At 40.2% G+C, this 72,089-nt stretch overlaps 1 pseudogene; it reads right to left on the bottom strand.

The window, feature by feature from the left end:
- Window positions 1–37,493: 37,493 nt before the first annotated feature.
- LOC147884371 (uncharacterized) lies at window positions 37,494–39,124 on the bottom strand (annotated as a pseudogene).
- Window positions 39,125–72,089: the final 32,965 nt, after the last annotated feature.

Below are 72,089 nucleotides of genomic sequence, written 5' to 3'. Positions count from 1 at the left end.
CTAAACCTCTATAGTAGCCATGATTACCTCTTGTTGGGTCGTCAACATTTGCCTCAAAACACACAATCATGGCAATTCAATCCATAATTGAGCACCTTTATAGCCTTTGTTCCATACCTCTATGCACTTTTTGCCCTTGATGATAGCTCATCCCATAAGCTCCATGTCACCATGCCTCTATCTCTTTCTGACCATGTTCTCTCAAATGCACAAGGTAACCACTAGTGTACAACTAGCTCCTCCATTTTCTTATACTAGAACCATGTCATCAACAACTCCCTACACTAGATCCACCTTCTACATAGTGCCATCCCTTGCAATCTTCTAGACATATAGTCAATAGTATGCCCCTCTAATGCTAGTAGTCTGCCCTTTTAACACTAGCCGTCCGGCCTTCATATAGGCCCTTTTAAGACTAATACTTTCACACCTATAATCCACCATTATGGGAGAAGTGGAAGCCAATGCATTAGAATTGGAGTGATGGGAAATGTAAGAATCACTCTATAAGCTAGCTGAAACGAAAAAGGTTTGTAAATATCTATATGCAACCAAGTCCAATGGGCCATAGAGAAGGAAAAAGAGAAGGCAGAAGAACAAGTGCAAAACATGAAAGAATCACCTTTGGTATTGAAGGATAGGAAAATACACTTCCTATACATGGATGCACTAGCACCCACTGGTGGTGCTAGAAAGAGGAGAATTCGGGCTACAAGGTTGGTTATCCAATGTTCCAATAAAATTTTACTCTTTTGTGCTAGATTGTTTGTGCTAAATTTTCTGGTCTTCTTCTTTAGGAACTTCATGGAAGATGTGATGGGAAAAACGGACATGGATGATATTGATTCTTCATATGCTCTAGCTAGTTTATTGAATTCAAGCAATGTCATGGGGAAACTAAAGGACCAAAGACACAAATGCATGTGTATGCAAGTTGCTAAAAAGGTGATGGACTTCAAGGACATTGTAGATGCAAAGGAGATGCTTTTGTAGCTTGTGATGTTGCTAGTGTAAATCATGAAGCTTAACCTTATATTTTTTAAATTTTCAACTCTACTTTTTTGGAAAAGTATAAGAATCCTATGGTGCCATTACCCACACGGTCTTGGTCTGTGAGGCGTGCAGAGCAAGAAACAAACCAACCTACAAGAGAAATTCTTGGAGGTACCATTATGTAAGCGGCACAATGCTTGGAAGAGTAAAGAGAAATATGTTTGCAATCATTTGAGATGAATGCTTTCAACAATGTCTACTTGGATATTGAGAAATTACAACAAGCAAATCGTCATGAAAGAACTACTCAGCTCTCTCCTCCCTATGGCCAATAGTACCACAATAGAGAGACCTCCCTTCCCCACAAGAGATAGACCACCCCTCCCCATGAGAAGCCCCCTGAATCTCCCCTAGTTGAGTAGAATATTATTGAGAATCTCACCGAAATCAAGAAATTTGCTGATAGGCTTCTTGAAAAGCAGGCAATAAGGAAATTGACAATCATCCCCCTTCATATTCGGCATCCAATAATGGACATAGTACATGTGCCCCCCTTGCCACCACCTAAGAAGCCTAGGAATAGAACAAAGAAGACACCACAAAATCCCCATCAAAGGGATAGAGTTCAAGGTCCAGGTTTGAGTCAGGCATGCAAAGAGGATTTAGAGGAAGAGTAGATCAGAGAAGAACGACGTATGAAATTTAAAGTGGACAAGAGGACATGGAGCCGTGTTGGTTACCTATACGGCCTCCACTAAGAGTGAGACCAAGAGTAAGATCCCTTAGCCAAATCAGATAGCTACAAAAGTGAGAAAGCCATATAGAGTGAGAGCAAGAGTAAGAGCCCTTAGCCAAGAGTGAGGGAGCCATGTAGAGTGAGACCAGGAGTAAGAGCCCTTAGCCAAGGTAGCTAGCTACAAAAGAGCACTGAGAACCTAATCGTGCATTCTCCTTTCCCACTCATTGTATGAGAGATTGCATAGGGATACAAGGACAATGTGGACTTCAATGTAGGAGCTATGGGGGGCCCCAAGAGGCTGCAGAGCAAGTCACAATAGGGATCTTTGAGAATGTGAATTTTTGTGCCATCCATGCAAAGTCCATCACTGTGATGGACAAAGACATGAATCTGGCAAAGCAACTATAGATCGATTCCAGCCTTAGGCCATAGAATATCATGGATCCTAGCCTTAGGACTTAGACTATCCCCTTGCCCTTTGGAGGCACAACTTTGTATCTAATGCCCACAAGGCAAACTCTTTTAATAAAATGTACTTTGATTTTCTAGAATATCGCATTGTTGAGTACCTTTTCCATGTTTATGATGCATTTGGCCTTTTATTTTCAATGTTTAAAGGGTAAATAATATAATTTCAAAATGACACTTTCATTTTTATCAAATCCAGGTTGCAAAATCCAGGTTGTATTTCATCGTGCTACAGAAGGCAAAATTGTTCGGGATTTTGAAAGGAGTCCCAAAACCCTTAAACCTTCCATTTGGACATTTGGATAGCCTCCAAATGCCCAAATTCGTGTTGTGGCAAGTTTTAGAGTTTTTGGAGTCCTTGGAACGTCTCAAATTTTTTTTCCTTTGCGGCACGGTAAAATCCCTTTTTGATTTCACAAAATTGATGACTATAGTACCCAGAACTTTCCAGCAACATCAATTGGCCATACATTTTACTTTAAAAAGTAATAAAGAAGGAAATGAAATCAAAATTAATCTCTAGGATTTGACATTAAAGGTCTTGCGATTATGCATTATTTTCTTACATTTTGAAAGTTTGAATATGTCATTTCATGATGGGAGTGTCATTTCTATAAAATCCAAAAGAAATTTCCCCATGCCGTAGAAGATAAAGTTGTTTGGCACGTTGCAAGGAACCCAAAAAGAATAAGACCTGTCACAGCATGTATTTGGCCATTTGGGGCCACCCAAAATGACCAATTTCAGTCCATGGTAGGTCTTATGCATTCTGGGATCCTTGCAATGTGTTAGGCAACTTTGCCTTCTATGGCACGCTCTTGGATTTGACAAAAATGATCATCACAATTCCCAAAACTAGCCAAAAGCATATAGAACTGGCTAGTAATGCAGCAACTAAGGCAATGTTTATACAATGAATAGGATGGGGTAAATATGTTAAATTGTGAAGGAATATATAAAGAGCATTGATGACATAAAACAAATACAATAGTAAAGAAGGAAACAAATGCAATGTTTACACAATTGATTGGATGGAATAAATATGTTAAACCATGGAGGAATATACGAAGAACAATGATGACTTTAAAAAAATGTATCCATTAAAGACATTCATGTATTAAAATAGATGAATGTATTACATTTATTAAAATAGATGTTTATATTCTAGAATGTATTACAAGAGGCCTCATTGTATTACAAGAATGTATTAGAATATAAACATCTACTAAAATAGATGTTTATATTCTAGAATATATTACAAGAGGCCTCATAGGCTATCTTTCTTCTTAGCTACTTCTAATACATCAACAATAGGGGTCTTTGAATCCCCAACTGTACTCCTAGATTTAAACCTAGTTGTAACAACACTAAGACCATCCTCGCCTATTGCCAATGACACAGTTGTTGCCATCAATGCCCTACCCTAAATATTCGATCCAAATGCATTGACGGAAGCCAGGCAATGGACTAAAATGACCTTGTTGGCATTCCAAGTGATGTTGGAATACATGATCGCACATGACTAGGTCCTCAAGGATAAAATTTGTTGTGGAAGACCACAATGTGTTGTGCCACTTCACCGAGGTAATGGGCTAAAGAATGATCTCGCCCAAACATGCTGTGAACATGGCCTCATTGAGATGAGAACTCATTGACCTCAAATGCCTCCTACAACAATTCAAAAAACATTAGAAGACCACCAAAACAAGTTATACCAGAAGACCATCAAAACACAAAACATTGGTCAAACTTACCACTATGGTGTCATCGACTTCTATTCCTTCCTCTCTTGCAATGTTGATGGACCTATGTGATGTATCATGTTCCATCTGAGAGGTGGAAGATTTCTCATACTTTGTCTTGGGAGTGCAAGCTTCTACATTGGGGGGCTATGCATCATATATTGGCATGTCTGCGTCTCTCAATGTAACCAGAATCATCCACATAAAGTCTTCTAGGTCTCTTCTTGTGAAGCCAAAAATCTGGGATCTTCGACACTTGTTTCAACATCAAGCACATACTCTTCTCCATCAATGAGGAGGGGGGACACTGACCATAAGTCTAATGCTAGGTCAGTGGTCTCCGATGCAGATTCTTACTCTATGCTTGTAGGGGGAGTAGGTCCAATGCTTTATATGCTCTCATACAATGTAAAAGGTTCACAGAGAGGGAGAGATAGAGAGAGAGAGAAGAGGGGGATGGGGGGGGATGATAATCTAAGTTATATTTTAAAGAAAGTAAAATCTACACATCTTCATCCCTTAAGGTTAGGGTTATTGTCCCATGCACCCTATGTCAATGGTGCAATTTATTCCATTCTCAACATTATGTCTATCAATAAAAGTAAATTCAAAACAAAGCGGCTCCAAGATACAATTACTGAGGCCTATCAGAGGGAAGAGATTATGAGTAGTAGGGAATAAGAAATTACCAACCTGAAGGGCTATGATATACACATCATTAGCGGTTGTTTGTTTTCTAGTTCTCATAATGAGAAGAGTTAATTCCTTTAGAATACTAATTTTCCTCATGATCTCATGTTCAATATATTTCCTTCAATGCAATGTGATCACATAGGCCTCCCTTTCACATAGAGAAGCATACATATGATTATGGAGTCATAATGGACTTCTCCCAAGAGAGTGGAGCTACTATAGCAGATAACCGAATAGTAGGAAGTAAGCTTGATGGTTCAAGTTGTGTGTATAGGGACTTAAGCAACTATGACAAAACATTTAAATCATTTTTCGGTGTTGACTCAACCATGTTTTGGGATGACCTTATGAATACATTGATGCTATCTCATTATTGTGAACTGGTACGTATATATTTATACTATTATTATTGGATAATTTGGACCATAGCTTTTGAGATTATAGATGTAGGTAATAACATTTTTCAACTCGAATCCTTGGACACAAAACGGTGGTATGCGCTTCAAGCTACACTAAGGCAGTAATGTGTCTTTGAAGATGAGCACATCAAGAAAGAGTTGCAAAATATCATAGTAGGAGAAATGGAAGCAAGAATCTCCAATGTTCCTTCCATATGGTATGAGTGGATTGCTATATAGCCTCTATAGAATCTTAATAGTTTAAGGTCTTTAGATCATTACAAAGACCTAGCACCTAGATATAGGGAATCTAGCCTTTGATGTGGAGAACATTGAAGAACGTTAGCACATGAGGAACATGATGGTGTGGATGTGATAGTAGCAGATCATGCAAATGATTCATCCAACATGATTAACCCAATTGCCTATGCAACACAAATGTGTTATGCTTACTTGCGTTTCAAGATTTCATACATTCATGGACTATATTATGTTTAAATCCATCATTTTGCATGTAGATTTTTTATACACAATGTCCATGCAATATACTACGAAAACTCACAATATATCTTATCAAAGTTAAGCATGGAAAATTTTTCAAGTTTACAAGAAGTTCATCTTAGAATAAGCATCAACTTTTTATGCTTGTATTGACGTTTTTGTCTAGCCTCTATTTCGATGCTTATATCAATGCCTGTTAATTCTTTTGAAAACATCGACAGAAAGCATCTTAAATGGTCTTATGTGTACTAGTATCTTGGGTTTCCTTTTCTCAAAGCTTATTTTAATTGTGTGTCTTACAAACATGCTAAATTCTTGCACACAAGTTTTCTTTTCTCACTCCAAAGGAAACATTTATTTCTCTAAAATCACTAAGTGTTGTCCAAGATTTTCTTGGACACACTATGTCATCCAAATTGAGAGGGCTGCATTGTAATATAAGAATACAGGCCTATCGTTGGAGTGGCCTAGTCACAAAGATTGTTGCACATATTCTATATACTGAGGGAATGAAATCAACTCATGGCTCCTCATCCACATGTTTCCAAAATGTCATTTTGATCAAACATTCCAATAATAAAGACATCTACAAGAAAGCATAGAAAGTTCTCCCTAAGGATCAAATGATGGATTGTAAATTGTGTTCTTTTGTGCTCAATACATGGAGAAAATGGAAACCTACTAAAAATATGAGGAGGTTTTGAGATTCAGCCCCATGAGCAAGTTGAGATAGTGCGAGCCAAGAGAGTGGTGCAGAGAAGTCTCGAAGAGTGCTGAAGTTGGAGATGAATTACAGAAGCGTCACTTTGATGCTCAATATACAAGAATGCTCACTATGTATTCCCATGTGTAAAAAGAGACCACATTTTAAAAAAGCACAAATGAATGACATGTGTCATGAGTTAATGATCCATGTCCATAAGCTTGTGCAAGATTTGGCTTGAGATGTCTCATGTGACTTAATATTGGAAGACCAGAAGGACTTTTAGACTTGTAGTTATTTGCTTCAATATGCTATTTTTTATAACTTAAAAATGGGAGAAAATTACCACATATGTAGTTCATAGTTGCACATATGGCAAATGCTAGTTGGATACATGTGAACCCTATGAGTAATTAATTTCTCCAATTAGAAGGGATATTTTTTTCCTCAAAATCATTGCAAATGGTATAGAATTTATTTTCACATCCCATGAACCCTTGAGGTTTGAAAAGCCAAGAATCTTGATCACAGCTTGGACAAGCCAAAAAAACATGGCCCCAATTACAAAAAGATGGATGCCCTCAATCATGCTTTCACTTACTTTTAAATGAAATAAAATCTAGTGGAGTAGAAATATTTAAACTCAAAAAGATCCTCCAAGATGATATTTTGATTGCTTTCCATTTTGTAGGACTAAAGAGTCCACATTGTTTCAAATTTCAATACATCAAAGGTTGTCAAAGATGGTAGATTTTCAATATAATATTCTACATGTAGTGCATGATATGCATATGGATAGGATTCCAAAGAAAGTGGGCTTGTCATCCATTTGCCCTTCTATTTTCTATATTAAAAGTTCCCATCTTTAGTATTCCCATCGAAAATTGAAATTCAAAATGCAATGACAAAAAAGTTTCATACTCCCTGCTTCCATGAGTTCATTCTTCACTCAATCAACTTTCATAGTGGCATCCAAAAGTTTCCTATATGCATGGTTGACTAAATCCGTCGTAAAAGGAATAAAGGAGAAAATATTTGACTTACAACAACTTTGTTTTAGAATTTCTTATGTTGCATATGGTAATTCAATACTTGATATTTAGATACAAGAAGCTCTTCAAGGAAATTAAAAAAAAAAAGAAACTCTTCAAATCTCCCACCAAAATTCAAATTTGGGTGTCCTTTGCAATTCCCATAATGAATCAATAGTGCGGAAAAGGAGAAATTTCTCCTTTTCCACAAAAAAATAATCAATCAATATTCCAAGTTAGGAGGCTTACAAGAAAGTAGCAATACTTTCATTGGTGTCGATTAGTTTCATGCGGTAATTTTATTGAGTGATGGAGAATTGGAGGTCGGCCGCCTTGGTTGGCACATCGATCAAGACAGTACTACAACTCCCGTCGGAGTGCCGAATTCGTGGAAAAGAGACTGTCGTCGAACTGGAACCAGACCAAGGAAAAGTGGCGTGGTGGAGGGTGCAGTTGCAAAACTTATGGTAAGGTCGATGCTCGAAGTTGGAGGAAGACAGGGAGGCCATGCAGATGCCTATTGAAGGGGCACAACCGTCTAGCACATGGTAATTCATCTTCAGAGTATGGGCGAGGAAAGAATAGCAGCAGCAGCGCAAGCTAGCGCAAAAAAAGAAGCAGCAGGAGCAAGACAAGGGTGGCAGATAACTGAGCATGTGAGTGCTCAGGGTGCATGCGAAGGTGCTGAGACCTTGCATTTATAAGCCAAGGGGGGTTAATTTGGACAAAATGCAAAGGACAAGCTCCTGGAGGAGGAGGAAGTGAGGCGACAAGGCAAACCTGAGAAGGAAGCATATGGCGAGAAGGCAGGAAGGAGAGTTCAGTCCAGACGGAAAGCAGCAAAAGGGCAGTGCAAAAGGAAGCCAAGGCAAGAGAGTGTGAAAACAAGACACGAAAAAACTTGCCGGTGAGCGGCAACGAAGAACAGCCTCACGCGGGTCTTTGCAAAGTCAAACGCTGACTTGTTGATCCCCCCGCTCCACAAACTTCTGCTCCAGTTTGTCTTTTTTTTTTTTTTTTCCAAAAAACTCCAGTTTGTCTTTTGGGGACCAGTTCTCGAGAAGGTTTGGCGACCTAGAAATTTCCCGGAACCTTCTAAACCTTCTCATGTGTCGCTTCATGGATGTGGATCAGTGTTGACAAAAAACCTGTAAACTATATACAATGAACCTGCCACTATAAAAAATTATTTTCGCAATTTTGTAAAATCTGCAAAATTGTAGATAGTTTAGCTATGTTTTAGCTTTAAAACTTGCATATTGTCAAGAAAAACTTTCAAAAATTTGAACCCCCAGTTTTGTGATTCGTTGAGAAAAATGTTTTTTGTGAACACTGGTGTGGATACCTTAGAGCAAGGAGTACGTTCCCGCTCGCAACTCCTTATTGGTTAAGTGGCATTTCTCGACGGTGGTGAGACTATCTTCCCGTGAATTGTCGGCTCATTGCTCCTACCTCATCCCTAACGCCCACAATCAGCATGAAACTTGCCAAAAAACCAGGATATGATTGGATTTGGTAAAATCAGCCCGTTGAGAGACTCCATTTTTCCATCTATTGTGGGTTGCTCCATTGCTACAATTTGACACCTGCATTTTCGGGGCTGTGGGTGAGACAATGATTGCATTGCTTCTACTAGGTGGCTGACGCACTAAGATTATCTGCAGCATCTTAGAGGGCTAGCTAATGGCACTGGGGAGCCTCACAAACTGAATATATTTGCAGCCCCATGGCTTAGCAAATGCTGAACAATGCACTTTTTGGTGGCAATGGACTACTACCCTGACGTCCTCGATTTCACAAACTCCAACCGAGCAGTTCCCTGCTAGATTGGTTCAACCGACTTCTTGATCATTTACTGCTGAAACGTAGCACTTTTGGCTTGGGGAGCAAGGTATGTGCAATGAGGTGGAGACCTGCAAAGCAAGTTCCACCCAGTACAACTTATCACATTTGGCCAACAGCATCTAGTAGCAACAGCAGACAGGCGGGGATGCAAATGAAGCTAAAGCTTCCCCTGCTGCTGAATTGACGGCCTCCCTTGCTGAATCAGTGATCGGGGGGGCCCTCTTAACGGTTTGCGAGGAGCTTGGCCTCTCGGTTGAGATTTGTAACCAGCATTCCTAAATGAGATACTTAAGAGAAGAAAGACAGTCCTTTGGAATCGTTGGTCTTAAGCTATGCATCACAATGCCACAAGTAGGCTACAAGGGATTGTAGTTTGGACTCGCAACTTACCAATTGCTATAACTCTTTTTTTAAAGGAATAAAGGGCTGAATTGCATTAGGGGATGGTCAGTCCCAAAAGAAAGATGAGGTCCAAAATTTGGCTACCTAAATGGGCAAACTGCCCGTAGCCCACACTGCTGAGTAGAAACACGACATCTAAAAAGATAACTAAACTGAGCAAAGGAGAGAATCCTTTTTCTTTGTGACAGCCTCCATATCTAGGAACAACTCTTTCATGCCCATGATAATGGCTTGAACTCTTTTCACTTCTTAGCCCCTACCCAAGAGAGAAAAGTCATGGGCAGGGTGGGGTTACACACCAAATGGACAAAATGTAAATAATGTGTCCCACATTTATTACAAGAATGTGTTTTAAGCCTATGTGGTATATGCAAAGGGTTTTTTGATTGGTCTGTGTGAGTTCTAATCTTGACACCCACGCTTGGGCAGGCTTTGGGCAAGGGGTGGTGGCTGCCCGTGATATTGGGCGTCCCCTCTTTTGTGCCTCCAATAGTGCCTCGCCACTTGTGCACCACGTAGCCCACGCCCATTCTTTCCATAGTGTGTAACCACCCTAAACCACACATTAAGATTTGCAGGTCCAAATAGTCCAAACAGACAACAAGGCACCGCGAAATTTGGAAATCACACATGTTGGGTAAGATTAGTTTGTTGTATAATATGGAAGGAAAATGAGGAGATCTGCCCAAAGGTTGATGTCACTGGGTTCTCTTGTGTTGCTAGACATTACAAGAACAAAATTACAAAGCAGGGCAACCCCTTTGGGATCAAAGTAGTTTTCAATCAGATAGATTGGGTGGAAGAGGCTAGAGAAGTTGTCTTTGATACCATGCAAAATTTAAGAAAAAAGAAAAGGATGTAGAATGTTCATGTGTGTGAGAGAATAAGTGATTAACTTGTATTACAGATAATTGAGATACAAGTAGAGGACAAATAAGGCAACTATTCGGTTAGAGTAGGTATTCTAGACATTCTAGTATGCAAGCCTTATTCATATCTACCCTACACTAGAATATGAAATGAACTAAGGGCATTAGAGTTAAATTACTTTAACACCCCCCCTGTAACTACAAAATGGTAATTTACATAAAGTCTAGTCTACCTATCGACGATAAGACTAACATTACATTACTTCCATGTTTGAGTTGTGCTAGGTAGAGCCCTTGTGAGCACATCCACAAGAATCTCATCAAAAGCTACATATTGAAGTACTAAGAAACCTTGAGAAATGTGATGCTTGATCTCTACTTGATATGATCACAACAACACAATGCATCCAGAGACGTGCTCGATAGACATGCAAAATAGCAGACGCGCCTATAAGTGCTGATAAACTTAATGAAAATACAAGCACATCTATTAGCATGGTTATTCACACATCTATCAATGCAGTCATACATGCGTTTAATAGTGCGTCTACACTGTATAATAGACATGCATTTAGATGCATTTATAAATGTGCAGCAGAGTTTAAAATTGTACTACAGGCTGATAAATGTACATCACTACTTGCCAAACATTACCCATGATTACCAAAGCACCTAATTTAATAAAAACATCAATTCTATGCATGTGTCACACACCATAATATGCTTTTTACCAAATGCACATATACAAAAATTATGTGAGGTGAGGAGAATGAGACAATATATAAAATAGTTTTGCTAATATGTAACAAATTTGGATGATACAATGATGGGCTATGGTTTGATCTCAACCTCAATGAGATCAACCCTTGCCAAACTATCTACTTCAATATCCAAACCAATGTGGAGATCTACAAATACATTCATCCCACTACTACTTATGCTATTGCGCTCATCGAAATCAGCATCACCAATGGTAGGCTCGTCCTCATGTGTAATGGCCTAAATATGTGTATCTCCTATCTCATGATCATCTTCCTCTCGTATCACGATCATCATCACCTCCATGGCCATGATCATCCTTCATACGCTCCATATTAGTAAATGTACTATACACCACTTTGGAATGTGGTGTAATAGGTATGATGTGCCACCACTGATTATTATTCACCATTGGTTGATAGACAACCTATTGTATGATTTTACTTGCGTTGAAGGTATCAAATATAAATAAGTGAGCATTTTTATATATGTATAGAGTACTTGTTCACATTGTTGTGGTAGAACTAGTGTGTCCTTCTTGCTGTGTCAAAACTTTGTGGAGTTAATAGTTGTTACAAAGCCACTTGCATGGCATTTGATTGTTGCATTAGGACCTCTTTCCACCATGTCCTTAAACCACTTGACATCCAAAACATACACAAAGAAGCACTGAAAGTCAAGCTTAATAATATCTTGGATTATGCCACAATAATCATCCATGGCTCCATTGACTCCCTCAAAGCTAGCAATGATGCCGCAATCTTGTGTGTTTTTCTTATCATCAATCCATTATGTCCAAAAATGCTTACCCTCACACTGTAGAGCATTGAACATAGTACACTACACCAAGACAAAATCAATTGAAAAAGCAATCTAAATTGTTGAAAGCTCCTACTTTATGCATAATATTCTATATATCGACCTTTTGCATGCATCCTCTAGCATACGCCCATCTCAATACCATTCTTCCATTGTGATATGCATCGCCTCGTGAGTCATCTCTCTCTGCTCTCTCCATTTTGTCAAGTAGCCAATCGACATTTTCCTTTGAAAGTGCTCTTAGATGCTCAGAGGATGGCACACGAGATCCATGGTGTGTATAGAAGAGGTCCCTTTCTCCTTGTCTTCTTGCCTTTGCATCCCCATATCTTGTCACCCATATTTCCATCACATCACTATTAAGCATGCAATAGAGGTTTAGATTATTAAGCAGCCAGCTCCTTGTCCATTACTTTGCTCCATCCTTTCCCTTGAGGCACAATAGAGTTCATCTAAGAGGTCTTCTTCATCTCTCCATAGTCGGGGAAGAGAGCTATCCACATCAACAAGAAACTTAGAAATATATACAATTTACTCTTGCACCAACCAACCCTCATCCATGCTACCTTCGGGCCTTGCATTTTGCCTCATGAAACCCTTCAAGATCTTCATGAAGTGCTCGAGGAGGAACAACCATCGTGCATGTATAGTGCCACATATAGCAATCTCATCCACCAAATGCACTATGAGATGTAGTTGGCTTGTGAGAATAGAACGTGGAAAGGTCTCCTCCACTAAACAAACCACCTCCACTAACATAGCTCGAGCATCCTCAAGCATGGTGGGATCTATTTCCTTTGAGCTCACATACCTAGAAAGAAAAAAGTGCACCATATTAGTGTTGGATCTTTTCCACAGCTTCTATAAGAAGAGCATGGTATTCTCAGTGTGCAGGGTTTCGAGACCTAGTATAAGTGTAACTTAGTACCTTGAGTCATATTCTAATGAGAGACATAGGATTAAGTGTGGTAAGCAAACATAGTGCATGCATGTGTGAAAGGGACATGCATCATCATGGTTGGGGTAATGAAGGCTTTCGCCTTCATTGGGGGTTGAAGGGATTAGGAGGAGTTTAAGGGTTAGAGGGACGTTCAAGGTTTAGAAGGAGGTTCCAGAGTTTAGAAGAGGTTCAAGCGTTAGAAGGAGGATCCAAGGTTCAAGGTAGAGTAGATGGTAGAGAACTCGTCTCCCTCGTAGTTAATGGAGGTTAAGGGTTGAGGAACTAAGGGTTTAGGGGGAGCATAGGAGTGGGAGAGGAAAAGATGTAAGAGCATGGGGGGAAAGGAGACAGAGAAGAAGGGAGGAGGTGGTTTACCCCATGTTCCTTTTGACTCATTAAGATGTGTCAAGATGAAGGGATGCATGGATTTTTCTCTACATGTAGGAATTGTAAGCCATTCTCTCTCTACATGTAAAACTTGCAATATAGAAGTTGCATGTTGAGCTCGCATGCTGCATGTTGCATGTAGGAGTTGCATGTAGAACTCGTATGTAGAACATGCATGTAGGAATCACATGTAGGACTTGCAAGTAGAAGTTGCAAGTAGAACTTGCATGTTGAGCATTCCTAAGAGAGATTATTCGTAGCCTTATGCAAGTACAAGCGGAGATTTGCCGCTATTCTACACACACATTCTGTACTACCTAAGTCCATGTTGGCACAGAGACAACATACTCTCGGATCCATTTTATTACCCGTCCTTGGGTTATGGCTTATTATGACCACGTAGCTGGGATGCCATGCGTGAAATCCAATGGCTATGGTACTTGTGTCGTGCGAGTCGATCCTGCTGTAAAGCCTTGGCACCATACAATTTTTACTTTGTTTCCAAGTAGCCTGTATCCACCATTTGTTTGAATAGAGATATGTGGCATGCTTCTAAGAAGATGACTCTTTGATAAAGTCAGCTTGTAATCTGAGCATCGATCCATTCATTGGGATTGAAAGTGAGTGGAGGCAAATGGTGGTCGAGGTAGCTGGCTCCTCTAGAATGTATTCCAATGTTTTACAGAAGATACCATTTTGAAAAAGGAAGCAGTGAATGTTGCTGCGCATTATTTGCTCATGCTGCTGAAGTGCTCGGATCATTGTGCCTTGGATATTCCATTCTACACCAGAGTATGGTTCAATCATTGGCCATTTAATGGTGCAATCTTCTCCCAAAGTGTGTATGTTGGCTTTCCATTTGTGACGTCATGGAACTGCATAGAACTTGGGATGGGTTTTGAGACATGGAGGTGCATGCATGTAGTCTTTCAAGAAGATTACATCAAAGAGCTTGGGATGACACCAATCAGGTTGGGGATACAACTTGCTTATCCAATCTTCAGTAATTTGATGCTGACGAAGGTTGGTAGGGAAGTTGTCTAGGGTCCCATCCACCTCGAGTTCTCATATCAGGATATTTTCTCCAAAATTCCTTGATGGGGTTACTGGGAAGTGGTATCTCATCAAAATCATACCCATCATTGGAATTTGGCATGGGAGTATGAATTGGATTATCCGAATCCTAATATTCAAAATCAAATATTGTGTCATTTTTTGCTGATGGTAGCACAAGTAGTGTCGGAGGTGATGACGGGTAGGGAGAGAATCTTGGGACATCGGGGAGAAATATGGAAGAGTATTAGTTGTGGTAGGGGGAGCAAAGGGGAGGGGGGAAAGAACTGGGCAAATGGTTTGAGCAGCTTGGTAATCCTCAAGGGTAGGATTATCAAGGGAAGGGAAGAAGCTCGGTGTGAGGTTCTCATAAATTTGTGACTGTTGGGTTAGTTTAAAATGGTGAGAGGCATGAGCAAAGAGACGATGAAGGGAAAAGATGTTAGGATGGATCCCAGGGAAGGTTAAGAGGGTGGTAGCAACAAGGGGAAGTGAGGTTGTGAGGTTGGCAGAGAGAGAGGTTAGATATGGGAAGTTGGATGTGAGATAAGTCCTGTCATCTTCCAACACTTCTTTTTGTTGGGGTGATGGGATCATCAGCTGCAAGGGTGGGATAACGATTATGTCATGCCTTACAAATAACAGTGATGGCCTTTGTAGCAATGTCAACAAACTAGCAATAACCGTAAGGGGAGGAAACCCCTCCTCTTATTGTAATTCTGTTAATTTTTTTCAAAAAGTTGGATTAAAATACCCCTCCTTTTGAATGCACATGGTACACTAAATTTTTTTAGGTGAACCCCCCGAGGTTCATGTGCACTTCTTCAACCTCCTTCTCATCTATTTGCACACAAAGTGCCTTATCTCTCTAGCAATTGCCTAGAATTGGTCTTTGATTGCTGCTGTAGTCTGTCTGTACAATTCTCGTGCATGTTCCTCCTTGGCCAAGCTACTGAGTAGTTTGAACATTTGGATCATTTAGCTCTAAGCTTGATGATGGAGAATGATAGAAGGTGATGAGGACTAGCGATACTGCTGATACAATTGGTGCCCATGTAGCCATCCTGATGATTCTGTAGTACTTGTTGGGGGTTGTTCCAATGGTATTTTAATAACTTGGGTACAATAGTCATACCGTTGATCTGGCACTAGCTCCCCTTGTGACTCATGGACTGGCATGGTGTCGATGGGCGATGCTGGTGCCAATGTAGCCTCCGGCTCTGGTGCCGATCTTGCCTCAGGATCTGGCTGCTGCTATTGTTAGAGATATATTGGTTGCAGTTGTGCACCAAGCTTTTGCATCTCATGGGGCAATTCCTCAATTCTAACCTTTAGAATAGGCATTTCTTCTGAGGTATTTGCATTTGCCAATGTGATAGTAGGAGAAGTTGGTGATGGTTCCCATACTGGTGAGAAGAGAATGTCCAACTCCTTAATAGGTTTCGGTGATTGGGGCAGAGTCATTTCTCATTCCTGTAGCTCTTTATTGATGATTACAGCCAATAAGTGTGGAATTTTACATTTTTGGCGTGATGAACCATCTAGTTTTTTTGTGAAAAAGGTGACTAAGTGTTGGATCCAATCTTGCTTTAGTTTCCTACTCAGCAAAACAAATGTGCAGAGTGGAAGGGATCAATTCTTGCCGCACTTAACCCCCAGGATTATAGATAGGAATCGTGCTACTTCCTTGAGGCGAGGCTTAATGATGGTGCGAAGTAATATGCCATCCCTATGGAACATTGTGCCCTTGGCAAGGAGAAGTTGTACTTCGAGAAATTTAGCATCGACAGGCCTTGTAGGGTATTTGGCACCTTGTGTTGGGAGTGAGAAAGCCCTTTGAATGATTGTACCGTCGAGCAAAATGTTGAGTGGGCTCTGATGTATAGTGATGGTGCCGTACTTGCCAACCTGTGCATTGCTGGAGTGGTAAGAATGCAGAAAGTCCCTGATGTATGTGGTCATTATAGGACTGTCTTCCAAGGATTTTAGGCTCTCATACAAACTGCCCAGACCCCTTTTCTCTAAGAAAGTTGTTGTTGCATTGGAAAGAGCATTAGTTGATGTAGGTGGCCACACAAGTTCCAATGACTAGGCCCTGTCAATGGTTGTGTAGGCCGATGGTGATTGGGGTGGCATTTGTTCTTCTTAGATTTCCATGTCCTACAGAGAATCCTCCTCAGAACTATCACTCTGAACCACAAATGCCTATGGTCATCGTGGTTGAGAGGAGGTAGATGTCTATGAAGTCTGGAGGGGATCTCATAGTTGAGGCGGTGGGCTCTTTTTGCGCATCCTCTTTAGTGGTGGCATTGTTTCTGAACCTGCATCCATGTGCATATGGTGTATCATTGATCATCAAATTAGTTGGCATGCAAGTATGACATTTGTGTGTGTTTGTGACAGATCTTATTTTTACACATGCTTTGAGAGTGTGGAATGAAAGTGTGTGGCACAATTATTCATGCAATCGACTATGTGTCTAAGTGAAAGCGTGTGAGTGCACGTGACCGAATAGCTAGGTAGGGACTAACTATATGATTTTTTATTATTGGGATTTCATAGGGTAGCTAGGACTTAGGCATCACTTCTGAGCCCTAGGTTGAAATCAGTTGATGCTACCTATATGTGCGAAGACGTACATATGCAAGTGAGTGCTCGTCATACCATCTAATCCTAACTAAGGAAGACTTGGGTTTCCCAAATCTTCATTTTGTCGGGGATGGCTTGCGTGTTGAAGTAGTAGTGCTTCAGTCGGCTCCCATTTATTGTTGTGTTGAATTAGACTCCATCCAATGTTTCTAGTAGCACAGCTCCGATGGGATTCATATTTTTTGTAAAGAAGAGTGGGAGAGAAGGAAGGAGTCTCACTTGCAGCTTTCTCACATACACAATGGGGGAATATACACAAAGGTGGAGGTTAAACGGTTTTCCTCGTCTTAGTTGTGAAAGCCAAAAGAACTATCAGTACAAAAGAATAGGTGAACCCTATATGTGGGTCTCAAACTAAACTCAGCAAACTAACGTGACATACTAACTGAGCCACTAACTAGAGTACATAAAGATAGTTGTCATCCAGCTATTATTCATGGGCGGTGTACCAACTGCATTTGCAGCTAACAAGTCGGTGACATAAATGCACAATGGTCACCCTGGCATATCACGAGTGGAGCTTGATATCTCAACACTCCCCCTTGAGCTCAATCCCAATTCTTGCACACAAGCAGGTCTCTGAACTTGTGCAGCTTCTTTGCACCCAATGCCTTCGTGAATATGTTAGCTACCTGATCCTCTGTGCTGACATAAACTAGATCAATAAAACCTACAAGAACCTTCTTCTGCACATAGTGATAATGCACCTCAATGTGCTTTGTTCTAGCATGATAGACTGGGTTATTTGCCAAGTGTATACTAATGTTGTCACAATAAATGACAACTGACCCATCTGTAGACTGATGCATATCATAAAGTAGCTTATGCAACCAAGCTACCTCACATGCAGCCATTGCTGCACCCCTGTACTCAGCCTCTGTGCTCAATAAGGCAACTGTAGGCTATTTCTTGCTGCTCCAAGTGACTGCAGCACTCCCAAAAGAGAACATATATCCACTTGTAGATCGTCTATTAGAAATACTACCAGCCCAATCAGCATCAATGTATCCATGCAACTGTATTTGAACCCCAGTCTCATAAAATAGTCCATACTGCAATGTGGACTTCACATACCTCAGTATGCGTCTAGCCGCATCCAAATGTGGTTTCCTTGGGGCCTACATAAACTGACTTACCAACCCAATAGCATAGCTCAAATCTGGCCTGGGTGGTAATAGTCATATAAATCAAACTTCCTACTATGCATTTGTACATAGTAGGGTCTTCCAAAAGCTCACCTGCATTTGTGCTCAACTTCACATTCTGCTCCAAAGGGACTGAAATAGGCTTACAGCCTATCATCCCATTTTTGGACAGCATGTCCAATCCATACTGCCTCTGCAAGAGTCATACCCCACTTGTGGATCTAATCACCTCAATGCCCAAGAAGTAATGCAGCTCTCCCAAATCCTTCATCTCAAACTTCTGCTTCAATAACATTTTCACATGAAGGATATCTTCATCACTATCACCTGTGGTGATCAAATCATCAACATAAATGACAAGCAGCATAATACCTTTCTCTGTTTTTCTCACATAAAGTGAGAAATCTGCCTTGGAAATCTGAAAGCCAATAGTGACAAGATACTGTCCTATCTTGTCAGACCATGCTTTGGGTGCTTGCTTCAAGCCATACAAGGCTTTCTTCAACCTGCAAATAAACTCAGGATGAATAGCATGAACATAACCTGGTGGCTACTCCATATAGACCTCTTCTTGCAAGAAAGCATTCTTTACATCCATCTGAGGTAAAGACCATCTCTTTGATGCAACCATAGCAATGACTACTCTTACGGTTGCCATCCTTGCAATCAGACTAAATGTTTCTTCATAATCAATGCCATATGTCTGTGCATACCCCTTGACAACTAATCTTGCCTTGTATTTGTTCACAGAACCATCTACATTGTGCTTTACCTTATAAACCCACTTGCAGCCAATTGCATTCTTGTCTTTAGTCAAAGGCACCAATTCCCTGTAGCATTTGCTTCCAAGGCATCCATTTCTTCATCCATGGCTTTCTCCCATTTTTCTTTTCCCATGGCTTGCTCAAAAGAAGTGGATCCTGGTTCATGTATCACTTTGACCATATAGGCATAGTGAATGGCTGTAAATCCATCATATTTCAGCCTATCCATAGGATACGTAGCTCTAGTAGACCTGTGCAAAGTAGGTTCACTACCAGGTGCTCTCAAAACATCCCTTGTCTTCCTTACTCCAAGTGTAACAACAGAAGGAATACCCAACTCATCATCAAGGCTGTGTTTTGAGCCATTGGATTCACCATCCACATAAGAGTGACCTGCATTCACATCAACCATGGGCTGATCTACTTTCTCTTTTCCTTTTTGTGATACTTGCATACCACTATCTGCATTGCTTTGAGGAGATCAACCTGATCTCAATCTGCCTGTCCATGGCAAAGTATGTGAACCACTACTAGAGGACACTACAGGTCCACTAATATTTTGTGATTGCTATTGTGAATTCTGTGCAGCATTACCATTTTGTGCATCTACATCGTCAATCACATTTGCTGGTTTATACCAGCTACTCATCTCATCAAAAACAACATCTCTACTCATTGTAAACTTACGAGTAGAAGGGTTATAGCATCTATACCCTTTCTGCTGTAGAGAATAACCAATAAAGATGCACTTCTTAGCTTTTGGATCCAACTTGGATCTCAACTCATCTGGCACATGAACATAGGCAATGCAACCAAAACCTTTCAAATGAGAAATATCTGGTTTCCTACCAGAATACCTCTCCTCTCGTGTCATGCCATGTATTGCTATAGTGGGAGTCCTAATGATTGGCCTTTGAAATGATGTTGAAAATTAGGCCAAAATTTTTGCAAAACATGATCTTTTAGAGTGTGAAATGTGGGCTTTGAATCGGCCTCCAAATAGCCAAGGTATAGGCCCTTAAACTAAAGCAAAAACTGGTTGATTTTTCACTCTCTCTCTCTCTTTTTGGAGAGGCCTAATCTAACCTAATGTACTATAGTTAGTTTGACTAACTAAGTCTCTCTCTCTCTCCTCTCTCTCTCTACTTCTCTCCTCTCTCTCTCTCTTCCTTCTCTTTACCTCTCTCCTCTCTCTCTCTCTCTCTCTCTCTCTCTCTCCCTGCCTCCCCCCCCTCTCTCTCTCTCTCTCTCACTCGCTTCCTCTACTCTTTCACCCCCTATCTTGCTCTCTCTCTCTCCTTACACTCTTTCTCTCTCTAAGTCACAATGGCATTAGGCTGTGTGCGAAGGTGAAGCATTTCGTGTGGTGGTTATGCAAGTTGGCGAATAGTCGAGTTGGTGGTATGGCAGCCACATCGCATTCGATCAATGTTAGCAGCATACAAGGAATTGGAGGTGGCGACATGGTGGATCATTGGTGGTGGTGTGGTTTTCAGGGAGCTGTAGGTGGGGGGGCATGAGCATAGAGGTGCGCGCCACCTAAGGCATGGACGTTGAGGTATGCCATCCAAGTGTGAGCGTCGAGGTGGGTTTGGCACCAAGGCACACAACATTAGGCGTTGGGGCACGTGACACCTAGGCATGATCATAGAGGACTCGAGGCACGATAGCCTACACATGTCGGAAGTGCGAGATCGTGCGAAGAGAAGAGAGAAGAGAGAGCATGAGAGGGAGAGAGAGAGGTTTAGACAGAGGGAATGGGAGAGGAGTGGAGAGAGAGTGGAGGGGGAAGAGGGGTGGTGGACATGGAGAGATGGTGGAGGTATAGAGAGTGGTAGGGAATGGTGGGGTAGAGAGAGGAAGGGTATGTAGAGAGAGGTGGGGTATAGTGTGGTGGAGAGAGATGGAGTGGAGAGAGAGGTGGGGGATTGTGGAGTGGAGAGAGGTGGGGGGATGGTGGAAGTGAAGAGAGAGCAAGGGATAATGGGGTGGAGAGAGATAGGGAGATGGTGGAAGTTGAGAGAGGTAGAGAGTGTAGAGGGAGGTAGAGAGATAGTGAGGTGGAGAGATGGTGGGGTGGAGAGAGGAAGGGGTGTAGAGAGATGTAGAGGGATGTAGAGAAATGGTTGGGTGGAGAGAGGAATAGGGTGGAGAGAGGTGGTGGGATGCAGAGAGGAAGGGGGTGTAGAGGAAGGTAGGGGTGGAGAGAGCTGGTGGGATGGAGAGAGGAAGGGGGTGTAGAGGGAGGTAGGGGTGGCGAGAGGTAGAGGGTTACCTTGAGTGGTGGAGGTGGAGGTGATGGAGATGGGGGGTGGGGGAGTTTTAACGAAAAAGTGATGGTGGAGGGGGGGGATGGATAGAAAAAGTGAAGGCGAGCAGGGGGGAGGAGAAGGTGGGAGGTGGAGATGAAGGTGGTGGAGATGGAGGGGGAGCTTGACAGAAAAAGTGGTGGTGGAGCAGGTGGAGATGGTGAGTGGGAGGTGGAGGTGGAGGGGATGGATGATGCGAGTGATGGTGGAGGGGAAAAGTTTGATGGAAAAAGTGGTTGTGGAGGGGGGAGATTGATGGAAAAAGTGGTGACAAAACGGAGGGAGAAGGTGGAAGGAAATTGGAGGAGATAGGGGAGGAGCTAGATAGAAAAAGTGGTGGTGGAGATGGTGAATGGAAGGTGGAGGATAGAAAATGGAGATAGATGGAAAATGTGGAGGCTTGACACAACTTGGAGATAGAAGAGAGATCAAAGTATCTTACAAAAGTCAAGGGAAAGAAGTGGGGGGGGGGGATGATGTTGCCTTTATAGGATGTTGGGGGTTTAAGGGTTATATTTTTGTGATTAGTGTATCAATGTGCTTATGTAAGTCAACATTGTTTAGGATGTAAATCACCAATTAGAAGCATTTTTTCACTCCTTTGTCTTGAGGGATGTGTCTTGAATGGTTTTTCGAAGGGGTTTCTTTATCACACATGCAAATACGTGCTCTACTTTTGCTTCGACCGCTAATCTCCCAGACAGCGATGCCAAGATGTTGTCACTATCTCTCCCAAGTCCAAGTTTTGAGGATGTTGGTCACCTACAACCGTGTCATTGCTCATTGTAACTAGCATGGAAAGTGGTTCTCATACTTTCTTAGGTGAACAAGAGGGCTTGATCACAACAATGGATGGAGGCTCTCACCTCCATGAGAGTTCAAGTGTTTAGAAGGGGGTTGTAGGGTTTAGAAGGCGGATAGGGTTGAGAGAGTTTCTCTAGAGTGTACTTCTATCCCTTGCTGCTATAGAGTGAACAATCCTTCTCTCCAAGAATGAATCTATCATCCCCGAACTCTCTACTACTATAGTTTTTAATTTGAATAGATTAATCTCCTCTTGTAACTCTCGAACCTACTTTTACTATAAGAAATTAGAGATACCTTCCCTCTGATTCTCCCACTTTTCCATGGATGTAGGACAAAAGGCTTGTCATTTAATATGTCACTTTTGCCTTTAAATATTTTAAACCCACATCCGCCATGAATGTCCTTGCAATCTCATATTTGTCCTCAATCCTAGACTTTAGTTTTTCTTCCACGGGTTGGAGCCTTGGCCTACTTAGCTGCTCCTTCGGCATGATATTATCCACTTCCAGTGCCTTATTCAGTGTAGTAGGCTACTCAAACTCAATTGAAATGTTTTTTAGAATCTTTTTAGTCCAAGCCTCCATTTTATCTTTCAGATGCAGTCTCCCTTTGTACTCCTAAATTGATTTCTCCAAATCATATTTCTTCTCCAAAAAATATTCCTCCATAATTTTCTGTTCCTCATCTTTGAAGGTCAAATCTTTCTTTAGGGGGGGGGGGATGATGTTGCCTTCATAGGATGTGGAGGGCTTAAGGGTTATTTTTGTGTGATTAGTGTACTAATGTGCTTCTATAAGTCCACATTGTTTAGGATGTAAATCACCAATTGGAAGTATTTTTTCACTGCTTTGTCTTGAGGGATGTGTCTTGAATGGCGTTTCAAAGGGGTTTCTTTATCACACATGCAAATACGTGCTCTGCTTTTGCTTTGGCCGCTAATCTCCTCACAATGATGCAAGATGTTGTCACTATCTCTTGCAAGTCCAAGTTTTGAGGATTTTGGTCACCTACAACCATGTCATGGCTCGTTGTAGCTAGCATGGAAAGTGGTTCTCATACTCGCGTAGCTGAGAAAGAAGCATGATCTCACAACCATGGATGGAGGCTCTTGCCTCCATGGGAGTTCAAGGGTTTAGAAGGGGGTTGTAGGGTTCAGAAGGGGGATAGGGTTGAGAGAGTTTCTCTAGAGTGTACTTCTACCCCTTGTTGTTGTGGAGTGAACAATCCTTCTCTCCAAGAATGAATCTTTCATCCCTGAACTCTCTACTACTATACTTTTTTATTTGAATAGATTAATCTCCTCCTGTAACTCTCGAACCTGCTTCTACACAATAAGAAATTGGAGGTACCCTCCTTCTAATTCTCCCACTTTTCCATAACATGCTTACTGTCATGTAGGTCCTTGGGTTCAACAACAAGAAGTGTCCCTATCTTAATCCTTTTCTGAGAACCATAACTGGATAGCATAGGAGATACTAGCATGGCTATTGTAATGACAACTTTGCAAAAGTGTGTGTGTAGAGAGAGAGAAAGAGATGAATTCGAGAAAATCCCTAAATTCGTTTTCTAAAAACACAACACATTGTTTAGGTCAAAATTCTAGCAGCTAGTCAAGAGGATTTCATCATGCCTCAATCATTCTTTTAACGGCAGTCATGAGTACAATTGTCAAACATCGAAGTAGGACATCGCTTGCCTTTAGACTTTCCAGATGCTAAGACCACAATATTCATATTTGTCCTCAATCTTGGACTTTAATTTTTCTTCCACAAGTTGGAGGCTTGGCCTACTAGCTACTCCTTCGGCATGATATTCTCCACTTCTAGTACCCTATTCAATGTAGTAATCTACTCAAACTCAATTAGAATCTTTTTAGTCTAGGCCTCCATCTTGGCCTCCATTTTATCTTTTTGATGTAGTTTCTCTTTGTACTCCTAAATTGATTTCTCCAAATCATCTTTCTTCTCCAAAGAATCTTACTCCATAATTTTTTGTTCCTCATCTTTAAAGGTCAAATCTTTCTTTAGGTAGTCAATTTGATGCTGCAAAATGTCATTGTCATGTCTGATTTGCCATTCTTCACACACTTTCTATAATGCAATGTATACGGGCTTATCTTGTTGATGGAATCTCTGTAGAAAATGGAGGCCATGGTTTGCCCCACCAAAACTGAGAACTGCATCCTTAAGTAGCTTACTCCTCTGATTGGGATTCTAATTCCTCTCCTCCTACTCCATCTTCTTCAGATGGTGGGATTTAACCTCTAGAGTTTTAGGAGTAGGTTGAACTTGTTCAGGCTATTGGTCCAAATGTTCCACTACTATGTGTTGCCCTAGGTCTGGTGTTTCCTACACCACCTTTTCGTCCTATGAGACTTTGTTCTACTCTGGGTTGTGAGGTACATCCTCTTTGGGTTTTTAACTATCTCATGGTGCTAGTCTTCTCATTGTCATTTTTACTCGGACTTTCTACCAATTTCTTCTTCAAGGTGCTCTCTTCCTTACCTCTCTTGGCTATATCCAGTAGGATCAATGGCTCCTTTAGGCCCTTTTTTCAACCAATCTCTTCTATTGTATATGCAAACACTTTGTAGGCCTACTCCATTTCCATATGTGGCTTGAAGTGTGTTGCCCTCAGCTATGACATCATCCTCGAATCACTTGGGAATACACTTTTTGGGCCTTGGTGCATTTGGAATGTTCACAAAAAGTGCAAATAGGATTGATTGGATTTTGCTATGAACCAGACTCCAACATTTGTCCTTGTTGATGACCTCCCCCATGATCATATCATAAAATAGCTGCACCCAGTTGATTGGATGACTAGTTTTTGCATAGTGCATTAGAGGATAGTTGTCTTGAGAGATGTAATCATATTTTATTGGAAGAATAACCCTTTTGAGGAACCAATAGCATTGTTCCTTCCTCTGGCCCACTTGAGCCTTTTCCACTATAAAGTATCCTTCACCATCACCTCATCTGGATATCTGCACGGTACTACTTTGACTGGGGCATCTAGATCCAAGGGCAACTGAAAAATCTTAGCAACCAATTCTAGAGTGACCGATGTCTAAGGCATCAAATAACCTTCTGTGTCTTTCAAAATCACTCCACATCCATATTCATGGCCCCTGTCCACCAGGGAGGTTCTAGAAAGCATGCAATTCTATAGCATGTAGCCAATTTAGTGCATTTTGGTGATTTTGTCATCCATATTATGCTTTAAAATTCTAGAAATGAGATGTAGGCTCCACTATGAAGTTTTTACTAACCTATGAGGAGATTCAACTATTTGCTCCTCATCGTTTTCATATGTCTGACTGCACAGTGGCCACCATATGCCTAGGAAACCTTTCTTTTCTTTATGCCAAGGTTAAAACCTATAGCCACCACCTCTTGCAAGCTAGCGAAATAGCCTTTGGCTTGTTCTCCATCTGCTCATTCTATAGATACTGTTAGAGCACACCTTGCATATTGATTTCTAGAGCACAGATGTTGTGACGAAAGGTCGTACAAATTATGCAGAAGCAAGAATGCGGATCTTCCCATTGAAAAGATTAGTGATAGTGTACTGGAAGTGCCAAATTTGAAACAATGACTTCCACACGTGTAAACATTCACAATCACCACTCTGATCATCATGGCCCTTTTTGTACCCTTGATGTATTGGACTCCCACTTCCCACTCATTGGATCAGTTCTAGCTCACAGCATCAGTTTTGACTCATCGGATCAGGTAGCCACACTCCTTATCATTTGGACCCCATCTACTTTTATTTTGGTTCTTTTTTCTTTGTTGGTTTCAATTCCTCTATTGATTCTAGTTTCTTTGTTGTTCACAACTTCCTTGCTATTGTTATTGTTGCTCCTGAGCAACCTTTGTTGCATTTGTGCCAATGGCGATCAAATTCGCTCTTGTTGCTAGAGTTCATGGCGACGATTAACCTTGATTTGTGCACACACTCACATTGTTCTAGAATACTTCATTTAGATGGTTCTTTGTGCAAATTCCTCATTGGAATTGTGGGCAATTCTATGTCCTTACCAAACTTTGCAAGTTTTGCTCAACTAGCTTCTCGAACTCTCCCGATGTCAAGGGCTTCCTTGATTTTGATTTCTCTTTCTTTGTCTTCTTTGGATTCTTTTTTGGATTTCTTCACCACCTTCTTCTTCATCTTTTGTTTCTTTTTCTTGTCTTCATCATTTGAATCACTATCAGACTCTTCTTCATTGGGATTGGAATCAATGTCAGATCCTCTTTTTTTGGTCATCCAAAATAGTATCAAAATGCTCTTCGAAATCCTCTCCACCTTCTTCATTTTTCTTTTTGTTATGCCAATGCACATTTTTTCCCACTTGGCCAACTCTATTAAAGAATTGAATCCATATTCCCTTGTTGGAAGGGCTATGCCTCTCACCATACTATAGATTCCTATCTGTAATCTTCTACAAAAATACTCTGCCATCATCTTCAGGATCAATCTTTCTGGTGATGCCATAATAGTTAGAAGCCATCTCTACTTAGTCATTTCATCTCTTAGGATGGAATCATAAAAACAAGTTAGTTAAAATCAAGGCAATTAAAAAGATGCATGAACCAAAAAATTTGTCTCAATTGAGATATTTTGTTTATTTTATTTGCTTTTATAGAAGGTTTATTAGTGGTTTTGCCAATATTGTAGCTCCATTGTATGAACTAACAAAAAAGTACACTAAAGTTTAGTTGACTGCTCAATTTTCTGTTGCATTCCATGTGTTGAAACATGTATATGAAACACCCAATGGCATTAGAATTGTTGCATATAATCTTTGATAGATTGTTTTTTTTGCTTCAACTCTCTTAGTTTCTTTCGGACATCATTGGGGTATTTCTCCTTCTAAGATCTTTTCAAAAATGACATCTTTAGCTCATCATATGTGCAAAAATTTCCCACTCCATATGGAGTGGACCATCGCATTGCCTTTTCTACAAGCATTCCTGCAAACTACTGTAGCTTCTCCAGATTTCCATGCTGAATTTTTTCATATCCTTTGCGAAAGGATTTTTTCAAGCCTGAGATGAACCATGCTATGAGGTACTTGTCGTCTAGACGGGGATCACATTTTGCTATTAATCTTTTAATTCTTCCCAAGTATGTTCTGACCTTTTCTTTCTTGCGCATATCTATATTGCCGAGTTGTAATATGTAGGGTCATCTTGCAGCCTTTCTATTTGGAATCTTCTTCTAAATTGGTCAGACAGCAGAGCCCATGTGGCTCTCTCCTGTACGAGAGGTCGAGGTACTATTCCAAAGCTTCATCGGTTAGGGCCATCAGGAACAAAGCGGCTTTGGGTTCATTTGACTAGCCGCCTCCAGCACAACATGCTGCGTCAAAGAGTTGAAGGAACCTGGCGGGGTCCCCTCGTCCATTGTACTTTGGCATTTCTAATTTTCCAAAGTGTCGTCTGCCATTATTGTTGTTGTTGTGGTTGCGTCATTCTTTAAGGTGTTCTGAAGGACTTTGATCGTCTCGCTACTTATTGCTTCTTCAATTGTGATTTCCTCCATGCTGCTTATTGATGGTGAAAGGTCAAATTCTTGAAGAGCATTGAGGGCCAAAGAAAGCTCGCAAAAGTATGCAAGGTCTAATCTTCATCCAGATCTGAGGTGCATAAACAAGTCCTATTTGTGACTTTCAGGTGGGTGCATATGACTGCAAAGTCCGATTATGATTTCGACCTTCGTGGATCCAAAAATGGTCAAAAATAAGCAAGTGGTGGGTCAAAATTAGTGCCTACATGAGGTGACTACCGGAGCCCAAAATTGATGGCTAAACACTTTGAAAACCTTCATTTACAATAGATCTTTACATACATGAAATCTGGGTGCAATTTGGCCTTTAAACGGCCGTGATATGGGCTCCCAAAAAAGGAGTCTAAATTGTTAGGGGGGTTAGAGCTGAGTTAGTGTTTTAGGGACCGTCATGTTGAAAACATGGCTAGGATTATTCCAAGTGAGTGGGAAAATGTGCCGGTGTAGACAAATTGTCAATCGGAGGTCTCGGCACAATCTTATGAGCGAATTAGTGTGAAAAAGGCACCCACATGGGGGCACAAATCAACGTGTTTTATGGATGCCTAAATGGTGTGGGATTGGATGGAAAATTTTCCCATAGCTCAATGGTTCCGTGTGTGAAGTTGTGGTTCAATTTGGGTCCTATTCGGGTCTTAAACGGGCAAGATATGAACCCTCAAAGTTAGGGGAATTTAGGGGCCCTTTGGTCTTTAGGTCTAAGTGTGAATGGTCCTAGACCTTTGGCTTAACTAAGGTTGTGAACTAATTGCTAGTTAGTTGAGACTTAGTTACTGTAATTGGTTCTTAGCTAATCTAATTTATCTAACTATATTAGTTAGTGTGCTATAATCAGTCCAACTAACTAAAGTTAGTTACTAACTGATCCTCAAGTAACTTAATCTAACCCTATGGACAACTAACCTAACTATAATTAACCCTATGGTCTCTTCTTAAATCATGTTTCTACCAGTCCATCTATAGGCTCTGTTGAATTTATCCAACAAGGCACACGAGGCCCCAATTTTGCTCAACCTTGTAATTTTTCTGCCCCAAGAATCTATGCTTCTAAATATACATCATAGTATAAAGTTGGCGCTAATATAGGCTAAGCCATCTATCCTCTGAACCTCTCAACTGTTCTTGCTTGCATGAAGGTTAAGTGAGTGTCATGATCTTTGCTAGACATGAACTCTGCTGTACTTTGCAAGTGACTGTCAGTGGCATTTGAAATTTTAAAATCTCTACTTTGCAACACTGGCATTTGAAAATTTAAAATCTCTACTTTGGACTTGACCATGAGTGGCCTTTAAAATTTTCAAATGGTTCATCCCTATACTCTACCTTCTAGGATCGATAATGCAATATTCAAATGGTTCATCATCCCTATACTCTACCTTCTAAAATCAATAATGCAATTCTCGAATCGCTTTTATGGTCATCATCTTTTGATGTCCATATTTTACCATTTCTTCACATCTAAAGGTTCATCTAGATTTGCAACATTGCTAGACAAGAACATAATGGAGGTTTCCCATGCATAGGTTGAGACTTTATTGCTTTTTTAGCTTCGTATGTTTTTTCATTAACTTTTATGACACTTGATTGTAATTGTTTCTACCCCATAGGGTGATTGTCACACTTGGGATTGTAAGGGGGGGTCTAGATAGCTATCAGTGGCTTTTCTATTTACCCAATTATGTGTCTTTGAAAGCATGGTAGTGTTTGCATAGTATCTGGTACCTAAAGCTCACTCTAGGAGTGTTGTAATATGTTTCCTATGATTAAGTGTTGGAAAGGTCACCTCCCCATCTGTAATCCCCCAAATGAAGAGAGCATGGGGGAGGGAGACCTCAGGAATGTGTCCAATGAAAAGATAAAGAAAAGACATGTACTTGGAGGAGTCATGATGGCTATGACAGATGAAGCTAAAAGATAGGAAGAGATGGTGATGTACTCAGCATGGATCTGGCTTAGAAAGGGCAGTACCAAACATGGCAAGGGATACCAGAGGAAAAGATGACATGTTTTGCAAGGTTTGTGGGCAAGATGATGACTCGCAACAAGACCTTGAAAGTGATGCAATGGTTGACAGGTGGACAGCAGAGGAGAAGGCCTAGTTAGACAGGTTGGTTGGGCTAGGTATAGCCAGCCAACTAGGCCTAGTTGGAAGGCCAAGGTTGGAGCTTGTACAAAGAAATGGGGCAGTTGGCCCTAGTATTTATAGCCCACTCGATCAGCCAGTAGGGTAGCCAAGTCAGCCCAAATAGGGCATGGAAGAATGGGCTATAAAAGGCCTAGTTTTAAGTGCCAAAGGGGCCAAACTCAGTCGGCCAATTTATGGCATACTGGTTGGATATTTTGGGGCCCCTAGAGGTCTATAAAAGGGCCCCCTTGGGGGGCATTCAATCATCACTTGTAGTAGCAATTGAGGAGCAGAGAGGAGCCATAGGAAGCCCTCCCTTAGACCTACACACAAAAGGAGGAGGCTGACATACGGCTACATACTAGGCTGAAGGTGCTGCATCGCCCACCTAGGCTAGCTTTCGGACAGCAAGGTGGAAAGGATCTAGAGGGAGAGTACAGATGCTCTAGCTGTAGCACGTGAACTCACGGTTCTACAGGAGACTAGCATATAGAGGACCTTTTGGTAAGATCAAAGAACCACACATACAAGGCATAGGCCATTTTTCGATGGAAATACCGATCTTTTTTACACTAAAAAGTTTTTTTTGACGGGTGCAAAGGTTAGTATTTACGTCGCTATTAGCATCAAAAAAGAACCATCGCTATATAAGTGTCACTATATAGTGACATTGATAAACATCGCTATATAGCAACACTGGTATACGTCACTATATAGCGACGATTTTAACACAAGCTAAAAAAAGCATTAGTGGGGCTAAACAAGGCCACAACAAGCCCTGTTTTGCCCCACTAATGTCTTTTTTTTAGTAATTACAAAAGAATGTTGTTTGTTACAAAATTTTCCTTGTGAAAGGGGTGATACAAAATCACTCAAATGAGTCAAGCAATAGAAGCATATGCATGCAAGATATACAACATTATTTGTTACAAAATTACCCTTTCAAAAAGGGTGATACAAAATCACTCAAACGTATAGAAGCATATACATGCCGAAGTATATACAAACTACTACTAATACTACTACTACTATTGCTCATTCAAATCATCATCCTCATCCTCATCCTCATCATAGTCATGCTGGCGTGATCCTTGGCCCTTGTGAGCTATGCCTGATCCCTGGCCCTTGTGAGTTGTGCCCGATCCTTAGCCCTAGTCAAAGCTGTGTAAGCCTAATCCCTCATCATCACTACTCACCTCCATTGATGGGACATTCGATCTTGCACTAAGAGTGAAACCATATTAATTGGAAATTAGATTGGAACTTAAAGAATTAAACAATTTAAAAAGTGAGATTATAAGTAGGAGTAGACTTATATCGTGCGAGCAGCCACCTCAGCCCAATCGACCGTCACTCCCATGGCCTCCATCTCAATAAACCATAGCTTTGTTCTTATGTGGAACCCACATCTCATCTCTATGTCTGTGGGAAGGTGACCCATCGTAGCTTGATGTGGGCCCAATTTACAAGAGTTATATAAAGTACATGCAATATTTAATAAAACAAATAGAACAATAAATTAAATGAGAAGAAGTAGACTTACCACGGTTGCTTCAAATGCCAACCGTCCACCTGCACCAAAGTGCGAAGTACCTATCGAGTCCAACCATCTCCTCGCAGCCCTCCTCTAACCCTTGAACTTTTGGGGATGGTTCCTGTACTACTTCTTGAAAAACTTCTAGTCAACTTTGTCTACCTTGCTGGGTTTACTCGTCCTCTTTGTGATGGAAGTACACAAGGTTGACCTACGATGCTTCAAGACCCCACCCATGTTCTCTCACATGTAATCCTCATTGAACTCCCAATTTGGGGGGTTAGGGTATTGTCTTTTCAATTCATCGATGACTGCCTGCTTCTTTTAATCATCCTGGTACCGCCAGTTAGTAGCTATGCCGCTCTTGAAGTGGTGGCTCATCAACCGCCTCATGGTGGCCATCACTTCTGCTGAGCTCTTTTTATTTTCTATTATCTCTCCAGCAACTGTGATTTCATAGGATAGGTTCTCGATCATGTAAGGAAGACTCATGGTAGCGGCAGAGCCAGAGCGAGTGGTGTTACTACGAGCGCTTATGGAGTGAGGAGTAGCAATGGGAGTAGGAGAGGGCAAGAGATCTGACTAGTACTGGGTATCATGACCAAGTGGAGACCTGTAGGGATGTGAGCGTGCTGACTCATCTACATCTCCCAAGTCAGCATAGCATAACTGACCCTTCCTACTCTTCCTTCCCTTATGATGGGTATGCTTAGGTGATGAACCCTTAGTAGAAGGGGCTAGAGGGGATGGCTGGATAGTAGGTCTAGTCATCAGTGTAGGAGAGGGATTTGCTAAGGTCCTCTGGGATAGTACAGAGAAGAATCTCGCTGCCTCTGCATCGGTCATCTGTGCGACAAACTCGTCGGGACTCCCGATGACAAAGTCATGGGCTGCTAGCAAAGGAGTTCCCTGAGGGGTAGTTGCAGTGCTAGGTCCAAGAGGAGATGGGCCAGGAGTAGTGACAAGGGTAGGCCCTTGAGGTGTCGCTTGAGTGGAATCAAAATCATCTGGAGAGTAGAGATCATGATGTCTCCTCCTACGAGGATTTTCGTACTCATCGGACGTGTGACGTGATCCCATTTCTAATTTGGGGGGATTGGACAAATGTAAACACAAACACGAAGATAAAAAACAAAAACAAAAAACAAGAGCAGGTAAGAAGCGGATAGACAATTAATTACTTAAGACAATTATGAAATTCAAACTTAAGAAATTATGAGCAGGCAATTAATCACTTGTGAAAATTATGAAATGACATCAACGCATAAAGGATAAATATGAAAGGACAATGATTTACTTAAGGCAATTATGAAAAGCTAGTTTTGAAATGACAAATATTTATAAAAGACAAGTGGAATCCAATAAGATTTTCATATATAAAAAATATCGCCAAAAGTATGTCTCCAAAAGTATGTATATAAAAAATATATGTCTCCAAAAGTATGCTTAAGCAAAATTTGTCTCCAAAAGAGACATTCTCCAAAAATGCCAAAATGGTGGCAGAGGTCTACTGCTCTGCATTATTGTCTGAGGTACTTTCCTCCTCAGTGCCACTAGGCGGGTCACTGGGGACCTCATCCTTCACTTCTTCTAATATGTGGTCATGCTCTTCAGCAATTACGTACTCGCAATCCATGAAGGCCTCCACACAATCCAGTATATCCTTTACACAATCATATTTGAGGCTCCATTGGTCGTGGCAGTCTCTCCATAACTTGAGATCCTATAGGTTGTGTCGTGCATTCCTGAGTCGCCCCTGCTCCACTATCCTTCGGTTTGGACCCCACCCAAGTACACATACCCCCACGTCGTACTTCACCCAGTCGCTCTCTTGTGTAATCTTCTCTTTCACATGAGCTAGCAGAGAAGCTATGTCTATAATCCCTATGACATGGGGAACCAGGTTGGGGTTTAGGGAGGACACTCGTGGGTGAGGGCGTGGTTGTTCCATTTAGAATTTGTTTGGAAAAAAAAGAACCAAATACGGCTAAGGAGCATGTGAAAAAAGAACCAAATATGACTAAGGAGAAGGAAATAAGCATAAGCATAAGCAATTGCATATGAGGGGAAGCATATGAGGAAAAGCATTTAAGGGAAAGTCAAGAGAAAGCATATGCTCATGCATAAGCATGAGCATAGGCAAATGCATGTGAGGGAAAGCATTTGAGGGAAAGTCAAGAGAAAGCATATGCTTATGCTTATGCATGAGCATATGAGCATATGCTCATGCATAAGCATAAGCATAGGCAAATACATATGCTTATGAAAAGCAGAGAAAAAAAAAGGAAAAAAGAGAAAGAGAGAGGGGAAAAGAGAAGGAAAAAATAGATATGAAAACAAGAAAAGAGAGGAAAAAAGAGAGATGAAAAGAAGAAAAGAGAGGAAAAAAGAGAGAAGAGAAAAGAAGAGAAAAAGAGAGGGGAAAAGAGCATAAGCATAAGAGAAGGAAAAGCATATGCATAAGAGAAAAAGAGAGAAAGCATATGCTTATGCTTATGCATGAGCATATGCATAAGAGAAAAAGAGAGAATGCTTATGCTTATGCATGAGCATATGCTCATATGCTCATGCATAAGCATAAGCATATGCTTTCTCTCTTTTTCTCTTATGCATAAGCATATGCTCATGCATAAGCATAAGCATAGGCAAATGCATATGCTTATGAAAAGAAGAGAAAAAGAGAGGAAAAAAGAGAGGGGAAAAGAGATTGAAAGAGGGGAAAAAGAAGAGGGGAAAAGAGCATAAGCATAAGAGAAGGAAAAGCATATGCATAAGAGAAAAAGAGAGAAAGCATATGCTTATACTTATGCATGAGCATATGAGCATATGCATATGCATAAGCATAAGCATAAGCATAGGCAAATGCATATGCTTATGAAAAGAAGAGAAAAAGAGAGGAAAAAAGAGAGGGGAAAAGAAGAGAAGGAAGAGGGAAAAAGAGATTGAAAGAGGGGAAAAAGAAGAGGGAAAAAGAGAATAAGCATAAGAGAAGGAAAAGCATATGCATAAGAGAAAAAGAGAAAAAGCATATGCTTATGCTTATGCATGAGCATATGAGCATATGCTCATATGCTCATGCATTTATGCATAAGCAAATGCATATGCTTATGAAAAGAATAGAAAAAAAGAGAAAAAAAGAGAGGGGAAAAGAAGAGAAGGAAGAGGGGAAAAGAGAGAGTGTTGAAGCATGTTTCTCCTTGTATTAATAAGACTATGTGCTAATTTTGATGCTTGATTTTCAGAGGTTAAGGACAAAAAACGAGATTTGGTGAAAGAAAGAAGACTCATCTCTTCTCTTTTCGGTATTTCTCTTTCTCCTCTTTCTTCTTGTTTGTAGGCTTATGCTTTCTCCTTGTTTGTAGGCTTCTCCAAACTCATCCAATCCCTTTGAAAAGTTGCTTCTTCCAACTCCTCCTTCCTCTAACTAGTTATCTGAAAAAATGGTATGTTTTCTCTTTTTGTAGGACCAGTCCACAAAACACGATTCAGGACTTTTTCAGGTAAGAAAGTGCTTCCTCTTTTTTTCTTTTGTTATTTTCGTTATTTGCGTTGGCCTACAGCTAATGCCTTAAGCGCTAGCTGCTGTGCAGTGATGAGCATAGGAACCCTCTCTTTCCCTCTCTTCTCTTATTCCCTCTTCTTCCCCTCTTTTCCTCTTTTCCTCCCTCTTTCCCCCCTCTTTCCCTCATATGCGCATGCATAAGCATAAGCATATGCTTTCTCTCTTTTTCTCTTATGCATATGTTTTTCCTTCTTTTATACTTATGCTCTTTTTCCCTCTTCTTTTTCCCCTCTTTTAATCTCTTCTCCCCTCTTCCTTCTCTTATTTTCCACTCACTTTTTTTCTCTCTTTTTCTCCTCTTTTCATAAGCATATGTATTTGCCTATGCTTACGCTTATGCATGAGCATATGCTCATATGCTCATGCATAAGCACAAGCTTATGCTTTCTCTCTTTTTCTCTTATACTCATATGCTCATGCATAAGCATAAGCATATGCTTTCTTTCTTTTTCTCTTATGCTTATGCACTTTTTCCCTCTTCCTTCTCTTATGCTTATGCATTTTTCCTCTCTTCTTTTTTCCCTCTTTCGATCTCTTTTCCCCTCTTCCTTCTCTTCTTCTTCCCTCTGCTTTTTCCCCTCTTTCAATCTCTTTCTCCCTCTTCCTTCTCTTATGCTTATGCTCTTTTCTCCTCTTCTTTTGTCCCTCTTTCAATCTCTTTTTCCCTCTTCCTTCTCTTCTTTTCCCCTCTTCTTTTTCCCCTCTTTCAATCTCTTTTTCCCATCTTTCAAACATATGCTTTCTCTCTTTTTCTCATATGCATATGTTTTTTCTTTTCTTATGCTTATGCTCTTTTCCCCTCTCCTTTTTTCCCTCTTCAAATCTCTTATGCATATGTTCTTTCTTCTCTTATGCTTACGCTTATGCATGAGCATATGTCTCCTCCTTCTCCTTCTCCTTTCTTTCTCTTCTTTTTCTCTCTCTTTTTCTTTTCTTTTCATAAGCATATGCCTATGCCTATGCTTATGCTTATGCATGAGCATATGCTCATATGCTTATGCATAAGCACAAGCATATGCTTTCTCTCTTTTTCTCTTATGCTCATATGCTCATGCATAAGCATAAGCATATGCTTTCTTTCTTTTTCTCTTATGCTTATGCTCTTTTTCCCTCTTCTTTCTCTTATGCTTATGCTCTTTTCCCTCTTCTTTTTCCCCTCTTTCAATCTCTTTTCCCCTCTTCCTTCTCTTATGCTTATGCTCTTTTCCCCTCTTCCTTCTCCTTTCCTTCCCTTCTTTTCCCTCTCTTTTTCTCTTCTTTTCATAAGCATATGCCTATGCCTATGCCTATGCTTATGCTTATGCTTATGCTTATGCATGAGCATATGCTCATATGCTTATGCATAAGCATATGCTTTCTCTCTTTTCCTCTTATGCATATGCTTTCTCTCTTTTTTCTCTTATGTATATTTGGTTCTTTTCCCCTCTTTCAATCTCTTTTTCCCTCTTCTTTCTCTTCTTTTCCCCTCTTCTTCTCTTATGCTTCTCCTTCTCTTTTCCTTCTCTTATGCTTCTCCTTCTCTTATGCATATGCTTTCCGTCTTATGCATATGCCTATTTCCTTCTCGTTAAGTTCTTTTTTCACATGCTCCTTAGCCATATTTGGTTCTTTTTTTTTTCAAACAGATTCTAAATGGAACAACCACACCCTCACCCACGGGTGTCCTCCCTAAACCCCAACTCGATTCCCCATGTTTCAGGGATTATAGACATAGCTTCGCTACTAGTTCATGTAAAAGAGAAGATTGCACAAGAGAGTGACTGGGTGAAGTACAATGTGGGGGTGCGTGCTTTTGGGTGGGATCCAAGCCAAAGGGTAGTGGAGCAAGGGTGGATGAGGAATGCATGACACAACCTACGGAATCTTCGTAGGTTGTGGAGAGACCGCCACGACTGGTGGAGCCTCAAATATGATTGTGTAAAGGACATAATGGATTGTGTGGAAGCATTCGTGGATTGTGAGTACATAATTGCTAAAGAGCATGACCGCATATCAGAAGAGGTGGAGGATGAGGTCCCCAGTGACCCGCCTAGCAGTGTGAAGGAGGAAAGTACCTCAGACAGTAACGTAGAGCAGTAGACCTCCTCCACCATTTTGGCATTTTTGGAGAATGTCTCTTTTGGAGACAAATTTTTCTTAAGCATATTTTGGAGACATATATTTTTTATATACATAATTTTGGAGACATACTTTTGATCTCTATTTTTGCTAGCCGAGAACATATGTGAGTTGCACCCTTAGAGAAGACTTCATTGTACTAACTATAGAATTGAGATATCATTCACAATAATGATGGATATAATTTTTTGCAATATATCTCCAGCTAAAAAGTTTAAATTTTTAATATAGGGAGAAACACATTGCCCCGCATGAGGCACCATGAAGAGAAATCTAGCTTAGCACAACCAACTAATACTCTAACAAAAACACACTATTGTACTATATTAAACCATGTGGCAAAAAATGATATGTTTTGTCAAATTTTGCTTCTACCGTATTGTACCTGACACATGGCTTGATGATTAGTGAGTCATGTTTTGGCCATGTAAATTCATATATAAGAACAAGTATTACACATAACAATACAACCAACGAAATGTGTGGAACTTTTGCCTAGCTACTAGCTATTTGACACAAGATTGTGGATGATAAAGAGAGATAATATTCCAAGTCAAGTTCGTAAAATTAGCCACAGTTAGGACATATAGATGTCAGTGTCATGTGGGCAAGCATTAGGCTTACAAAATATTGATGTGGCTTTCCAAACCATGGCCATGTGTTTTTTATTGGGAGGTTGACCATAATGTCCACCATCGCTATAACAATGATCAAAGTGGAAGGGAAATGAGGAATCGAATGCATCAATGATAAGGAGCTCACCAAGGGGTTGAAAATGCTCGACCATAGCTGTGTTAAATACTTCCATTTTATGGGGGTTGGATTTCATGTAACGAGAGTTACTAGCATGAGCAACAGTCATATGCAGAACAAGATCTCTAGGTGGCATGTCCCCAAATGCACTTTGCCAAAAGTTCCTAGCATGATCAATAGAATGAACGAGGGAAACCAATGAGGGGAAATGCTTACCATCATGGAGGCCACTATCAAAGATGAATGTATCTGGACGAGATGAGGAGCCATTGAAGTATGTGCGTAGATCACGATATCCTAGTTCCAAGAGGGAATCAAGGCCTAGGGCATTCTCATAGGTTTGATGGTGTCCATTGAAGACAGAGGAATTATGGACGGCTTGGTCAGGATGGCGAGGGTTGATGAAAAACTTTTCAACCGAGCGATCTAGAAAAGGGAAACTCATGTTAGCCCAACCAGGCGATGGGACGTCAAGCACAAAGACAAGGAGGTTGTGGATGAAGTCCTTCATGTTGGAGTCGCCCCATAAGAAGAGCCATTTGCCAACCAAGCAATCCCAAGCCTCCTCACTCTCCCAGATGTGGAAGGCACAATGGCCAGAGAAGACCCATCCGTTGCTTTCGAGGCGGGTGATGCACCCATAGCACCACGGTTGGGTGCATGCCTTTGAGGCAGGCATGCACAGCTGTGGTTGTATGAAGTGCGAGTCCACCGTCCCTTCCAATTCTTGCGATGCATGTCGCTACGCGTGCACTGCTTCAGCTCAGACGACACCACTCCGCTGCCTCGAATTAGATCAAGCTCCAAGCTCTTGCTGACCTTGGACCATGGCTGCACCGCCCACTCGTCTGCATCCAGTTCCAGACCATGGTAGTTGTAGAACAGCAGATTGGCAGTGAAATTATACCTTCCCGGATAGCCTCCGTCCACTTGAATGGAGACAGAGTGATCTGTGATAGGAGGCCGTGACTTCCATCGATCTCCTGTCAGATCCAGTTCGTAGAAGTCACCCCCCAAGCAACGTGCCGTTCCGTTCTCTGTCATTGATATCAGCTTGAGGGTAAACGTAGTTTCCGTGTTGAGCAGAATCGGACTCTGCTGAGCTTGGTTTGCTCGTCGAATGCAGGAAGACCCATTACTAACGTGAAGCTTGTCGTCCTCACGTGATGGCAAGGACTAGTGCCATTCAATCTCAGTTCTCGCAAAATCTGGTCCGTTACTCTTGGTGGCGACGGGGGCCGATCTTGCCACTTAGCCGGTCTTACCTGTTCGCGCGAAGGAAGGTAGAAGAAACTGCCTCCGAGCAAAAGCAGGAACAAAGCTACCGTCATCCATAAATTCGCTGCCGTATGATTTTCCAAATGCATTTTCTTCTTTCCTGGCTTATCCCCATTGCCCGGGTCGCCGCTTCTCAATGTCCTTCTTAAGACAAATAGCGTCCGCATGATTGTTCACGGCAATTCTACACGACTGGATACAGGACGGAAAATGAACTTCAGGAGGAAACAGCAATGTGGTCCTGGTTGGAGCGTTGTCCGCTCTTCGAAAAAACGAAGTTGCTGTGACAATCTATGCCCTGGAGCCTGCACGACTCAGGAACCCTCATAGCATCGAAACAAAAGGGCACGAAACTGAAGCCTGCCCAGTCACTAGTGTCTAGCATCTACATCACTAGTGCCTAGTATCTACGTTTTTACGGTACGTTCCCTCCCAATTCCTCGTGTTCTGTGTCAACGTGCAGCTCCTAGCCTCCTTCCTCAGTGCTCACTCCATTATGTCCTATTTCTTCGTGTTGTGTGTCAACGTGCAGTAACGTGCTCACAACTTATCGAAACTGAAGTCTCGATCGAGGTGGATCCGTACATTATGCGCAATAGCCAATACGTGTTTTCTGCATCTACAGTTTCGCTTCTCCAAACTCCAAAGCCAACCTACGAGTGCTCATGAGTCACTTACCTCGAGCTATCTAAGGCTTAGTGAACACGCGCCCTAAAATGCACCACCGGTGGTGGTAGGCTGGCTCAAATTTCGAGGCACAGTTGGACTGCTCATTTTTTGAAGGTGCCGTTCTGAGCACGAGTGCTCTATTTCACCTCTAGCCAATAGGAGGCCAGCATTTCAAAGTGGGAGTGGGTTAACGTGCCTTCAATGCTCCCAGAAAGGTACAGATTTCGATGGGTAGGCCAATGAGAACTTCCCACCTCTCAAGTGGAGAGCTCCTTGCAAGTACTCAGACCTCTGTCCAACCTCTATTAAATGCTCCACCAACCTCTATTAAATGCCAAAGCCTCCTTGAGCAATTTATGTGTGTGAACAAAATCTTGTTGTTCCACAAGCTTTGCATTTGTGTCTCGTGTGCATAGACACTAAGAGCTTGTTCATGCAGCTGGCTTGGTTTGAGTTTGCTAGACTACAGCTAGAGAATTGATTGCAAGTTGGGACGTTTACACTTGAGCAGAGTTTTGAGTAATGATGATTTTTGGCTTGTCCCTCTAGGTTACCGCATATGCATTCATTCATATTCTACAAAACTGAAATTAGGGAATTTCTTAAGTTTGTGCTTTTTTGGTAGCATGGGACCTGGCTTCTTTGAAGACTCGTGTTTAGGCAGGTAGCATTGTGGAATGAAAAGGAATTCTAGCTTGTCGTTGAGCCACGTGTCTAGGTAATAACCTTGGATTTACACCAATCCAAGGGTTATTGAATGTGGCAATTGCTTGTGAGAGGGGGCGATGGCCGCACTGCCTGCTTGCAATTCTATTTGAATTCAATCCCTAGCCTTCTTCTTCACGGTTACATCTGTGTTCTGCATGAAGAAGAGAATGGCAATGGCGATGCGAAGGGCTACTTCTTCTTCTTCTTCTTCTGTAACCCATCTCTTCTACTCCTCTCCCTCTCTTTGGTCATTGTCTGAGGAGGTGCGAAGTTGTTGAAGAAGAAGAAGAAGACGACGATGATGAAGAAGGCAGAGGAAGAATCAGCAGATCATACTGCATCAATCCACCCTCCCTCCCCTCCGATCATCGTTTTGGATCCCAGATTCGAGTTCCTCATCCTCAAATTTGTTCCTCTCTAGCACCAATCGCTCTCGCACCAAATATTGTCCAGCATCACCCCCCGGATCATCGATTCTCATGCCAGATTCGAGTCCCTCTTCCTCCAATCTGTAATTGCCTGTTCAATTTTGTGAGTTTGCCAGCTTTCCTGGCCCTCCTCCCCTTTTCCCTACCTCAATCTCCATTAGCGTATCCTCCCTGGAGACCATTGACGGAAGTTCTAAGTAATGTTTGTGAGTTTCGACTAGCCAGGTCTGCCATCTTAAGAGATTGGCCTTAACCTGCAAAATCAAGACTTTCGAACCGCTGTCGGCATCCGAGCCGCAATAATCTCCACTTGCCATTTGGTCATCATCTGTTTGCCTTAGGGAATTGCCTTCAACTTTTCACTATGTGCTTTATCGATGGAGAGCTCTAGATCCTCTCCGGAAGCATACCAGAGGAGGAGATATGGCCTGCAATTGTCCTCTGGTCTATTACAGGCTCCGGTTTCTGCATTCCTGGAGCTTCTTGGCGTCTTTAGAGGTGCTTTACATCAATCCAATAACGAAGCTCCCAGTACTTCTTCATCACTTGCATTGAACCGGAATAGAGATCCTAGCACAGGGGCAGTTGCAGGCGATGGAGAGGTATCTATCAGAATAATTGCTTCCGGGGAGATGGACCAGGGCAGAACAGGGAGGACGGCAGCCGATGAAGCCACTAGCAGCTCCACAGTATCGTTGCCTATAGTGGCCTCCATGGAGAGTGGTTCAAGTTCGTCTCCATCAGCAAGTCCATTGGTCGAACCCGAAAGTGTAGAGAGTTCTGAAACCGGTACTATGGTGAATGAAAGGGAAACAACTCCACAGAGATATGACTTCCAGTAGCTAGCGAGATGGATTGAGCAAGTTCTTCCCTTTTCAATGCTTCTATTGATAGTCTTCATCTGTCAGCATTTGTAAGGTAAAAGATCTTTAATGTGAGGCATCTTTAAGTGACTACATAAACTATTTTGAATTTTGATCTACATGCTGGATCTTGCGACTTGATTTTCAATCACCCTTTTGGGTCAAATTGAAAACGTGGTTGGCTCTTAGGAAAATGTATGGAGGGCAGTAATTAAAGGTTGAGACTTCCTGTGTGGGTATGCTGAGTGCTTAGCCTTCGCGTTATAGGAAGGACAAGGTAGGCAAAACCTTTGGTCATTGTGCAAAGATTATTTCCGTTATTGCATTCTTTTATCTATCCATCGATCTATGTGTGTGTCTCCTTAAAAAGCAAGTAAGAAGGTCCTATATATTTCTTCGGTATGTTAATGAAGGCGCTATGTATAGCCCTTCATGTTGCAGTCTTTGTGACCCCTTGTTAAGAAAGAATCCAGTTAACTTTTGGGTCTGTCTATATGCTAATCTTGTTTTTGTGTTTATAGCATTTGGGAAGGACATTTAGGACATTTGTTGGTACATGATGTTAGCAACCGGAACATATGAAGCAAATGTTCCTATCATCAAGCTCAAATTTCCTGCATTTTCCTTAAGAGATACAAGCTCAAGATTTTTTTAAATTTTCCTATCGTGAGTTGTAATCAAGAAAACTGTCCCAAACCTTGCCTCAACCTTGCCCAATCTGCCATCTCTTTATTAGTGCTTGGAATCTCTATGATAAGTATTGCCATTAGACTCAAATGTTGCGGGTAGATAACGTGATAGCAATAGCACCGTTTGGTTTGCTTTTATAGGATGAAGTTTGGCATGCTCCTGGATTCATCTAGATATTTTGCTACCTTGATTAAAAAATCAGGAACACCATGCCAAATCTTGTCTCATTGTCCACCTCTGTAATAGTATGATTTCCTCGGTCTAGCAACAATACAATTGGTGACCAGCTTCTGGCTGCAGCATTATTAGATGCAAGTACTGACTGAGTTGCATGGAGCCTTATCCATGATTGTTTGTGAAGCTGTCACAATTGAGACCTCCTGGCTATAGTGTCCGTAAATGCAAATTTACCAAAATAGAAGCTGATTGACTCTGAAAATTTGACCTGACTATCAAAGATTTTCCTGTTATGCACAATTTCAGTTGCACATCTAACCTGGTACTTAATCTCTCAAACACTCTCTTTTGTGCTGGCCTGAATCATGTCACTAACATAATATTCTTGATATTTCAGGTTTTCTAATGACTTTTTGGCTTTCTGTGGTGATGATTAAATCAAATGATCTTCTTCAAAAACAAACTCCATTAAAGGTAACATAATGGAGTCTTAGTTTACTCAGTGTCCTTTGTTACACTGTTGGAGACGGGAGGAGGGTTTGGATGCTAATGAGTACGGTGTTCATTCAATTTCTTGTTAGCTTTTCTGTATGCAATGGCTTCTTCTCAACATTTCTTTAAGCTACATCATTGCATAGTGATCATATTTGAAAAGGACTTGTGTAGAATTACATCATTGAATGGGTCAACAAAATATGTTGTTAGAAAAGCATATCTATCTATAAAGCTACACAGGCTCCATAGGGAGTCTGTTTTGGTGATACATAACCACCTTAACATGATGCAAAATGATATGAACCCAAGGAAAGGCACGTTCCTTGGTATTGTAATTTTTGGAGAGGAAATGTGCCAACTCTTCCCCCACACGAATGTGTGGTTAAGTTTATTTCTTTATGTGTTGGATACAAAGTGCTATGTGCTAAATGCAAAAATGCTAGTTGCTCAGTGCTATGTGCTATATGCAAAATACTATGTAAAAATAAAGTACCATGTGCAAAATGCAAAGTGCTATCTTCTATATCCCAAACTCAAATTGCTACATACTATATGCAAAATACTATGAGCAAAATGCAAAATGATATGAACCCAAGGAACGGCACGTTCTTGGTCTTATAATTTTTGGAGAGGAAAGGTGCCGACTCCCCCCCCCACACGAATGTGTAGTTAAGTTTATTTGTTTATGTGTTGGATACAAAGTGCTATATGCTAAATACAAAAATGCTAGTTGCTCAATGCTAAGTGCTATTTCTAAATGCAAAATGCTATGTATGAAATTCAGAGTGCTATATCTCAAATTCAAATTGCTACCAAATATATACAAAGTGAAAAATGAAAAGTGCTATATCCCAAATTAAAATAGCTACAAAATATATGCAAAATAATATATGCTAAACACAAACTCCTATGTACAAAAAGAAAGAGCTATTTACCATGTTCTATATTCAAAATGCTATATGCTACATTCAAATTGCTATATGCTATATTCAAATTGGTATCAACATAAACTAAAGATGTTATAAATTTTGTGTGAAAAATATGAAGTGTTAACAACCTTGATATTTGGTTTGCAGATTATTCGAATTGGTGAATTTTAAGTCATTTTTATCACTCTGATCTACAACAAGAAAATAAAGTAGGTACTTCTACTTTAACATATAATTTACTTTACAAATATGAAAAGGTCACTTATTGGAAGGAGAGAACGTGTTTCCTACGTTAAGCATAATAGAGAACAAGAAAAGATGATTACAACCAAGTTCTCTTCATGGCTATTCATCGATAAATTTCTAAGAGAATGGAACCAAATTACTTCTTGATATATTTTGAAGATGCAATATTGTGTGTTTTGTGGTAAAATAGGATTTAACACAGGTTCTTTTACAAAGTTAAAATCAGTAATATCACTATTAGAATCAAGTATAACACCATATGACTTATCCAATACGTTCATAAGTTTGCATGTAGAAAATGGCCTAGGACATAGATAAAAAATGGCTTGTAAAGCATGCATAGATAGTCCACTGAGAAAGTTATACTTGGTTCCCTATGATACAGACTATTTACAGAATGTCACTAGGTGCGGATTTCAAATGCAAATGCTTTCTATAATCGATATATCCCTAAACGTTTTTAAAGTTATTACATCTTTAGCCCATGATCAATTGACCATGTGACATGCATACCTCATGCCCACAGGGCTGTCTCTCATGCCTCCCAATCCTATGCAAATACCATGGCCCTTTGCTCTCCTTGTGTTGGTAGCTTATAGGTAAGACTATGAAACCCTCTACTCCAATAGGAATTTTGTAAAGCTAAGCTCTTTGCTAATTTCCAACATAATTGTAGATATTAGAAGCTACACTAGATGTTTCATTGTATATAGAAACAGGGCTAATGCTTCCTTTCATAGCTTTTCCCTCTTCATGCAGCATGAGTATCATTAATGGAGCTCAGCGCACCATATAGCTCAATGCACATATACCTAGATCAACAACCACCCAAGATGTTGATATGGCATGTTAGCCATTTTAATACTAATACCTACATGAAAATCGCTATATACTAAATGAAAAGTTCTATATACCAAACTCAAATTGCTACATGCTATATGCAAAATACTATGTGCAAAATACAAAATCATACATTCCTAAATGCAAAGTACCATGTGCAAAATGCAAAGTGCTATGTTCTATGCCCCAAACTCAGTAAGTGCAAAATGCAAAATACTAAGTGCAAAATGCAAAATGATATGAACCCAAGGAAGGGCACATTCCTTGGTCTTATAATTTTTGGAGAGGAAATGTGCCAACTCTCCCCCCACACAAATGTGTGGTTAAGTTTATTAATTTATGTATTCGATAAAAAGTGTTATGTGCTAGATGCAAAAATGCTGGTTGCTCAACGCTATGTACTAAATGAAAAATACTATGTACAAAATACAAAATCATACAGTTCTAAAAACAAAGTACCATGTGCAAAATGGAAAGTGCTATGTTCTATATCCCAAACTCAAATTGCTACATACTATATGCAAAATACTATGTGCAAAATACAAAATGATATGAACCCAAGGAAGGGCACGTTCCTTGGTCTTATAATTTTTGGAGAGGAAATGTGCCGACTCTCCCCCCACACGAATGTGTGGTTAAGTTTATTAATTTATGTGCTCGATAAAAAGTGCTATGTGCTAAATGCAAAAATGCTAGTTGCTTAATGCTATGTACTAAATGCAAAATACTATGTACAAAATACAAAATCATACAGTTCTAAAAACAAAGTACCATGTGCAAAATGCAATGAACCCAAGGAAGGGCACGTTCCTTGGTCTTATAATTTTTGGAGAGGAAATGTGCCGACTCTCCCCCCACATGAATGTGTGGTTAAGTTTATTTGTTTATGTGTTGGATACAAAGTGCTATATGCTAAATGCAAAAATGCTAGTTGATCAATGCTAAGTGCTAATTCTAAATGAAAAATGCTATGTACAAAAATCAAAGTGCTATATCTCAAATTCAAATTGCCACCTAATATATACAAAGTAATAAATGAAAATTGCTATATCCCAAATTCAAATAGCTACAAAATATATGCAAAAAAATATATGCTAAACACAAACTCCTATGGGCAAAAAGAAAGAGCTATTTACCATGTTCTATATTTGAAATGCTATATGCTACATTCAAATTCCCATATGCTATATTCAAATTGGTTTCAACATAAACTAGAGACGTTATAAATTTTGAGTGAAAAATATAAAGTGTTAAAAACCTTGATATTTTGTTTGCAGATTATTCGAATTGGAGAATTTCAAGTCATTTTTAACACTATCATCTACAACGGGAAAATAAAGTAGGTGCTTCTACTTTAACATATAATTTACTTTACAAATATGAAAAGTTCACTTATTGAAAGGAGAAAACTTGCTTCCTACTTTAGCATAGAAAACAAGAAAAGATGATTACAAATGAGTTTCTCTTCATGGCTATTCATCGATAAATTTCTAGAAGAATGGAACCAAATCACTTCTTAATATATTTCAAAGATGCAATATTGTATATATTATGGTAGAATAGAATTTAACATAGGTTCTTTTACAAAGTTAAAATCAATAATATCACTACTAGAATCAAGTATAACACCATACGACTTATCCAATACGTTCATAAGTTTGCATGTAGAAAATTGCCTAGGACATAGATCAAAAATGGCTTGTAAAGCATGCATAGATAGTCCATTCAGAAATTTGTACTTAGTTCCCTACGATCCAGACTATTTACCGAATGTATTAGGTGTAGACATATTTCAAATGCAAATTCTTTCTATAATTGATATATCCCTAAACATTTCTAAAGGTATTACATCTTTAGCAACAAGTATACTACAAAGGAGATTGATGTTGGATAATCCATTAATATGTTGGAATCACCAACAAAGATTTTGTAGTAACTCAACAAATATGTTGGAATCACCAACAAAGATTTTGTAGTAACTCAACAAACCTACTATCAACAATAAAACGTGTTCTAGCATTTAACTCTAGAACAAACCCCATATTTAAAAAATACTTGACAATGTATGAAGGATCGCATCCAAAACTAGGAGTAAGTGCTCTTTCTTTAGAAGTTATTTCTGATATTCTTGAAAGACACTCTGCTGACTCACCATTCAATGTTATGAAAATTGCACATGAGGACAACTACTTGTTATTACTAGAACAAATCAACATGCTACCTACAACTCATCAATTCAAAAAAAAAAACATCGCATGAAGTCGGCACAATTGTACTTTGTGATTCAACAAGAATTATTGAGCGTCAGCTCATAACATCTATGGAAGGTCTGTCACAATGTGACAAATTAACACTAGAGTATGCATTATTCCCATTCCTCTATCCTTTCGGATATAGTGCTCATGATGGCAAGATGTTCTTCAACGTATATTTAAAAATGAGAATATCAACATTGTTCTCCATTTTCACTCTTTACAAACCATACTTGTTATTGATGTACCAAATATGTCAATCTATTTTAATAGCAAACTCTACTCAAACTATAGTATTACAAAGAGATATCGACCAACAAAGACAACAAGATCCAAGAATATCTGAACAAGAGATAATTAGACATATTCTTAAGTTTCAGATACCAAGTTCTATTCTTTGATCTCCTTCATGGCTTTGAATTTGCTAAAAAACAATTGTTTCTCATTTTGCTATGCACATTCAATGAATGTTGTTGTACTTAATATCACGCTTTGTTGGCCAATTCATCTACATCGTATGGATTGATTGTGTACACACTTAAACGCTTCAACGAGTTATTTGCAATCCCTTTTTCTTTGTTTCAGTACAATGGTTCCAATCTATCCATTATGGCTACAATAGGAAAGTAGTGACAACAACAAGCCAAGTACTTGCTCGTCAATGAAACTTTGGATCCTTTCACAATCACTCTAACACATTTATGCAAAAAATGAGAATATATTGTATGGTCCAAGGAATATGAAGACCTCTTGCAACTTTTGTTGAGAGAAAATGCTTTCTTGCCCGCAGAAGAAGTCGCACAAATGTTGTCCAACCAAATTGGTGTAAAAACATACACTCTGCAAGCTATGCTAAATAAAATCTACAAGCTAAGAAGAAGTCTTTTTTAGCCTACCATAGTTCCTATCACTTGCATAGAAAGAATTACCTCAATAGTACCAAAAAGGAATATTGGTAGTTTTCAAAACATAAACGTCGAGCAACAAATGAATGGCTTGAACAAAAGAAAGTGAACAAAAATTACTCCCCAAGTACAATATGCAACCAAAATCTTGGATACGCCTAGCACCCCATGCTATTCCTATAGATGTTTGAAATTCGCCATGAAAATGTGAAGATTGACCCCAAACACAACAACGTTTCTTGCTAAAAAAGGAGTTTACACATCTTCCATAGAGGGATCTCATAAGCTTTTGTGCATTGCATGTCATACACAAATAAAGAAAAATACACTGCCTTTGTTGTCTACTTTGAATATGCGAATGTCAGAAAAGAAACACTACACAAGGAGACTCAATGACATTGAGGTTCATTTGGTGTCCATTAGAATACCATTCGCACAAATTCGGGAGTTGACATAGGAAGGACAATACGGGTTGCATGGAAGTGTTGCCAATGTTTTTGTTGACATAGATAGAACACAATTTGTTCCGCCATGCTTTCTAAGTTGCAATGACATGGTCGCCATAGCAATAAAACAAAAACTCTTGTACAAGCAAAGCTAGATGAGTAGTCTTGTGAGGGTCTTGTGAGGCCTACTTTGATAATGCTTGCTTTGAACAAACTTTTGGTGACACCACTATACAAACAATACAACATGAGGATCAATCATAAATGGGAAACCATGTGAAACTAATAAAAGCTCAAGAGGAAGAAGATGTGGATAACAAGCACAACATTGCATCTACAATTGTTGATGATGCCGAATTCAATACCGACACTTTGGTTCATGGCATCTATTCAAGCTAACAAGTAGTGGATTTTGAAGGCCAAACAATTTCTATGGCACCTTCTGAGAGATGCTCCCCATTAAGTATATTCAAAGATAAACATTGCGAGGAGCTGGCCTACCCTAGGTTGTTCTATGGTACATTGCGAGACTACAAACTTCCATAAAGATTCTTCTTCCAAGACATTGCCTCGTGGGAATGTACAAATGTGGATCATAGATTCGCTTTTTCCATAGCCAATCTTTTATTTAAATCAATGAAAATTTTGGTGAGAGAAGTTTTTTCATCTTCATGGGTTCATATGCGAAAGGAAAAAGCAAGGGGAGAGAAGATTCAGGTCAAGGATGCACTACAAGACACAAACATAGAAAAGTTCCTTCAATCAAATATAGGCTATCAAGATTTCAGCCACATTTGTACCTCAACAGACTACAAGTTTCACTTGAAAAAAAATATTTTTGCAATCTTGAGGCAATTGGGACCACCAACTTTCTTTGTGATTGTGTCTTTAGTCGAGAAAACATGGACTCTACTAGGACAGAAAATGAAAAACACAGAAATCTCTTATATGTTTAGATCCTATAACAACAACACAATATTGTGTCCATCGTTTTCAAGCATTAGAAAGTGTATTAGAAAAAGATGCAAGGTAATTGACTTCTTTTTTGTGACAGAATTTCAAAATAGATGGAGCTAGCATGACCACTGACTAATATGGATAGAAAATGCTCTTGTTTTTGGAATACTTTGCACGCACCTCAACGTAGTTGAAACGGACTTGCGTGCAAAGTGGAGCCCCCATCCAATAAGTACTTGTTTGAATAACACACCTAGGGTTGTGTTTTTATATGGTTGTGCATGACACTAAGGCAAAAATGGCGTTTTATGCTTGATCCACAATGCAAAGCATATCCGATGGGCACAATACTTTGCACACACCTTCAACTAGGTGGAATTGACTTACATGCAAAGTCGCATTCCCATCGCATAAGTACTTGATCGGATAACACACCTAGTAGCGTGTTTTTTTACGGATGTGCATGACACTAAGGCAAAAATGGTATTTAATGCTCGATCGACCATGCAAAGCATATCCGATGGGCACAATACTTTTCCTACACCTTAACCTAGGTGGTATTGAAATGTTCTCAAAGAGGCACACCCATCTGATAAGTACTTGGTCAGATAACATACCTAAGGGCGTGTTTTTTTGCGGATGTGCATATCACTACGGGAAAAACGTTATATAATGCGTAATCGACCATGCAGAGCATATCCGATGGTGACAATACTTTGCACGCATCTCAACCTAGTTGAAACAAACTTGCATGCAAAGTGGAGCCCCCATCTGATAAGTATTTGTTTGATTAACACACCTAGGACCATGTTTTTTCATGGTTGTGCATGACACTAAGCCAAAAACAGTGTTTTATGCTTGATCGACAATGCAAAGCATATCCGATGGGCACAATACTTTGCACACACCTTCAATTAGGTGGAATTGACTTACATGCAAAGTGGCATGCCCATCCCATAAGTGCTTGATTGGATAACATACCTAGCAGCGTGTTTTTTTATGGATGTGCATGACACTAGAGCAAAAACAGTATTTAATACTCGATCGACCATGCAAAGGATATTCCATGGGCACAACACTTTTCCTACACCTTAACCTAGGTGGTATTGAAATGTTCTCAAAGAGGCACACCCATCCGATAAGTACTTGGTCAGATAACACACCTAAGGGCATGTTTTTTTTGGATGTGCATATCACTAGGGGAAAAACGATGTATAATGCGTGATCAGCCATGCAAAGCATATCCGATGGTCACAATACTTTGCACGCACCTCAATCTAGTTGAAAGATACTTGCGTGCAAAGTGGAGCCCCCATCTGATAAGTACTTGTTTGAATAACACACCTAGGACCGTGTTTTTTTATGGTTGTGCATTACACTAAGGCAAAAATGGTGTTTTATGCTTGATCCACAAATTTGGAAGTCGAGACATTTGTGGAAATTTTATCGCTACTGAAATAGCACAATTTCCTTTGGAGAGGCAAGAAATTCAAATGCACAAACATAAAAAAACATGCTTTAAGAGAAGAAAGCAATGTCGTTTCGGTTTTCCTCGACGTCTAATGCAAAAAACTCAAATACTCTTTCCTTTCAAAGATTGCTCAAGCAACAGTGTGTCAAAAAGAACAACATGAAATGTATAAAGCATCTTCTCAATGACCTACCGAGCTTGCCTTTAGACTATAGTGAATTCCTTCAAAAAATAAAGCTGACCCATGATGAATACATTCTAGCCCTTAGGTCATAAATCTCTCACTTAACATTATTTTTGAAAAGACACCCGAAGGATGTATTTACGAACAACTTCAACCGGCAGCTATCAAGCCTATGGGAGGCAAACACTAATGTATAATTCATACTAAACCCCCATGGAGAAGCTGCATATTGCACATCCTACGAAACAAAAAAAGACAAAGAGACAATAGAGGCGGTCAACATAGCCCTGGCAGAAAGCGCAAACTCCAAAGCCCCTAAAAATGAAAGAATATGACACATTGGCAATGCAATACTCAATACCCAACATATAAGTTCGCAACAAGCAATCTACTTGGCACTTTCTTTGCCCCTCACAAGTTCAACAAGACAATATATTTACATCAACACAAGCCCTACATAAGAGAGAATGTTGCTACTCAAACGATGGCATCAGTTGGAGTGCATGCAACCTAAAAGTGTGGAAGTTTTTTTATGATGACATCATCTCTAAGTACCTAAAAAGACAGGAATCATTGCATGGTGTTTGTTTGGCAAGCTTTGATGGAGATTACACTATCATTGGAAACAAATCAAGGAAAAGGAGAACAATAAAAATAATAAGATTCAATAATTACAATCAAATCACAAACCCCAAAAACCACTATAGAGAACAATTCCTACTATTCATGACATTCCACAACAAAGAACCTATGGATGACCACAACACAACTTGGCATGACAAGTACAACAATAATTTAGGAATCATAAGTTCAAACAAACAAAAATTCATCAAAAAGAGAGCAACAACAACCACAAAATCATCAAAAATGTATACCATCTTCTCATCCTCTTCAATAGAGCAAACTATTGCTAACAACTACAACTACGACATAGCCATTGAAATGATCAATTAAACAAAGTCAAACCAATTTCGAAGCACAACTTCTTTGACCTACAAGTACTTATCAAACCAAGACTACTACAACACAATGAGGAAACTAATCAAGGAACAACACAATCTACTAAACGACATAATGCTAAAAAAAAGATTGGCTCCAACAAAGCAATTTCACCTTTCCTTATAGGGAATGCAGGGATAGGGAAAACATTTGCATTGATGGCTATAGTCCAAGCACTTCTAAGGCACTACTTGCACAAAGAAAGCTCTAATTTAAGCCTCCCAAAGATCCTCTTGCTAGCGCTTCGCACTACAGAGCTGTCTCAGCAAAAAAATCCAAGAACTATCACTACTTTACAAGGACTTGGAGCTAGTGGTTTTTGACAAGGTTTCTTTGATAGGGCACAGCACCATGATTACCATGGGCATGTGTCTAAGAGAAATTAAACACAATCACCTCAAACCATTTGGAGTAGATGTTCTCCTATGTGGAGATTTGTGCCAAGCTAGTCCAACAAAAGATTCATGGGTTTTCAAAGTACAAAAACCAAGCACTAGAATGACGTCTGCATTTTAGAAAGACAAAGTAACTATGTATGAGCTCCAGAATCCAATGCGACAAATAGATAGAAAATTCATTGACATACTCAACAAAATTAGAGTTGGGAAGCACACCTTGGAAGACATATCATTCATAAATGACCAATATGTCAGAATACCACAAGATAAGCAAAATATGCCGCACTTGTTCTACACTAATGGCATGAAAGACTTCCATAAGAAGTATTCAAACTTATTCAATAATAGCCACACGTCCTCCTATCATTTGACAGAAGACACAAAACATGCAGCAAGACAATCAATATTCCACTTGACCCAAAGGCAACATCCGAGCAACATCCGGCTTGCACAAGGAACTGCATTTGAAACCAAGGATGATAGTGGAAATATGCTATGGAAATTTGGACATATCGAACGACCTGATAAATGGATCAGATGGAATCTTTAAAGGCTCAACTACAACACCACATCATGGTGTAGCTTGGGTTTTCTCCCATGACAAGGAGATTGGGAAGCAAACAAGATTGCAAAACACATTCTTGTACAATGACAAAATTTCTTCAAATTGGACTCCAATACAAAAAATAGCGAGAGAATTTCAAATAGTGAAACGCATGCTCAACACAATGACCAGGTTACAATTTCCAATTCAACCAGCAGTAGCCAAAAAAATACATCGTTCTCAAGGGTTAACCATGTATTTTTTAGCATTCAATCCAAGTTCCATAAAGTCTCACAGTCTCGTGTACACAACCCTTTCTTGAGTCCGACACCCCAAGAAATTGTATCTCATAAAACCCCTTGATCTTAAGCATGTCAAAGTGGACATTAGCGTGCTTAAAGAGATTGACAGGCTAAGAGCAAACTGCCCATGGATGCTACATCAAATTGACTTCTTGATAACACATATGGATCTAAGAACAATGCAATCCCTAAATGCTTGTTCACTACAATCACGCATGATGGATATACTTCAAGATGCCACTCTACTCCCTACAACAATATTGTTTTTGCAAGAACTACATGACAACTCATCCAACACCATTTCCCTTCCCAAACTTAATTGTATAAGGAGAAACTATGGAACGAGGACAGCTACATGCTACAAAGACCAACTCCAATAGCAAAAAGGAGCATACATATATGAAAAGGAAAGCTAGTGCCTGCTAACAATCTTCAAAGATGAAAATGGCAAAAAATTTGCAATCTCAAACATATACAAATCACCCGCAGCTCCTATAACATCTCTCCTGCAATCATTGAGCAATCTACTACAACAAATTAACCGTGAAACAACAACAACAATAATTGGGGACTTTAACATTGGCATACCAACAACAAGGCATCAAACAAATAAGTAAAATAATTTCATGATAGAAAGAAATATGACATGATTGATAAAACAGCCCACTACAATAAATGGATCCATAATAGACCACATCCAGACAAACAACACCCACAACAAAAACGTTTCACAAACTAATTTCATTTATTGGTCAGACCATTCCCTAATATACTCAACAATCGAAAATGCTCAATGGAAGGCCTCTTGAATAAAATTCATCTTGTTTGTTTCACAACCAATTTCTTAACGAGCGAGGAGGGGCTCAGCAAAAAACCAAGAGTAGTAAATACTAGAGATTGTCATGCTGACACGCCATACTTTTAGTCTCCACAAACCTACTTTGGTGTGAAGTTAAATAAGATGAATTTCATTCATCTGCCCTGCCCAAGATGGTGCATGGAAAAGGGGGCGAATTGCAAGGGGGGAGAGAGAGAGAGAGAGAGAGAGAAAGAGAGAGAGAGAGAGAGAGAGAGAGAGAGAGAGAGAGGGAGAAAAAGATGGATAATTTCATGGGATAGAAATAGAATACTCACATGTTGCTCCAATCAATGTATGAAAAAAAAAAAGCAGACATAAAAATAATTAAGTGATTTTAATCTTCTTGAGATAAAGAATTCATATCTATAGTGGGTAAGAGAATTTCTGTTGTACGATATAACAAAAAAATCCACTTTGATTATCCACGTGAAGTGATTTTGCTCAATAAATCACTTTGGGAGTACTTTTGCATATTTCATGTGTACTTAGTGACAAAATATGAAGAGGGAGAGGGGAAGAGTGGAGATGAGGATAGAGGGCACAGCTAGAGAGCACACCACAAATGACTAACTATAGACTAGATTTAGTTGAAAATGTAGAATATATACAAACCCATTTAGGGTTATGGTTAAGGCATCTAACCCTTTCCTTTATAGCACTCTATTGGGTTAGTGCTATGCACATCACATAATGTTGAGCGTGATCTCTCAACACCTTCCCTCAAGATCAACATCATGAAGTAGGCCTTCCCTCAAGATGATGATTCTAGGGAATCGAAGAAGGACTGAACATTACATTCCATCACACCCCTTTAATGGGAATGTCCTTCCTCTATGTCAAACCAAGAGCTTGTCGGTGTTTCTCGAAAATCTCTTTACCGAGTGGTTTGGTAAAGATGTTTGCAACATTCTCTTTGCTATCACAATGTTGCAGTGTGATGTTACCAAGTAACACTCTTTCTCTGATGAAGTGCTCTATGACATCAATGTGCTTTGTTTTGGAGTGATATAATGGATTCTTGGCCAATGCTTGAGCTGATTGATTATCATAGTATATTGTTGTTGGCTTTGATTCATCAAAGTAGTTTTAACAATAGTCTTCTGAGCCATATAGCCTCACATGCACCTGTAGTGAGTGCTCTATATTTTGCTTTAGGATAAAACAATTTAAAAAGTAAAATTACAAGTAGGAGTAGACTTATATCGTGCAAGCAACCACCTCACCCCAATCAACTGTCACTCCCATTGCCTCCTGCTCAATAAACCACGGCTTTGTTCCTATGTGAAATGCGCATCGCGTCTCTGCATCTGTACGAAGACGACCCATCACAACTTCTTGTGGACCTAATTTATGAGAGTTAGATAAAGTGCGTGTAATAGGTAGTAAAACAAATAGAACACTACATTAAATGAGAAGAAGTAGACTTACCACGGTTGCCTCAAATGCCAACCGTCCACCTGCACCAAGTACGAAGTACCTATGGCATCTAGCCATCTCCTTGCAGCCCTCCTCTGACCCTCGAACATTTCGGGATGGTCTCTATTCTACTTCTTGAAGAACTTCCAATCAGCTTTGTTTGCCCAACTGGGTTTAGCCATCCCCTTTGCGATGGAAGTATGCAAGGTTGATCTACGATGCTTCAAGACCAAACCCATGGGCTCTCGCATGTAATTCTCATTGAACTCCCAATTTGGCGGGTTAGGGTATTTTTCTTTTAATTCATCAATGACCGCCTGCTTCTTTTGGTCATCTTGATACCACCAATCAGTACCAATGCCGCTCTTGAAGTGGTGGCTCATCAACCGCCTCATGGTGACCATCATTGCTTTTTCCTTTCTATCTTCTATTATCTCTCCGACAGCCATGATTTGATAGGAGAGGTCCTCGACTGAGTAAGGAGGACTCATGGTAGTGGTAGAGTCAGAGTGAGTAGAAGCTGTGCGAGCGCTTCCAGAGCGAGGAGTAGCAGTGGTAGTAGGAGAGGGCAAGGGACTTGACTGGTACTGTGTCTCGGGACCAAGTGGAGACCTGTAGGGATGTGAATGTGCTGACTCATCTACATCTCCCGAGTCAGCACAACATAAGCGGCCCCTCCTACTCTTCCTTCCCTTATGATAGGCATGCCCAGGTGATGACCTCTCAGTCGAAGGGGCACGAGGGGATGGTTGGGCAATAGGTCCACCCGTCAGTGTAGGAGAGGGAATTGCTTAGGTCCTCTGTGATAGCAGAGAGAAGAATCTTGTTGCCTCCTCATCGGTCATTTGTGCTACAAACTCATCGGGACTCCCGACAAAGCCATGGGCTACTAGCAAACGAGTTCCGCGAGGGGTAGTCAAAGTGTTACGTCTAAGAGGAGTCGGGCCAGGGGTAGAGTCACAGTGCTACGTCCGAGAGGAGTCGGGCTAGTCGCAGGGGTAGGCCCCTAAGGTGTCGCCTGAGAGGAATCAAAGTCCTCTGGAGAATAGAGATCATGATGTCTCCTCCTGCGAGGCTATCCATACGCGTCGGATGTGCGATGTGATCCCATGTCTAACATACACACAAACACGAAAACAAAAAACAAAAAACAAAAAACAAACATAAGCATAGGCATAGGCATAGGCATAGGCATATGCTTATGAAAAGAAGACAAAAAGAAAGGAAGAGAGAAGAGAAAGAAGAGAGGAGGAAAAAAGAAGAGAAAGAAGAGAGAAGGAGAAGGAGGAGAAGAGAAAGAAGAGAGAAGGAGAAGGAGAAGAGAAAGAAAAGAGGAAAAATAAGAGAAAGAAGAGAGAAGAAGAAGGAGAAGGAGAAAGAGGACATGCATAGGCATATGCTTATGAAAATAAGAGAAAAAGAAGAGAAAGAATGGAGAAGGATATGCATAGGCATATAGGCATATGCGTATGAAAAGAAGAGAAAGAGTGAGGAAAAAAGAAAAGAAGGGAAGGAGAAGGAGAAGGAGAAGGAGAAGGAGAAGGAGAGAGGAAAAGAGGAGAAGGAGACATATGCTCATGCATAAGCATAAGCATAAGAGAAAAAAGAGGGAAAAAAAGCATAAGCATAAGAGAAAGAAGAGAGAAAGGATATGCTTATTCTTATGCATGAGCATATAAGCATAAAAGAAAAAGAGAGAAAGATTAAGCATAGGCAAATACATATGCTTATGAAAAGAGATCGAAAGAGGGGGAAGAGGGGGAGAAAGAGAGAGGAAAAGAGGAAAATGAGACATGCTCATGCATAAGCATAAGCATAAGAGAAAGAAGAGGGAAAAAGAGCATAAGTATAAGAGAAAGGATATGCTTATTCTTATGCATGAGCATATGAGCATAAAAGAAAAAGAGAGAAAGATTAAGCATAGGCAAATACATATGCTTATGAAAAAAGATCGAAAGAGGGGGAAGAGGGGGAGAAAGAGAAAGGAAAAGAGGAAAATGAGACATGCTCATGCATAAGCATAAGCATAAGAGAAGGAAGACAGAAAAAGAGCATAACCATAAGAGAAAGAAGAGAGAAAGGATATGCTTATTCTTATGCATGAGCATATGAGCATAAAAGAAAAAGAGAGAAAGATTAAGCATAGGCAAATACATATGCTTATGAAAAGATATTGAGAGAGGGGGAAGAGAGGAGGAAAGAGAGAGGAAAAGAGATTGAAAGAGGGGATAAAAGAGGGAAAAAGAGCATAAACATAAGAGAAGAAAGAAGGGGCAGGCCATTGAAAGAGTGAAAAAAGAAGAGAAGGAAAGGAGGAAGAGGGGAAAAAGAGATTGAAAGAAGGAAAGGAGAAGGAGAAGGAGAAGGAGAGGGAGAGAGGAGAAGAGAAGAAGAAGACAAATGCTCATGCATAATCATAAGTATAAGAGAAGAAAGAGAGAAGGAGAAGGAGATGGACATGCATAGGCATATGCTTATGAAAAGAAGAGAAAAAGAGAGGAAAAAGAAGAGAGAAAGGAGAAGGATATGCATAGGCATATGCTTATGAAAAGAAGAGAAAGAGTGAGGAAAAAAGAAGAGAAGGAAAGGAGAAGGAGAAGGAGAAGGAGAGAGGAAAAGAGGAGAAGGAGACATATGCTCATGCATAAGCATAAGCATAAGAGAAGGAAGAGGGAAAAAGACAATAAACATAAGAGAAAGGGAAGGAAAGGATATGCTTATTCTTATGCATAAGCATAAGAGAAAGAAGAGAGAAGGAGAAGGAGAAGGACATGCATAGGCATATACTTATGAAAAGAAGAGAAAAAGAGAGGAAAAAAGAAGAGAAAGAAAGGAGAAGGATATGCATAGGCATAGGCATATGCTTATGAAAAGAAGAGAAAGAGTGAGGAAAAAAGAAGAGAAGGGAAGGAGAAGGAGAAGGAGAGAGGAAAAGAGGAGAAGGAGACATATGCTCATGCATAAGCATAAGCATAAGAGAAGGAAGAGGGAAAAAGAGCATCAGCATAAGAGAAAGGGAAGGAAAGTATATGCTTATTCTTATGCATAAGCATAAGAGAAAGAAGAGAGAAGGAGAAGGAGAAGGAGAAGGACATGCATAGATATATGCTTATGAAAAGAAGAGAAAAAGATAGGAAATAGGGGAAGAGAGGGGAAAAAGAGAGGGAAAGAAGAGGGAATAAGAGAAGAGAGGGGAAGACAGGGTTTCTATGCCCATCACTGTAGCTAGCGCTTAAGGCTCTAGCTGCAAGCCAATGCAAATAACAAAAATAACAAAAGGAAAAAAGAGGAAGCACTTTCTTACCTGGAATAGTCTCGCTCGGTGTTTTGTGGACTGGCCCTACAAAAGAGAGGAAACATACCATTTTTCAAATAACTAGTTAGAGGAAGAAGTTTAAAGAAGCAACTTCTCAAAAGTATTGGATTGAGGAGACAAGCATAAGCCTACAAACACAGAGAAAGCATACGCCTACAAACAAGGAGAAAGAGGAGGAAGAGAGATACCAAAAAGACTAGAAGAGGTGAGTCTTCTTTCTTTCACAAAATCTCGTTTTTTGTCTTTAATCCCTGAAAATCAAGCATGAAAAGTAGCACATAGCCTTAGCAATACAAGGCGAAACATGCTTCAACACTCACAAAATGAAATCTCACAAAAAAAGAACCTACATTGCTTAAAGAGACTCACCTTCTTGAAAAACTTATTTTCACACAAGCAAAGAGGAAGAAGGGTGGAGAGGGAGCACAAGTGTTAGGAGAGGGGTTGAGTAGTGGTAAGGAGTGGAGAATAGAGAGGAGAAAAGCGAGGTCGTCAGATATAAGGTAGGAGGAGAGATTGCTTTTCCCACAACAGAGATGCTAAAGAAAGCGCCACACTGCGGGGTTTCAAGTTTAAGCCCACAGCATCACTATATAGCGATGCTAGTCAGTTGCTATATAGCGATGCTTATATTTAAAAGCGTCACTAGATAGCGATAGAACAGAGCAAATCGTCACTATATAGCGATGGAACAGAGCAAAATGTCACTATATAGTGACGTTTCAGGGCACTTATTATTAAAAGCTAAAAAAGAAGCTCATAGGTGGCTATTTTATTACTGTTAATAGATTTCCTTGCAACTTATGTTGTGATTTTAGAAGTGTGCAGATGGAAGGGACGAGTGGAATCTCATCAGATGATGCGCCAACGCCCGGGAGCACAAAGTGGCTTACGGAGAGGTTATATTATCATTGCACTCATTGCAAGCGAGAAGTACGACATCAACATCATATTATCATGCGCCCCTTGCGGATGTATGGGGAGGAGCCTGAACTAGTACCCACCGTTGGTGTTGCATGTGTTGATGGATTATCGGTAAGTCAAAGCTATTTAAGCTATTTGAGTTCGTGATTAATATTGGATACCATTATGATACAAAACCTTGAGACAAGATCTTATATTTACACAAAATCTTAAAATAGGATGAGGAGGCTGACGAGGGTATGCATATACCTTCACACTTTGAGCAAGACTATAGTCTCCCGGATGATGACGAGGGTATGATCGACATGATGGATTCTATTTTTAGGGGCACTACATCCCATGTACATGTGATGTCAGAGTTTGAGGTCAAAATGCGAGAGTTGCAATCAACACAGCTGGACAAGGGTGCTAGGATGTCTAAACTACGTGCTTGTCTCTCAATCTTAAATCTGCAAGCAAAGTATGGGTGGTCAAATACAAGTGTCTTGGCCTTAATGAGGTTAGCTCCTGCATTAATTTGACTCATTATTTGGATATTGTTTGCTTTGAGAATCATCATGTATGGATTAGTGTACCGAATCATCATTATTTAAAGCCTATGTATGTTTGAATTGTGATAGGTTGCTCCAAAAGATGTTGGTCTTCACCAAATACCATGCCCGCATCAAGAGATGAAGCGAAGAAGATGCTAACAATGGTGGGTATGGATTATGATACCATCCATGCTTGCCGTAATGACTGTATTCTCTTTCATCGTGAGCATGGAGATTTGGCTAGTTATCCGAAATGTGGGGAACAATGATATAGAGATGACTTGCAAGGTGAGTAGATACTGGTACAAAGGTCTTGAGACACTTTTCCATCATTGCAAGAATACAGCACATGTTCCGATGCATATCCATAGTGGAGGTGATGACATGGCATGCATCCCATCGGTCCACTGATAACACATTGAGGATTCCAGTAGATTGTGCAACTTGGAAGCACATAGACAATCAGTGGCCGGACTTTGCAAGGGAGCCATGCAACTTACATCTTGGGCTAGCCATGGACGGCATGAATCCTTTTGGGTTACGCTCGACATCTTGGTCGACATGGCCCATAGTCGTGGTGAATTACAATATCCCACCATGGCTAACAATAAAAAAGGGACACCTCATGCTTGCACTACTTGTACCAGGGAAGTACAAGGCAAAAAATATGGACATGTACATGGCACCTTTGATAGAGGAGTTACAGATATTATGGCGAGGAGTGCGGGTCTTTGATATTTCCATAGCTCCTAGACATACCAATGATATTCTGGTCAGAGGTATCTTGAGGTGGACCATGCATGACTACCTAGGATATGGAGAGTGCGCAAGTACGTGGTTGTGTCTTTACATGTATAATATAGGATTATGCTTTTATGACTCTCTTTCACATGCATGTCTTATACTAACACATTCATGCACACATGTAGGACTTGTTACAAGTGGGTACCATGCTTGTCCTATTTGTGGACCGGGTTTGAAATTGCTTGATACTCCCAACATATGTAGAAAAATGTTTATGAAGATCATGCTCAATACCTTCCACTAGACCATCTTGCGCGTGGAGGTCAACTTGATCCACCACCATCATATTTGAAGACAAGTGACTGGAATCAGGCTTGGATGGAGAATGGAGAGGAACCTCCTCGTGGTATGAAGAGGCTATTGATCTTTCATGAGCTTCCTTATTGGGGTCAGTTACAAATTAGGAAAAAAGGGAGCTCATTTTGGGGCCCTATTAGAAATTCACTATTTTCTCTTTTCTCTCTCTACAAAAGCAAGAAAATATAGATACTTGCATGAGAAATGTCAGTGTGAAAAGGAATAAATATATTCTTTCACATGCTTTACATTCAATGTTCATATAAGAGAAACACTCGGGGGGGTCACTCATCATATGTAACCCTATCACGTGAGTTCAAAAGAAGGATATTTTTTATTCCTAGAATTTACAGAAATAAATATACATAAGGGACTATTTTAAATAGTTTTGGAAAAAATTTACAGATTTGTATAGAAAAGGGGTACATTTTATTAATGAAAAAACTTACAGATAAGGGATTTTAAATATAGGCCTTGAACGCACGTGATATAGAGGGTTTATACATAGTGACCCCCCCGAGGAGAAACACTTTTCTGTGCAGAATTTGGTGATTCTGACACCGCAAACGCGTCCGGAACGGCCCAAAACATCCGGAACGGCACTGGAAATGCTGGAATCGGACATCTGGAGGCCTGGAAACGGCCAAAAAAGGCCGAAAAACGCGATTTGTAGAAAAACGCGATTTGGGACTTTTGAGAAATGCTGGAATCGGATATCCGGAGGCCCGGAAACGGCCAAAAAAGGTCGAAAAACGCGATTTGCAGAAAAACGCGATTTGGAACTTTTGAATCTAAAGGCCGAAAAACGCAATTTGGGACTTTTGAATGAAAAACGCGATTTGGGACTTTTGAGATTCAAAAGTTCCAAATCGCGTTTTTCGGCTTTTTTTGGCCGTTTTCGGGCCTCCGGATGTCCGATTTCAGCATTTCCAGTGCCGTTTCGGGGGTTTTGGGCCGTTTCGGACGCGTCTGCAGTGTCAGAATTAAATCTTTTAAAGATTCAAATTAGATCACCTCATTAATGTGACATGCTTCTACGAACAGATAGTACTATTTCTTTTTCTTATTTTCATCTTCTTTTGTTGAATTTTCAACGTTACGTTGGCCCACTCCTGATTGGTTGAGAGCCTATTTTCTCTCTCTTCTAAAAGGCCCCAAAATGAGCTCCCTTTTTTCCTAATATGATCAATCATCTCTTAGATCCCATGCATATCTTCAAGAATGTGGGGGCTACTATTTGGGCACACTTGGTTGGTTCCAAAGACTCGAGACGAGTGTGACAAGACTTGCATGCTATGAATAGGATGTCTTATTTTTTGCCCCAAGTGCATGCTTCGGGAAAAGTTATCCTCCCGAAAGCAACACGGATCCTCTCTATGAGGGAGGAGGCATCGGTTAAGGTGGACATTGCCTCTTTTCAAACATCCACAGGGTACACGCATTGCTTGAAAGGAGCATTTTCAAAGGACAATAAGCTTAGTGGCTCAAGTCCCATGATTGGCACAAGGTCTTACAGGTATTCTAAGCTATAGGATTAGTGTACCAATAATCATGATGTGTTAGCATAATTATGATTATGTTATATTATTGACATGACTTCTTTGTTGCTTTGATAGTTCATCCTCCCAATTACAATAAAAGGATGCTTACAAGAAGATGTTAGAAATGCTATATTCAAGATCAATGGCATTGTGAGGTATGCTTACTATCAAATCACATTGATTGCATTTTCTTCAATTTAAGCTGAATAATCTATAGATTGATTATGAAAATATCTTACATGGGCATGTGAAATAGGTGGATATATCAAAAAGAGATCTCCATATCGAGCATCAAGAAGGCTAGGGTGGAATCCATCGAGGTCGTATGCTTGCTTGAGAAGCACTTTCCCTCGAGCATTATGACAACTCAAGTGCACTTGCTTGTGCACATAGTTGATGAGGTGGCTATTGCAGGTACCGTTCAGTGGATGTTTTTTCTCGAGCGGTTTATGAAAACTTTGAAGGGACTTGTAAGACAAAGAGCAAGACTGGAAGCAAGCATGGCAGAGGGATGGCTTGTGCAAGAGTCATTAGTATATATCACGGAGTTTCTTGCATTCACAAATCCCGATATGCCACAAGCTTGGTATAACAAGGATGGTGATCGCATCGTTGGCGAGGTTCCCCAAGGAAAGGGGATTGAAAGAAAGATGAGCGAAGAGCAAATAAAGAAATTCAATAAGCTTTGTATCCTCAATAGCAAGGAGATGCAAAAGTGGATTGAGAGATATGAAGCGGCCAAAGTAGAAAGAATAAATACAAGGATGAGATTCAGAGTAATGTACAGGCGATCGCAACCATATCCACAGGATTTGGCTCTTCTCCCCACTCACATGTCACTTGATTGGCTACAATTGGCTCTATGTAAAGCCGAACGCAATGGAGAGACAATAAACGAGCGCGAGTGAGAGTTATCATCTGGATGTATGATGCATGTAAGTTTCTTACCTCTTGATGTAATTAAGTAATTATTTTTGGCAATATACACTATAAAATAGATGCATCTTCATTGTTTTAATGATGCCCTTTTATAGTACAAAAAGTACAGTGCATTATGGTCATATGGACGACATTTTTGTGTGGAACGCATCGATTCAAAGAGAGTCATGTATGATTGTGGAGTCATGGCTAACTTCACACAAGATAGCCGAGCAAGTGCTTCAAATACCAATCTTCTCTCCTCACAGTTGGATTATTGTGGAACCATATGTGAAATCTATGAAGTTGATTTCAAACGATTTAGTATTTTCATTCTTGATATAAAATGGTTTAGAACTATTTACAACGGTCCCCATGTGATAGTCAGAAAACATAGTAGCGGTTTCTTTGCAATAGACTCCACCAAACTTTGGACTGATGAAAGTGATACTTTTGTTCTTCCCGAGCACTGTGAGCAGGTGCATACTAATGATTTAATTAATCGAAGCTTTCGTTTTTAAAGATCTATTTATACATGTACTTAACCATGATTTCATATATATAATTGACGACATTTGGCACCCATCTTCAATATAGGTGGTTTTTCATCCGGATCGTTCTGATCCAAGATGGTGGTACGTGATCCAAGTTACACCATGAAGTAAGCAAATTTTTGAAGATAGAGATGTGGATATGGAGATGCCACTACCAATGCCAGAACCAATTGATCTAGATGAATCTAGTGAAGAAGATGAAGATCACAATATGAGCCAAGAGGAAGATGCGCATAATGACATCGCATGGGAGGAAGATGGAGATCACGATATTGAGGAAGAAGACAACGATCATCAAGAATCACCACACTTTATTGAAGAAGATGATCAAGTACTTTTAGGTGAACGTACGATGCTAGGGAACGATGATGATATAGGAGATCAACTCGGTATAGAGTTAGAGATAGACTTGTTTGGCATGTTAGACTTGGCTCAAGATGAAACCGTTGATGTAAAAGCTCTTCATTGATTTTTTTCATCTCAAACTTGGACATGAATATATGAGCTTCAAAGGCTTAATGTACATGCTCTCATACTTTTATTCTCTCAAAAGATCAAACATGTATGAAAATTTTAAAAAAATTGCCATTGGAGAAAACTAATTTAAGGTCAATATGAGAAAAAAAACTCTCTGTAAAACGTCGCTATAAAAAAGTATCTCAATGTCGCTATATAACGATACTTACAATTCTCATAAAAGTCACTATATAGCAAATTTAGCAATGGTCACTATATAGCAACATTAGACTAAAGTCGCTATATAGCAATGCTTGATCAGGCACGCTTCCAATATCGATGATTAGCGTCTCGTGCACGCTAAACGTTGGTACTTAAACATCACAATAGGATCCGTGTGTAGTAGTGATTCCTCATTCACCTTGGATATATGATGGCATCTCTCTCCATCAGAAGCACACATGTCTTCATTACGATGGATTCTTTGTCCATTGGTAGTAGCCAGTCTTATGGCTCCATACCTTTCTAGTTGTATTTGTTTGGGGTTGAAGCCAAGTATCACTGAAGATGTTCTAATTGCTCTCTAAGCTGGTCTTTGTGCTCATTTTGTTGTTCTACCAAGGAGATGGCCATCCGTTCAAAATCGAAACTCTCTATAGTTAGGTGCTCAAACTCTATTTGCCACTATGGGCCTTCACCCACCAATCTTCTAGAATGCCTCAACATAGGATGTTGCCATTTCAGTCACATATCACTGAGCAATATGACCCACATGAACCTCAAAAAGTGGAAAAATGGATGGATTTACATCCAAAAATTCACTCCTCATTATCATCAATCTCTGACATCATATTGTCACACACTGCATAATGACTGGCCTGTTTTCTTTTTCCAGTACCACTTTTGTAACCATTTCTAGACAAAGTTTCTTTTTTCCACAGTAGACTATGATCTTAGAGGCACCCCAATCTTGTTTTACCTTGGCTATTTTAAACCATGGTCTTCCCAATAGCATTAGGTATGAAAAATCTCCCTTTTTCGTCTAAAGGACCACAAATTTTGCTTTGAATGACATGCGTTAAATGATAATCTGCTAATTTTGAACAAGTAGTTGACCTCATCTTTGGTCGGCCATTTTTACCTGAAAAGGTGCTCCATCCAACTCCCATCAAGCCCATATTTTCACACCTGAGCCCCCATCTAGTAATGTTCCTAATCTTTCTTGACCATTACGATGCACTTTAATTGTCGGTACCTTGTAGTCCATGTCATCAAGTTCCATATACATTACTGGTGGTTATTGCTAACAAGGTTGGTAGTATTCGTCATAAGGGAATCTTGGTTTTTTTTTCTCCTTATTTTCCTCTTACAATTTCTTGATAAAGTTCTCCTCAAATATTGGAGCCAAATGCAACAATTGATCCAATGTGATCTTGATGGATGCTTGCTTCAATGCTTGAAATAACTCATCCAAGATGGTCTCTTCATCATGCTTTCGACTACTTGTCCCTTGCTCCTAGACTACTGATTGGTCCCCTAGATTCAAACTACTTGTCAGACTTGTGGTTGGATTTGTTGTTGAACTATTTGTCAGACCTTTTATTGAACTTGATATTGGATTGTTTGCCAGACTTGTGGTCAGAATTGTTGTCCAATTGTTTGTTGGACTGCCTATCAGATTCATTTTTTGATTTGCTAGATTGGTCCATTATTATTGGCCCACCAATTGCTAAACTCTATTCTTTGCCTCTTTGTCTTGTTCCTTCTGATGCTATCCAGACCTCTTATTGATCCTTCCATCTCAACGCTTTCTCCTTTGCTTCTTTCTTTACTTGTGGTTTGTCTTGAATTGGTCCTTTTGATCTAGTGACTACTAGAAACTCCACTCCTAATAATTTTTTTGGTATAGTCTCAATTAAGGATTTTTAGCCACATTAGTTGGTGGCAATGTAATTTAATGGATAGTGGCAAGTCTATAGACCTAGGATTATACCTTGGAGACAAATAGGCCCAAATTGATTATAAAGGATGAGGAAAGAGAGTGGTATAAAGGGAATAGTGTTATCCCTCCCTTCAAAAGGTGGCATGTATAAAGGCCAAATGATTGACTTTGGTGTTCACTTACTGGTTGCACACATTGGAATACATGATGTCCTCCTCCTCTTTGGAGTTGTCTCTTGTAAGTTGTTCTCTCATAATTCCTTTCATGAATGCCATGTTCTCTTCTCATCTTTCCTTCTTCTTCTCCTCCTCCTCTCCCTTCTCCACTCCCCTCTCCTCTCCCTCTTCTTCTCCATATGGATACATGATTACAACAAGCCGCTATTAATGGAATACAAAACTCCATTCTTTGGGGGTTTGGAAAATAGAGGACCAAACTAGCTATGCATTGCTGAAAGACAAAACTAAGATCTATGAGATAGTTGAGATATTATCACTACAAAAAAGAATGCACTTCTCTCTCTCATTACTTAAAGGAAAGGAAGAAAAATTATGCAACACTGCACTCAGAAAAGCAGTATGGGAAACATAATGTACAAAATAGATAATAGTAAAAATTGTGTTCATCACCAGATAAGCTACTATAAGAACATCACATTGCGTATTCCTCTCTCTCAGTATGTCTCTTACATTCTTGATATATCCGACTCCGCGGTTGGTATTTCAATTACAACTTCTAATAGTTAAGACTCTTGACCATTCCAATAGTAAAGTTGAATTACTTATTTTACCCCTTAACACCTGGCACACTCGGTGGTAGGAATTTGGAGTACATTCCTGACCTAAACCTACCTCAAAATTTTAGATTTTGACTTTTGGAAAGTAGTGAACTCTTGCATCTGATGTAACATCCCATCAAACCAAGACTACCATGAACGTTTATGAAGTAGACACACTTAAATATACACAAAGGTATGAATGAAATGAGATAAGCATGGACAGAACAAGAAGCACACTCATGTGGGGTCTTTACAAATCTACACTAATCAGGAATGTTTGTGGAGGATGCAACTATTTCTAACTCGATAAGTAGCACCTACAGATCCAATACATGAAAGCAATAATGATCCGCATCTAATGTCAAATCTGCATGCAAGATCCGATGGAATAAGGAATATGCAGGATAGCTCCAAAGATCAGGAACCGCCGTGGCTGCCATCAAAACAGAGTAGAGATTGTCCCACTGCCATCACATATGCAGTGATGCCACAACACCTGCACTCGGACAACACGGTGGTATATCGAACACACAGGCTAGTACAACTTTCACAACAAGACAAAGCACCTATAGATGCACACACAGACGCGTTTCCATAACTTTAAAAAAAACTTACAGATGCATCTATTGGTGCGTCTACAGACCCGCGTCTAAAGGCGTGTCTATATAATAGACAAACGCGCTTAAAGACACACAAATAGATGCTCTACTAGAATAGAGAGATGCGTGTATAGATGCATCTATAGATGTGTAAATAGATGCCCTCTTGAACAAAGAGATGCGTACATAGACATGTTTATAGACGCTCTACAAAATATTATTTATTAATAAAAGCAAAATTTTGTGTGCTTGAACAAAATGTTGTGTATGTTGTGTATGCCATGTAGTTACAAGAATCCCATTTCCACATTGTGCAATTCAATTCTTACAACCAACTGTATTTTAATTAGCACTCTTGCAAGTACGTCTATAGCCGATGATTACAATTCCAAATAAAACATTACAACTCCAAAATGTTTAGTTCACAAGGCATTAATTGATAGAACGTTGCACAAGAAAATTGAAAGCCAAAAAAATAAAAAGTGTATATTAATTCGTAGCTCAAAAAGTGCTTGTATGTACATATAGCATGAAGCCAAGCCACATCCTGTGGCTTCAAATACAAAAAATAAGAGGAGTGTATATACAAGAGAGGCACGAAGCCAAGCCAGTGGCTTTAAGTATAAAAAACAGTAGCTAGCACTACTTCTACGACTAATCTAAGTTCTTCACGTCCTCGCTCCCTTCTATGCCCCCTTCTTCCTCATCTTCTTCTGCAGGGCCCTATAAACGAGGGACAACATGTATCAATGTATGAAAAATCAAATCTTTACTTACAATATTGACATTATTTAATTGTTTTCAAATACCCAAGGGGCGCTCCAATAGCCCGGATATACTGCTCCTCAGTAATCAACCCATCATCATAGAAGTGCCTCCATGTATCTCCTCTACGATGGTGGTGGTGGTAGGCTATCTCGACAGCAGTAGGATACCTGCCCACGACATCAAGCTGTAAGATGACACAATTTGCAGAGGGGTTAGTACAAAGAAACAACCTCCTAATAAACTACATAAACAATATAATTTGGGATTGATACTTACGAATTGGGCTTCCATATTACTCCATTTGGATCCTTTGTGCCTCTACATTCTGCAGACTGGGGTCCGCCTTCCCTGCCTTCATTGCTTTCTTCCACTCATGCTTGTGAGCGGTGTGGGGTAGGCCCCTTGGTGGTTGACCTCCCTCGAGCCTGGCAATCTCCGCTAGTGCCTGCCTCTTAAGCGAAGATGTTTTATTGCTAAGTATCATAACAATCTTTGACTTGGCCCATTTATTTGTGAGCTGAACATTGGGGGGATTGGGATACCTAGAGCGAACAACAGTGATGGTCTCATCAGCCAACCTTTTTGGATGGTCTTTGTAGTGAATAAAGCAATCTCTGTAGTTGGTGGTAGGCTATCTCGACAGCAGTAGGATACCTGCCCACGACATCAAGCTGTAAGATGACACAATTTGCAGAGGGGTTAGTACAAAGAAACAACCTCCTAATAAACTACATAAACAATATAATTTGGGATTGATACTTACGAATTGGGCTTCCATATTACTCCATTTGGATCCTTTGTGCCTCTACATTCTGCAGACTGGGGTCCGCCTTCCCTGCCTTCATTGCTTTCTTCCACTCATGCTTGTGAGCGGTGTGGGGTAGGCCCCTTGGTGGTTGACCTCCCTCGAGCCTGGCAATCTCCGCTAGTGCCTGCCTCTTAAGCGAAGATGTTTTATTGCTAAGTATCATAACAATCTTTGACTTGGCCCATTTATTTGTGAGCTGAACATTGGGGGGATTGGGATACCTAGAGCGAACAACAGTGATGGTCTCATCAGCCAACCTTTTTGGATGGTCTTTGTAGTGAATAAAGCAATCTCTGTAGTTGTTAGCAATTATAGAGTGCATGAAGGCCATGATGTCCTTCCCCCGTGCATCCATCAAGATGCCTCCTGTCTGAGTGATGTCATAGTAGATTGTACCATCACCCTCTGGCACGTCTACATCATCTGAATCATCCCCGTCCCCACCATTACCCCTCTGAAAGCACTATGCCATGCATCCCCCACTGCTCTCCCTGCTACTACGACTACTACTGTGTCGTGTCAAGCTAGTACGCTCACCACTCGTAGCTGGAGAAGCAACTCTTGATAGCACGGGACTACGTTGACCACTCGTAGCTAGAGAACTGAGTCTCGACTGAACGGGAGTATGTCAATGGCTCTGCGAGGCAGAAGGGCCTCTTGACGACATGGGGGAAGGGGCTCGGCTCTGTAGCCAACTAGGCTATCTCACTCCACTGGGGTAATCTCAGCTGGTGTGGGGTTGGGGTAGTGCTGACTTCTTGGGGGTGTTTAGAGTACCCATCATGTAGCCGTATAACTTCCCAAGACTGTGAGGGTGTCCCAAAAGGTTTTATAACTCCCGAAAGATGGTCTCCCAAAGATTAGGTGGGGCTGAAGAGCTTCCTAGCCACATGATGAACTGAAGAAAAGAAAAAAAGAAGATTACTGATGAACTGAAAAAAAGAAGAAAAAAAAGAGAAAAAGAGAGAAAGAAAGAGAGGAGAAAAGATAGGAAAATAGAGGAAAAGAGAGGAGAAAAAAAGAGAGAAAAAGTGGGGATAAAAGAGAGAAGAAAGGAGAGGAAAAGAGAGGAGAAAAAGAGAGAAAAAGTGGGAATAAAAGAGAGAAAAAGAGAGAAGGAAAGAGAGGGAAAAGAGAGGAAAATAGAGGAAAAGAGAGGAGATAAGAGAGGAAAATTACCACGAAAAGAGAAGGAAAGAGAGGATAAAGCAGAGAAGGAAAAAGAGAGAAAAGGTGAGGATAAAAGAGAGAAAAAGAGAGAAGGAAAGAGAGGAGAAAGGAGAGAAAAAGAGAGAAAAAAAAGAGAGAAAAAGTGGGGATAAAAGAGAGAAAAAGAGAAGAAAAGAGAGGAAAAAAGAGAGGAAAATAGAGGAAAAGAGAGGAGAAAAAAGAGAGAAAAAGAGAGGAGATAAGAGAGGAAAATTACCACGAAAAGAGAAGGAAAGAGAGGATAAAAGAGAGAAGGAAAAAGAGAGAAAAGGTAAGGATAAAAGAGAGAAAAAGAGAGAAGGAAAGAGAGGAGAAAGGAGAGGAAAAGAGAGGAAAATTACCACAAAAAGAGAAGGAAAGAGAGAATAAAAGAGAGAAGGAAAAAGAGAGAAAAAGAGAGAAGGAAAGAGAGGAGAAAAGAGAGGAGGGAAAGAGAGAAAAATAGAGAAGGAAAGAGATGAGAAAAGAGACGAAAAGAATAGTGATGTGATGAAAAGATGGGTGACAAGATACGAGGATGCAAAGGCAAGAAGACAAGAAGAAAGGGCTCTCTTTCATACACACCACGGATCTCGTGTGCCATACCCTCAGTATCTAAGAGCACTTCCAAAGAATATTCATGTGGATTGGCTACTTGACGAAATGGAGAGAGCAGAGAGAGACGAGGGGATGCATATCACAATGGAAGAATGGGAGTATGCTAGGGGATGTATGAGCAAGGTTAGTATATAGAATGTTATGCATAAGTTAGAGCTTTCAATAATTTAGATTGCTTATTTATTTGATTTTGTCTTGGTATAGTGTACTATGTTCAATGCTATATGGTGTAAGGGCAAGCATTTTCGAACACAATGGATTGATGACAAGAGAAACACACAAGATTGCGGCATCATTACTGGCTTTGAGG

The sequence above is a fragment of the Dipteris shenzhenensis genome, chromosome 27 (assembly GCF_047967505.1).
Source record: "Dipteris shenzhenensis isolate YYH24624 ecotype China chromosome 27, Dip_SZ_1.0, whole genome shotgun sequence".
Taxonomy (NCBI): domain Eukaryota; kingdom Viridiplantae; phylum Streptophyta; class Polypodiopsida; order Gleicheniales; family Dipteridaceae; genus Dipteris; species Dipteris shenzhenensis.
This window is presented reverse-complemented; position numbering and strand designations above follow the sequence as displayed.